The sequence below is a fragment of the Accipiter gentilis genome, chromosome 19, assembly GCF_929443795.1.
Source record: "Accipiter gentilis chromosome 19, bAccGen1.1, whole genome shotgun sequence".
NCBI classification, from domain to species: Eukaryota; Metazoa; Chordata; class Aves; order Accipitriformes; family Accipitridae; genus Astur; species Astur gentilis.
Window position 1 is genome coordinate 16,843,097 of NC_064898.1, and position 69,773 is coordinate 16,912,869.

The 69,773-nt window shown below is 43.2% G+C and overlaps 5 protein-coding genes across 8 annotated transcripts; 2 read left to right on the forward strand and 3 right to left on the reverse strand.

The window, feature by feature from the left end:
- Positions 1-2,953: 2,953 nt before the first annotated feature.
- FUT4 (fucosyltransferase 4) lies at positions 2,954-5,310 on the reverse strand. Its single transcript, XM_049823561.1, has one exon. It carries the CDS (start codon positions 5,293-5,295, stop codon positions 4,171-4,173), a length of 1,125 nt encoding a protein of 374 aa, XP_049679518.1. The 5' UTR covers positions 5,296-5,310; the 3' UTR covers positions 2,954-4,170.
- Positions 5,311-13,330: 8,020 nt separating this feature from the next.
- Positions 13,331-18,483, reverse strand: C19H11orf97 (chromosome 19 C11orf97 homolog). Its single transcript, XM_049822722.1, has 4 exons — positions 18,402-18,483; positions 17,993-18,097; positions 15,338-15,463; positions 13,331-13,358 (listed from the first exon to the last, which is right to left on the reverse strand). The coding sequence occupies exons 1-4, from the start codon at positions 18,481-18,483 to the stop codon at positions 13,354-13,356; spliced, it is 318 nt and encodes a 105-aa protein (XP_049678679.1). The 3' UTR covers positions 13,331-13,353.
- Positions 18,484-21,464: 2,981 nt separating this feature from the next.
- ANKRD49 (ankyrin repeat domain 49) lies at positions 21,465-24,747 on the reverse strand. Of its 2 annotated transcripts, none has more exons than XM_049823148.1 (3): positions 24,668-24,747; positions 23,255-23,525; positions 21,465-22,429 (listed from the first exon to the last, which is right to left on the reverse strand). In XM_049823148.1, the coding sequence occupies exons 2-3, from the start codon at positions 23,510-23,512 to the stop codon at positions 21,971-21,973; spliced, it is 717 nt and encodes a 238-aa protein (XP_049679105.1). In that variant the 5' UTR covers positions 23,513-23,525; positions 24,668-24,747; the 3' UTR covers positions 21,465-21,970. The 2 variants fall into 2 exon arrangements, with proteins under 2 accessions (XP_049679105.1, XP_049679106.1); XM_049823149.1 differs by lacking the exon at positions 24,668-24,747 and adding an exon at positions 24,182-24,222.
- On the forward strand, positions 24,294-48,948 carry MRE11 (MRE11 homolog, double strand break repair nuclease). 3 transcript variants are annotated; one of them, XM_049823146.1, is made up of 20 exons: positions 24,294-24,367; positions 25,026-25,138; positions 25,657-25,789; positions 28,731-28,891; positions 29,525-29,612; positions 30,499-30,640; positions 32,339-32,453; positions 33,523-33,708; positions 34,175-34,346; positions 35,072-35,152; positions 35,714-35,840; positions 37,696-37,799; positions 40,312-40,485; positions 41,679-41,741; positions 42,725-42,941; positions 43,859-43,942; positions 44,984-45,039; positions 45,510-45,577; positions 45,963-46,041; positions 47,190-48,947. In XM_049823146.1, the coding sequence occupies exons 2-20, from the start codon at positions 25,119-25,121 to the stop codon at positions 47,238-47,240; spliced, it is 2,121 nt and encodes a 706-aa protein (XP_049679103.1). In that variant the 5' UTR covers positions 24,294-24,367; positions 25,026-25,118; the 3' UTR covers positions 47,241-48,947. The 3 variants fall into 3 exon arrangements, with proteins under 3 accessions (XP_049679103.1, XP_049679102.1, XP_049679104.1); XM_049823145.1 differs by lacking the exon at positions 24,294-24,367 and adding an exon at positions 24,413-24,478; XM_049823147.1 differs by lacking the exons at positions 24,294-24,367; positions 25,026-25,138 and having other exon boundaries at positions 25,672-25,789; positions 28,750-28,891; positions 47,190-48,948.
- Positions 48,949-51,025: 2,077 nt separating this feature from the next.
- On the forward strand, positions 51,026-57,050 carry GPR83 (G protein-coupled receptor 83). The gene is made up of 4 exons (XM_049823150.1): positions 51,026-52,178; positions 52,927-53,052; positions 54,087-54,220; positions 55,026-57,050. Exons 1-4 carry the CDS (start codon positions 51,792-51,794, stop codon positions 55,648-55,650), a joined length of 1,272 nt encoding a protein of 423 aa, XP_049679107.1. The 5' UTR covers positions 51,026-51,791; the 3' UTR covers positions 55,651-57,050.
- Positions 57,051-69,773: the final 12,723 nt, after the last annotated feature.

The following is a 69,773-nucleotide window of genomic DNA, read 5'->3' on the forward strand; positions in this document are numbered from 1 at the left end:
TATTTCCATCAGTTTCCCCAACCCAGAGTTCAATCGCATCTGGAAAACCAGCAAAAAAACATTTCCCCTCTCAAGCATGAGTAAACAAGCAGTCAGTTTAAGCTCTATTTATAAAAGTTAAGTGTGATGGTGATACAACATCAGTCGCCTGAGGGGGCGGGGGGGAAAGTGAGGTCTGTAGCACTTACCCCATCCTGGCTGGGCAGGAAGTTTCAGAAATGCTGAAATTTCTCAATACTATGCACCAAGCACTACAGAAGATGAGTAAAGAGAGAGGTAAGCAATCACCTGTGCTGCAGTCGGTGTTAACAAAAGCTCAGGGAAGAGAGCTTTGGGCCTTTTGTCTTTTGCTGCTCAGCTGAAGACAACAATGAACGGGCATGAAAAAAACTGCAGCTAAAAAGGCAGCTGTAGCACTACATGTTTATTTTGATATTCAGCAGGATCTCAATTTCATTTTGAAATTTAAAGGGGGGGGGGGGAATCCAACCACATTCAAATTCTCTGTAGGTGAAGAGAAAGTTTGTTTTTTGGTTTTGTTTGAAATGACATTTTTTCCAGCAGACATCCAACTTCAATAAATGCTCCTTTTCAGGCGGAAAATAACTCAGCACAGCCTCTCCTATGAAAATATTTTTCTCCTGGCACAACCAGGTTGCATTCCTAACCTCAGATGGTCTGACTACTTTGAGAACAATCAGCCACTTCTATTGATTAAACAAACATGAAAAGAAATTCATTCTCTTTAAAAAGCAGTTTTCTACAGCTTTCGTAACACAGAAGATGAAATTAAAAAATAGGGTCATTTTGTGCTACTTCCTTTCTTTAATTTTATTGAGTGTTCAATCTAAATAATTAATACAAAGTTACTTCATTCTATGAAGATTAAGAGACTTTACAGTATAAAATTCCCTGAGATACAATATATAACTTAAAGGATCACATAATTCTATATTCCATTTATACCATAACCAAAAAATAATATTAATTCTCCTTATAAAAAACAGAAAATAATTATCTTCCTTTCTCTCCCTCCACCCCAATATTTTAAGGCATGGAATAAAACACTTTTTCAAAATGTATTCAAAAAGACTTTTCTACTTAAAATAGAAAATAACTTTGCTTAATTTTTACAGATGGATTACACACATCACCTGCAATATCTTGTGGAGTCTGGTACCTGATCTATAATCCAATTTGCTCAGGCAAATTTTTTATTCATCATTGAACTTGAGTTCTACAGAGTGAATTACAAAAGCCAGTGCTTAGCTTATCACGGTACACTAACTGTTAGTCAGTGGAGTGGATGAGCCAAAAACCAAAGTAGATTTATAGAGCTGTTGTATTACTGGCTTCAGCAGCTGTAGACCAGGGCTGAATTTCCTCCCAAATCTAAAGGGAAAAAGTGCAACGCTCACACAAGAACGACAAAGCTAGAAAAGGCTTCTTTCCTCCCAACGCAAGTGCTCTGTAATAATTATTACAGAACTGCAGTTTTCATTATACAATTCTTGAAAATACTCAATGCGTAACTTAAAAATACGGCACAACTGTGATCACCTTATTCAAACATGATGCTTTAATTACTGCATAGCTCTTTTCTGAATTTTACAAAACCCTAGTTCCTTGAAGATTTCAACTGCTTTTCTTAGGGAGGCTGAAAAAAGTATTGGTTGCAATCTTTGGAAATTCCCATGCTCCTGTAGCCTGGTCTTCTCCCTGTGGCATTACTAACGATTGCACAGAACTGTGTGCCTGGAAACTTTCTGAAAATGCTAAAAAGTTTAGGAGGACTGAAAAAAATGCACCAGTTTCAGTAGACTGATAAAGAGTAGTGCAATCTTAAATATTAGTTCACCACTTTTGAGTTTTTGTATACATTTACATGAGCTGTGATAAAAACTGAACAGAAAAAAAGAATAATTCAAAGGGAGACAGATTCTATCATCCTGACACCTAGCTATTATTGTTAATGCTATACTTAAACTAGATTTTTTAAATTATCAAAACCAATTTTATGGGAGAGATAACCACTGGTAGAGAAAAGAATGAGCATGCCATGAAGAACATGCTTTTGATTTAAACAATCACTTAAGACCTCTGTTAAAGTGAAAATCCAGAGTTAGGGACCATCCCTACTACACTCCACATTTTGTTGACTGTCTTCTCTCCTTTCCCAATAAAATTTCCACAGCAACTCTGGCATTAACAACAGAAAGGTTCATGAAGTACTTTCAGCCATCCTTCCTTGCACAAAAGCAGAAGGGAATAAAGGTAGGAGCCAGCAACATCCAATCTAGTAAACCTGTGCAAATTATTCATGAACTTCATTATTACTGGATTTTTTTCAATAATTCTTGGTTCCATGCTTACCTAATCACGGGGAACATCTAATTTAAAATAAATCAGAGTAGGCTGCCAGCTCATAAATCTTAAAAGCACCTACCCGACATCCCTTACTGCTTAAGTCAAACCTAATCCTTTTCTAACCTAAACATGACTCACAAATGCCAGTAAACTCACCTGTTTCTGTGCCCATCTTTTACTTGCAACTGACTTTATTCTTTCTCCACCTGTTCTGTGCCCATGATCTTATTCCATGATTCTTATTCTGGATAACTCCATGCATTATCCAGCTCCTTAAACAGGAGCTGGACGAATGTCTTAATCATTTGTGCAGGGCTTTCCTGAATTACCATTTTTTGCCACCAAACCTTATAGTTGCGAAGGGCAGGAAGGGCTCAGCTTCCTGAGGATGTGTAATTGCAATTGAAGTTTTTTTCTGGATTTCACCAAGCAAGATTACACGTAACCAAAAAGTAACCATACACTGACTACAAGGAAGACTCCAGCAAAACGGCAGAGTCTGAAAGGGAGTAACTAACGTAAATGTTCCTGGCAGGCACCGAGAGAAGGAGGTTTTACCTTAGGAACCTATTTATTGATTAAAAAAACAAGCTGGAAAAAACCAGTAAATCTTTCCCTTTTCATATTGTTTCCTCACAAAATCTGTACCAACAGTCTAGATCTTATTCTCTACAGTAATTTTCTTTTTGAAAAGGCAGTGATTCTGGACTTGAGCTTTGGGGTGGTCTTTTTTTGGTAATTATTATTTTACAAACAGCAAAGCGGCATTCTGAATAGCCTGTCACTCGGCAGAATTTTTAAAAATGCGTGCCATAAACCAAAACAATCGCTACACAACAGGACTGCCTAAAGATACTAGAGAAATAAGTTAGCCTCTCTGTATACATATTCAATATAGCAATAAAAACCCTGTAGTTCTGAGCCTTTCTCTGCTTTTTCCTATATGGCAGTAATTTTGCAGAGAAAAACATGCAGATTCCTGTAAACACCTTCTAATTGCTGAATAAAGGGAGAGTGGAAATGTTCCCACTTTTTTCCTACAGTCTGTCTTTCCCTGTACTTAAAGTTCTTCTCCACTTTCATACTGGATAAATGTGCCTATGGTTTCGGTAGGCAGCGGAAGAAATACTCTACATCATCTGAGCTGTTTGTTCCACTTGGATCCAGACCCCTCCGTACACTTTTTCCTAAATGGAATTATTATGTGGCTCAAAGCATTATTAGTTGGCTGCTGCAATTTCAAACACTGCTAAAAAGTGCTACTTTATCATTACATTCTTACGTTCAACGCTTGCGGCTCAGAATTTGCCTGCAAATAGCTTTCAGGCATATAATAATCACTGTTAAAAATATTCACTTTTGCCTTCAGAGTACAGAAAGCCAGCACTGATCATGTATCCCCTGTAAGCAGAAGAAAGTTGCGTGGTCCAGGAAGCTGTCAGAGCTGACAAAATTGGTTTCAGCTGTACGGCTGAAGAACTTGGCATCGGTTATTTATGTCGAGCTGTGCACAACTGTAACGGCTTCAGATCTGCACGACTTCTGGAAATCTAACTTTGCTCGTTAAGAATCACCTTGCCCGGCGTTTCTTTGTACTTTCGTAATTCCGCACTCTGACAAAAGTCTTCCTTCTTGGAGGCTTCTCACAGCTTGCTCACCTGTACCCGTACGCTTCTCTCGCTGATGACAGCCTTCCGCCTCCTAGCTCGGCTAACGATCTCCGCGAGACCCATCCTTCCCTGCGCCTCGACGCAGTCCACCGCCGGCACGGGCTGGCCGGGCGAGCCTCGCCCGCCGGGAACGTCAGCTTTCAAACCAGCCGGCCAGATTTCGTACCGTCTTGATTTGGTTGCCGGCTGCCCTGACGGCCTCGCAAACCTTGCAGAAATGCTCGTCCCAGAACGAGGTGACGTGGACTTCGTACTTCTTCCTCCAGGCGAAGTACCTCCTGTAGCTGGGTTTGTTTTTATCGAGGAACTTCAGGTAGGCGGCCAGCAGCCGGGGGCTGGGGAAGTCGTCGACGTGGATGAAGGAGTCGGGGGGGATGAAGCGCTCGTAGTTGGCCCTGCGGGGCCCGAGGACGACGGGCACGGCGCCGGCGGCGAAGGCGTTTCTCCAGAGCTTCTCCGTGATGTAGTCGGTGTGCTGGGAGTTCTCGAAGGCCAGGTAGAACTTGTAGGCCGAGACGGTCTCCACCACGCCGCCCTCGGCCAGCGCCAGCCCCCGCGCCCCGTACACGTCGACGGCCAGGTGCTCCTTCAGCTGGCGGTAGTAGCGCACCCGGGCGTGCTCCTCGTTCCAGTTGCTGACCACCCAGGCCACCAGCCGCGTCTTGCGGGGCAGGACGAAGGGCCGGGGCGCCGGCGGGGCGTAGAGGCGCCCGTAGGGCACGAAGACGTCCGAGTCCCGCCGGTAGGACATGGTCCAGTTGAAGAGGCCGGCCAGCCCCCGCAGGCCGGGCGAGTGCGAGGGCGACTCGAAGTTCATCCACACCCAGAGCTGCCGCGCCGGCCGCGGCGGGGGCCCGCGGGGCAGCCCCTGGGCGCCGTGCAGCACCAGGTCGCGGTGGTGGAAGAGGACGGCCTGCGCCTCGCCGTAGCGGCTGCGGTCGGCGCTGAGGCGGCAGCCCGTGATGTTGTAGCGCCGCCGGCAGTCGGCCATGCGCCGCGGCCGCCCGAAGGGCTCCCACCACAGCAGCACGTTCACCTCGCCGCCCGCCCCGGCCCGCGCCGCCGCCGCCGCCTCCGGCTTCTCCGGCTTCTCCGGCTCCGGCTTCTCCGGCTCCGGCAGGCAGGCGTAGAGGGCGAGGGCGGCGGCGGCGCCCAGCAGCCCGGCCGCCAGCGCCCACCGCCGCCCGCGCAGCCGCCGGCGCCACCGCCGCGGGCAACCGGGCCGCCCGGCGGGGCGGCGGCGCGGGGCCGGCTCCATCCAGGCCGCCCGCCGCCGCTCTGCCCTCGGCGGCCGCCGCGGGGCAGCCGCGGGGCCGGGGCCGCCCAGCGCATGCTGCGGCTGGGGCTGCGGCCGGGGCGGCCGCCGCCGCCGCCGCCTCCTCTCAGCCCCCACTCCCCGCCCCGGCGGCGGGGCGGTGCCGGTGGCGGTGCCGCTGGACCGCCGCCGGGGAGCGCGGCCCCCCAGGCCCCCCCTCCCGCCCCGGCAGGGCTCCGGGGCCTCCTCGCCTCCCCTGCGGGCGGCAGGTGCCGCGACGGCAGCCCCGGGGGTGGCTGAGGTCCTGCGGGACGCAAACAGGTTCAAGCACCTCTGGAAGGATGAACGACTTGGGACACAAGAAGAGACATTAAAGAAGAGGGGTGGTTTGGCCCTTTTAAAACTCTCTTTAGAGCTACCTATGTGTACATGGAAGGTTTTAAATCTCACAGCTAGTTAAAAGCTACAAAACCTTACGGTTACCAGAAAATTACTTTTTCCAACTCTGTTACACGCAGCTGCTGTGGAAAAGTGTCTCAGGCAGGCTCGAAACTTTTTTCCCCCAAGTCATCTGCTTCAGGGAACTAAGAGATCATTGATTCACGCAGTTCAGAGACTGTTTGTACAGAACTGAAGAGTTTCCAGCTCCAACACTACGCATTTTCATACCCAACAGCTACAGATCCAAGGTCCTCTCATACAGGTCTCCTGAAGGCAGCGGAGCTACACCAGGCATAAATTCTCACTGACCGCTTGGATTGCAGCATAGCTTTTACATACCGCATAGGTCAAGGCACTGTGACTTGTCTCTGTGTTAGTAAAAAAAGTGATTCAAGCCTGTTTACGCCCCAAGATAAAGAACAGTTGTGTGTGAGGTTGGCGTTAGGTTAGTAACCAGGTCGTGTGCATCCATAAATTACTAATCGCACACAAAAGCGCTTGCAGACTTCCGTTGTCCACGTTGTAAGCACTCATAAAATATAGGCCAACAGCTGTGGTTATAGTCGGTATCTTACTGCCTCTGCTCCAACGTACGGCGTTGGTTGGAAGGGATCTCGGGGGGTCACTAATCCACCCTCCCACTCAGAGGAGCACCACTGCCAGCACTAGCCACCGTCCTTACCTAGGTGCTGGCAGGACTAGCACCCAGGTGTTGAAAATATTCAAGGAGAGAGACTCTACAACACCTCTGGCAGCCTGTCCCTGTGCTGTGCCACCCTCCCAGAGAAGAAGTTTTTCCTAATGTCCAACCCTGAACCTCACAACCTGGAATTTGTGGCTGTTGTCCCTTGTTACATCCAAAGAGACTGGCTCTGCCATTTTCATAACCTTCAGATAGTTGCTGGGTCCCATTAAATCATCCCATCACCTCTTCTTCACATGACTAAACAAGACCACCTCCTTTAACCTCTCCTCTTAGCTTGTGTGCTGTAGGGTCTCTCATCATCTTGGTAGCCTTCCACCGGACCGTGTTCTCAACACCCTTCTTGAACTAGGAGCCTGGAAACTGGAGACAGTGTTCCAGATGCTGCTTCACCAGTGGGGGATAATTACTTTCCTCAATCTGCTGGACGTACTTCTGATGTTGCCCAGCACGTGGCTTGCTTTATTTTTGAGAAGTCACGTTCAGCTTGATGTTCGTGTAGCCCCCAGGTCCTTTCCAGCATGGTTGTTTATCAGCCAGCCAGTTCCCAGCCTGTACCAGTGCACGGGAGTTTTCTGCTCCACATGCGGAACTTGCTCTTTCTCCTTGCTGAACTTCCCAAGGTTTCTGTTGGCTCACTCCACGTTTCTCAAGGCCTCTCTGAATTGAAGTTGTACAAGCCAAGATGTCAACCCTGCTTTCTAATTTAGTATTGTCTGCAAAATAGTGTGCTAGCCAACAGTAGCAAAAAAATCTCTTAGTGCAATAAACTTCAGACCTATCTTGACAAATAACACTGATTTTAATCACAAAATGGGAAACTGGGAAAATTATTTTACCGCAGTAGAAAACTGCAAACAAATGTAGAAATACAATGCTAAGGGAGAGTCAAATCCTCTGAGGGCACGAGCTGCACTTAGAATCAATCCAGAACCCACCCAGTACAATGAACACTACCTCAAACAAGCACAATCCCTAGTCTGCCTTAATTAAGGATTCAAAGTGGTCCAAAAGCTCTACTGTTAGTAATTTTACCCATTTCTACAGATAATGTGAGAGATTTGGGACCCATGAAAGTCAGTGGGAGAGCTCAATTGACTTCTGTAGAATTCTGATTCACTCAATAAATTTGATCATTATCAGCTGCAATGGCAGTTCTTATTTTCCTTCAGGAACTTAAGTTTCAGCATTGATATATGACTTCGGAGGAGTCTTTGTCTAGTCAAGTTCTCATTTCCATTGCTTGAAGATTTGGTGCTAAGCCATTCCAATTCCAAAGCTTAGCCAATTACATTGATGATGCCAGGCCTAATCCTGCAAACGGTAAAGTCAACAAAAATATTGGCATTAACTCAGGGTTTATGAAATGTTTCAGGACAACTCAACATGGAAGTCTTTATAAGCCGAGTAGTGAAAAATTTGAAAAAAAAAAAAAAAAAAAAAATGCTTTCCTTCTGAAGATTAACAGCAAGAGTTGGCTAGTTACTTTTGATTTTTTGCAGTCCCACAGTGAAACTTCAGCATGATGTTCAGCTGCAGTGCAATCGCATCCATTTTAAGGCTATTGTCATATGGGAACAAATCTGTCAAATTATTTAGCATGAGATCAAAATGAGACTTCCTATATTCATCAACTCACCTAGAGCTAAAGCTCTACACTGCATATTGAAGAAAGCTATTACTGAAATCCACAGTAAGTTCCAACAGTATATACAGCATGGAAATCCAGTATTATAACATTTCCTATTTGTCCTATTATGGCAAATAAGAATTAGGTAAGTTCAGATGAGAGGACAGTAGCCTAAAATGTTTCTATGAGTAATACTGTCACCGTAAGTTCCTTTCCATGTTACACCCACCTCTGTGGAGACTAAATACATGTTTACATTTACATGTTGTGAGGGGTCCACTAGTTCAAAAGTCTTTATAGAATTTGTATCTACAGCATGATGAAACCCATTTTCAAGGCATATTTTAGAATTTTTACAAATTACAGATGCATTTATTTTGCTATCACCATGTGCTCTTCAAACTCCTCACAATGTGGGAGTTAGCACAGAAATATATTTTAGTTAGATGTTGATCATAGTCACTTCAGAAAGTAACAATAGGTGTGTCTTCAGCTAAGAGCCTAGCAGCCTCCTAGAAATTTTGGTGTAGTAAACTTACAAGCAAGATGTGGTGTGTTGCTGTAGAGTGAGGGATGCAGGGAGTGACCTCACTGTCAGGACCAGGGTTAGGAGTCAGGTGTCCTCAGACATGTGTGTAGGCGAGGGATTTCTCTCTCCTTTTTAACATCTCATTTCTCTTCATGAGAAGAAACACCAGCCTGGCAGTAACCCACATCAGCTCTAGTTTGCCTCATTTCTGCCGTAAGACACAGCGCGTCAGTGGCTCGATCGTGATCAGCTACTCTGTGCTGGGAAAAACTCCACAGACATCACTAGGAAGTACAACATGATTAAGGTTGAGTAGTGTTACCAGATGCCTGCAGACCTTCCAGTGGGAACACACCTGGTTTTGTCTGCTTTGGAGGTAAACCATCCCAGGAGATAGCTCCATGGACCAAGGACCACACAGACTTCTTGGTACTGTATATGCACATTGGGGAACTGTGGTTTAACTGCTCTGTGGAAGCCACAGTAAGCTCCACTACTGCTGATGGTCAGGAATTTAAAATAAAATGCTGGCTTCTAGTAACGAAGCTGTTGCAAAATAAAAAATATTTTGCTTATTCGAAGGTTAATTGTTTGCCGTTTCTAACAGCAGTAAATGTTTTCGCCTAGAGCTTCCCAGCTGGCTTCCTCTTCTACTCTGACTCACTCTGTTTTGTCACACTTGAGAAGTATTTAAGCCTAGAAAAGTCTTTGAAGTTATTTGTTATTTGAAGTTATTGCAACTGACTTGCAAACACAGTTTAAAAGTACTGCAAGATGTGGTTGTATTTTCAGCCACAGCTATCAAACCAGACATCCTGTCAACCAGGGAAACCCTGTGGAGTTTTTTATCCTAAGAAAACGTGATCTGCTTCAAAGAGTAGCAGGATGCTATCTGGTACCAAAATGACACTAAGAATGACTTTGAAATCTCTTCTTCATAAATAGTCCCCATGGTTTCAACGCAAGTTTTTGCTAAGTAAAAACCTAAATCCTGTATGAAAAAGAGTGATAAAAGTTCTGTTCTGTTCTGTATAAATGGCATGCTGTATTTTAGCGCAAAGTTTAAATGACTGTAATTCGATTACCTAGTGTTTCATATTCAGGATTATGATCTTTCCGCTTGGAAGTTTAAAATTCTGAAATATGATGAGAGATAGAAGATTCAGTTGAAAGTTGATGCCTGCCTTGTTGGATGAACAGCTTCTGGACAGACAAGCCCACGTTATTGCACATGTAGCAAATACTATGTTAAAATATTCTGCCTGGCTACATTTCTGCTTGTGACTGTGAGCAGTGTTGGATTAAAACTATGTAAAGCTGACATTTCCAGGTCAAGGCACAGGCACGAACAAATGTGCTGTGCACACTGTGGATGGAGGATCCTGTCCCAGAATGATGTTCCACCTTCCATTGCAGCATACATCTTTGTTGTTCACCACTGTAGACCAGAGCCAAAATCACACGATCCTCTGACACTTTGACATGTGCGTGTGTACCAGCAAGTCCAAATTTGGCTCTGGGGGTATTTGTTAGCAGTTATCATGGATTTCAATCTTCCTTGGTTTTTTGGAGCACTGGACAGCATCTTACACAGCAACAGTGGCAGGGGCAGTGATGTGCAACCAGCTCTGATGCTCTCATTTTACCCAGTGAGCATCCCCCAGGCCAGAGGGCAAGGGTTTGTGCCAGAGCTTTTCTTCAGGCATCTTTGAACCTCAAGCATCAAGGTGACATTTCAGCCCAGGAGACAAGACTAGCTCTAGTTTGAGGTAAATCTCCTAAATCACATATAATCTAGTTATGGGGCTCTCAATACCAATGGATTTAATAATCTGACCCCCTCTTATTGTGCTTCATCGCTTTATAACGTAGGCGTAGCCTTTGAAAGATGTCAGCGTTTGAAAACTGTTATTAATACATGGAAGCAATGATAACATTTGTCTTTTAAAACAGTACTGTTTAGTTTGGAAATGAAATAATATAAAAAAGCTAAGAGAAAAGGGTAGCTGAACAGTTAAGACAGTAAAAAAAATCACTACAATAAAATGTGAGCACAGTTAAATTACCCAAAACCCCACTTAATGAAATATTATAAATATGATAGTAATATTAATAACATTACTATAATATTATGCAATTTTATTATATTTAAACAAATTCCTTAGATTTATTAAAATGAAAGATAAGACACATAAAAAGGTCAGGAACATGAATATATCAGACTAGCTAAGAATTATCCAAGCCTCATAACTGAAATAAAATATTCAGTAGAAAAGATCTAAAAGACATTTCTCCGTTGTACAAGGTTGCACAAAAAGGAAGAGGGAGCAAAGGCACAAATGAGATTCACAAATCTGCCTTTGTTGCACAAAAACTGAGCTAGTGCACAAATCCAGGATAGACCCAGAAAGTCTTTTCACTTGGAAAATTTTAAAACAAGATCATGAAAAAAAAATACTAAGAATGAGAAAGCAGGGGGATGGGCATAGAATGAAAATGAAGCAAGGAGCAGAAGTGAAATACAACAAGCTTAATCAAAGCATCTATCTGAAAACCCAGTGTTTTTCAAACATTATTGTGTGGTTCATGATCAAATTCGCATCTAAAAAGTGAGAATAATGTTTTCAAAAGCAGCTACTCCTCTAGTGCCTCAGGTGCAATTTTCAGTGCCAATAATTTTTTTTGTTTGTTTAGCAGTCAAATAGAAATGCTGAAAAGAGTTGGTTTGGAGCCAGCTAAGGGTATTTTTTTCCCCTTCTCACTAATATAAAAATAACAACAAAGTTTTAGTGTTAGAGAGGAGTTCCAGACAATCAATAAAACAAACATCCCATTTCATTCATAGATAACTGTAAAAAAAAGCAAAGGAAAACAAAATCTAGCTTCACAAAGTTGTCACTAAGACTCTTCCTTTTTAACAATATTCAGTGTGGTTTAGATACTTCCTTAGCATCTGAGAGCCCCAGAAACAAATCCCATCTCCACCTCTTAGGATCACATTCTAGGAAAGATGTGAATTATCAGTCTGAGATAAAACTGGAAATAAGGAATTCTTCAATTCTGATTTTAAGTTATCCATCAGTCCTAGTTAATTTTTTTCACTGTACAATACAATCCCCTCCTTTAAAAAGAGAGTAATGCTTGTCTGTCCCACAAATGTGCTGGAGGGATGTCTGGGAAGAATTCTGGCATTGAAAACTGTAGAGTAAGTGCTAAGTATTATTAATTTGGAAAAGAACGTGCTACAATTGCTCTAGAAATAAGGCAAAGACTGATCATTAAGTTGGATTGTTAAACATGAAGACAGGAAATATCCTGCCTACCAACCTGGTCCACCACCTCCTCACTTGATTGTGGGTTGTCATCTCCCTCCCCTGTCACTCCTTACAGTTCTCCAGGTTCATCAGGCAAATGATCACTACTATGTGTTTCTTGTGTTATCACAGCACTTAGGAAACAATCATGGATCCTTCTAGATATGGTACAAACACGGCTGTGGCACTACCTCTTGAGGTGAATCTCATCTCATCCTAGCAGTTCTTAGTTCTCAAAGAGGGGACATCACATAGTCATAAAAGCCAACTTCCCAATTTCAGCACCAGCTGTGCAAACAATAGTTGACCATCAATTCCTCAAGCCCTACTCCCTCACCAGTAGGATTGAGGAGAAACCACCCAGGCACCTATGTCTTTGACTTGCCCCACAGCAATGTAGTCATGCTTGATATGCTCCACGTCTCCCCTGGCAGTATATTTGGTGTCCACGTGGAAGAGCAGCAGGGAGTAAAAGTCCGAGGCCCAGACAAGACTCAGCACATGGTCCCAGATCTCAGCACCCCAACAAACCTCCCCAGACAGCATGCTGGGGCAGCAAATGGGAGCTTCCACCTCCCGCAGCAGGGAGTCTCCAACTACTCTCACTGTTTACTTCCTCCTGCATGGTTCAGGCTCAGCCAGCTCAGATGCTTTGCTGGAGAGAGCTTCCAGGCCCTGGTCTGCTACCAGAGCACTGAAGCTATTCTGTAGCTGCAAATTTCACTCCTGTCCCTGGACCTCTTCAAATCATCCATGACCTTGCAAAGCTATCTTTTGTTCTGGTTTTATGCAGTACCTAGAAGGATCCACATTTGTTTCCTAAGTGGTGTTATAATACAAAACAAACTAACGATCATTTGGTATTACCTTGTTGTAACAATGGTTAACACTGAGAGTTTAGTGACAGGTTATTTCAGGTTCTATGTTGCCTCTGTGGTTCTTTGACACTATGATAACTCTTACATATATCAAGAGGCTTATTTATGTTAAACTTTTAGTAAGTCAGGCTAGATATTGAATCACAAACTCTTGACTTATGAACTGCTCAGTTTAATGAATGGACTCTGTCTAAGGCATTTTAAGGCATTTCTTCAATTACTTTACAATCTTCTGCTGGAACTTAGAATCACTTTGAACAGAGAGGCCTATGAAAATGTCAAGTTTCACAGTAGCCCATTTTTGCCAGCAAGAACATTTTGTTGTCTTTGGATTGTGACATCTTCATCACTGGCTGAAACGTGGATCAGATTTGGCTACTACATCTGGTAAAAAAGCAGTACGAGGATATGAATAAAACAACAACCAAGGAAATGGCTCCCTATCGAAACAGAACTTTCTTCAAAATCTTAGAAATACTGATCTACATTTCTAAAGGCAGCTAGTCAATCTGATGTTTGATTTGACACATCACAACAGGCTCAGGTCTTCGTAGCACTAAAGTTCATCAATCTGTAAAAAAACACAAGATCAGCTGTAAGGATGGATGAGACACCACAGAGCGAGTCCCCCAAACCACTAGTCACTTCTAGGGAAAGGCAGTAAATGGGAGAAGCAAAAATAAATGCATTAACTTCAGTAAATTCAGCAACATGAGTATATATTTTTTTCTTTTTATCTCTTCTACTTATTTCTCATACATCTTTTCCCTTCATTTCTTACAGTTTCTATGTCTGTGTTGCTGAACTATGTTCTCCTTTCCCGAGTTCCCTTCAGGAATTCCTGACCTTCTGTTCTATGACTCCTCTTTCATTCCCCTTGTCTGTGCTTCCTCCTTTTCCTTTTGCTGGTGCCTCTCCTTCTGGCACTAAACACAGTAGGTTCATATTCTCTCTAGAAACCCCTCTTCTTTTTTGTCCATTTCCATAGCCTGTACCTACTCCATCTCCCAATTAGTATATTACCACCTCACTTCTTTTCCAGATCCTTACACAGAAAAGGGTGTGTGAATGGAAATGGTTTGGTGAGTATTGGAGCTGAAGCCAGATTGCTCCCAGTTTTTCTTCTGTCTTGTATCTTTTCTGCCACCCTTTCTCTCATGATACCTGCCTATTCTGCTGCACAACAGGCAGTATAGCTAGTGAGAACAGCATCACTTGTCTCTAGCAACAGTCCCTGGGAATGAAGGTACATCTAAATTCCCAAAGGAAAACTGAAAAAGCCCATAAATTTCAGCACCTAAAACAATTTGAATAAATTGCTTTATTTTAACGGTGTCCTTCCTTCACGGATGTTCATGGGAAACAGAGATCCTGATCTCTGACAACTGCATGCCTTCACTAGAAGCCTCAGGTACATGAGTTTTAAAATTGTGCCAACATCTCCAAACTCTGAGGCATGATTTGGTTGTATTTTCTATGGTGTGGCTAAAATTCTCCTTGTTCAAGCATGTACCAGAAGTGACCACAGTTAACACCTGGCACAGATTAGGCCTGCTCTATAAACAAAATGTTCCTACAAGTACTCTCTCTAGAGCAAAGGCAGTGTGGGAGAAGGCTGTACTGGTTAAATGCTTCTTATACTAGCAATAACTTAATTCATGCTGCTGTTGTAACTAAGATGCCACTACCTCCAGAGCTCACAAGATCAAGATAGGAAGAAAGAGGTGCTAGTCATGAAGCTAGCTGTATTTTTAAACCACTAGCCCCCAAGAACATGGGAAGGAGCTTCATTTAATGGCAAAATATGCTGAGTTCATATATTCTGCAAGCTCATGGTACCAACAATATTACTCTCATAAAGCTAATGAACTCTGTTTCCTTAGAGTTGAAAGCTTTCACCTTCCACTACAAGTTAATACATTTCACTGAAAGAGAGAAGGTGGGCACATTGAGGAGACTATGCTAAAATCCACCAGCTCATAAGGAACAGGTCTGCTCCTCAAAAGCCACACTCCACTGACTGTAGAGAAAGAAATACATGCCCCAGAGCACCAGCTGACCATTGCAGGCAAATGCTAAAATGCCTGAAATGATACCTGGATCAACCTCTTTCAGAATGTGTGTTGGAAGGAGGGCTTTTCCAAACATTTGAATTGCTTAAGGTTGGATGTTAAGAAAGGCAAGTAAGGTTTATTATCTACACGAAACCAACACTCACCACTCATCAGCAGGAAACAAGTGATTATTCCACATGTTTACAAAAGGTTTCAGAATATGAAATAAGGCGACTCAACATAGCTGTCCTAAACAGGTTTCTTATGCAAAAATTTCAAGTCTGTTGGCTACTTACTAAAGGAAGAGGTGGGTTAGCTCTGCAAAAAGATGCCCAGTGGTGATTACTATAAGACCATGTAGGTAATCTGATGAAAAAATAACATTGAACAAAACAGATCTGCAGTCCTGTGAGATGTCTATGAATTATAAAATTATATTACCCTGAAATTTTAAAATGAGGTGTTACAGTGAAAGTTTCTCATTATTGACTCTTACTTTTCATTCCTGCATGCCTTGAGTAGAGTTGAGGCTGTAAAAGTAAACCATTTCTGTTCTGTGAGACTGGTTTCAGGCTTCTAATGGAGAAATTCTTTTTCAAACTCCAAATTCCCTCCAGAGCCACTGTTAATAATTTGTCAAAATAATACCATTATAACTGATTACTTCCACTTGTTCTAGAACTAATGTAACTTTTAAAAGACAGTCCCTTTGGTCTATACAGTAATTAGAAGTAGTTAAGCAGAACACTATAATCTTCCCCCATAGTTAATGAAAAGAGATTGAGACCTTCAGAGAGCAATTCAGATTGGTAAAGATACACAACACTCTCTGATATCTGTAGAAGAACTTAGGACTACTAGGCTGCTAGCTGAAACAGGATGCAGCTGATGTATAACATATGAGAAACAGCAGTAATACCATTGATGCATCCAGCATGATTTATTGGTCATAGTGGAATACCAAACACCCTCATAAAAAGACAGCAGAACACCCCCCTCCCCCCCCAAACCCCAAACCAACTCCCCCCCGCAACACCACCAAAACAAATGAAAAAAGCTTATTTATTTTGTGGAAAGGTTACAATTTACTAACCATCTATTTTATGTGAAACAATAAACTTAGTAATCATATAAACTGTGTAAATCAGTAACCATCCAACCTGACAATTGTTGTTTATCAGAGCCCTGACCACTTAGGGAGCATCTCTAATTCTCCAGATGTATACAGATGGAAAAGGAACTAGGTACTTGCTGAAGTTGTTGAGACACACGAGCAGACCAATGTTAGCATCTGCAGTTCAGCGGCTTGTCCAGAACCCCTTTACAGTCAATGGGAAAGGAACAGGCACTTTTAGAGCATGACACATGCAACAGAAGAATTGCATTTTCAACGTGCCTTTTTCTCTCCATTTACTATAAACAGAGCCTATCTCATTCATTTGCAGGTGTGTGCTGTAATTGCCTAAGGAGCCTAATCACAGTAATGGAGTTGCAGGTTCAAATGGTCTTTACATCTGACAGGATACTGATTAAATCACCTAACTTATGCATATTTTTTCTGTGAATCCAACTGTTTTAAATTCATTTTTAGTGAGTTTAGATTTGGGTCTCAATCCTACATAAGAGAAACCAGACTTTTAAAAAAATTTTCCAAATTTCAAAACAAAGGCAAAAATGCCCTTATTACATTTTTGGACAATGTAATAATTAGGAAATATAGTAGGGGCTTATTCCAACAAAATGCAGCTTAATATAACCAAGGAATAGCTTTATTCTATGGAAGAGAATGTGGGGCTACAGAATGGGAACTGTGTATTGTGGAACAAAAGCATCATGGATTTAGGAGTAACAGTAGACAGTTCAAGGTCCTAGTGCTAATGTTAGTGCTGAAATAAGCAGGTGATTCTCTCTCTCTCTACAGGTTACTAGTGATACAAATACTGAAATACCATGATCAGATTTAGTATTCACTTTTTAAAAGAGGAGGCAAAACAATTGGTGAGAGTACATAAAGAGCCAAAACCAAATATACGTGTATATACCTTCTCTGTAAGAAAATCCTGGATACTAAACCAGGCACTATTACATATCCAAGAAAAGCAAGGAGCTGAATCATGCAAATCCAAATTATTAATCAGGCTTTTTTAAAAAATACACCAATCACTTGTACAAACTAATGAGGGAAGCTGTGGAATAACCAGCTTTACTCAGTGGACTCTACACAGAGGTACCTAATAAAATACAATGGCTTGGCTGATAAAGGCAGTAAAATCTCATAGTCAACCAGATAAGATGACCTATCCCTAAACACTACAAACTTCTGAAAATTAATTTCCTACAGTTAGATTAATAGATCTTATGGCTGCAGGAGAGCACCAGCATGATGTGAGTTTTGTCTTATATGGGTCACATGGCTTCAGGCTCATTACTGCACCAAGATTAGCAAAAGAGCTTGGACCAGGGCTAACGGTTTAAGTGCAAAATATTTAAAGTGTGTATTAAAAATGGTGAATCTAATTGATCTTTGTTTAATTGTTCCAGCATTAAGTTCTCATTTTGTTAAAAACCACAAATTATTTCTTTTCTGATCTTATCTCATTTTTACCTCCAGTTCTCAGAACTTTTAAATCTAGCTAGACTGAACACCTTGTTTCCTCTTAGACTTCCATTTCCTCATTTGCCTACTGTAATCAAGTCTCTCCATAACCTTTGTCCTCCATTAACTGCCTAAACAGACTGATTTTCTAATTGCTTTCACTGTTTACCTGTCCTTTATTTACTTTTATCATTCTTACCTCAACTCTTTGTTTTCAACACCAACTTCAGTTCTGAACAGCAGAAGGGGACAAAGTATTCTAATAACTACAGCACTTCTTTCAAAGAAAAAGGTAACAAAACCTCCCTACTGCTTGGCATTTGTTTCTGTTTTATTAAACTGATAGATCGTACTGATGTTCCCTATGGTCCTTTAATTTCAGACGAAAAAAAATTAACAAAGACTTCATGCAGTTGTTCTGTTTCTAAATGCTCCCCAGGCTATTACGTAAATGTTCGGGGCTGTTTTTTGAAAATAACAATTTTGCCACAGTTCCTTAAAACAATTTATATTTGCCCTGACAAACCCTTGGCATTTGCTGATAAGGAAGATTACCTGCAGCTGGATGTTTAACATGGCATGCTTCTTTCCGAAAATAAAGCTCTTCTTCAAGTATTTCTTTAACTCTCCTAGGTGGCTCAACATACACAAATTTCTTCCCTGTTAATAAAACATAGTACAGCAAAAGAACCAGTTATTTTAAATCCCCTGAATGCTAACATGCTTTGCCAAATGTAACGTCATTTTATGCTGCTCTTCAGTACACTTTAAGACGAATCATCTACAAGTACACGCTAGTGTTCAGCCAGGCCTCGCTCCCCAACATTGGGCGATTCCTCACGACGGGACCACGGTGGGTAAATCTAAAAGGGGAGCGCTGGTGGGCTGCAGCGTGGTGAGGGGGGTCTCCATGAAGAAGCCAAGGCCACCCCAGGGCACTCAGGGAGACCCACGGCGAACAAACCCAAGGCAGGGCTGCGCACGGAGGAGGTCTCCGAGGAGATGTCCTCTCTGAAGGAGGTCTCCAAGGAATTAGGGCTCCTCATGGCGGCAGGAGAGCCCCTGCCTGACAGGGCGCTACCCAGACCCCGGCGGCGGTGGGGTGCGCGGTGCCGGGGGAGGCGAGGGCCGACCAAGCAAGGTGGCCGCGGGGGGATCGCTAGGGAAAGGGGGACGCGCCGGGGGGCACCGGGCTGAGGAACGGAGGCCGCTAACGGGCGGGGTGGGGAGCGGTGAGGCGGGCCCCGCCGCCGGGCCGGGGGTCAGCCGCGCCTCACAGGGCTGCCCGCCTCCCGCCGCCTCGCCGCGGACACGGCTGCCAGCCTCCTCGGCCGCCGCCGCCGGCTGCTCCCCGCTCGCCGCCCTCATGGCCGCCGCCGCCGCGCCCGGGCAGGTAGGAGCCGGGCGGACCGGTTGCCACAGGAACGGGGGCGGGCGGAGGCGGTGAGGCTCTGCCTCGGCGGCGGCAGCAGCGGGCGAAGCAGCGGCCCGGCGGGCCGCGGGGCAGAGCAGGGCGGCAGCGCCCTGCCCGCCCTCCGCCATGTTGGGGCTGTGCCTCGGCGGGGGTGCGAGGTTCTGAGGGACGGAGCCCGGCTCCTCCCGCAGCCTTGTGCCGCGGAGGACAAGTGGGTCCACCGCTCCCAGTCCCAGCTGGGTTGTTTTACCCCTTCCACAGGCGAGGGTTAACAGAAGGGGGACCTCCGAGGCCGGGTGTGGGCAGTCACCATCCCCAGGGGACAGACAGCAGGCCATGGCCACCTCATGCCCGCTTGGGGCACAGGGTGGGTGACAGCTCTAGGTATCGCGTACAGCTCCTCGTTCGTGTCAGTCAGCGTTACTGCGCTCAGAAGCAGGCACGCAGGTCACAAACGTTTTGTACCCCTCTGGGGCGTCACCACCGGCCTGCCTTATGAAAGGATGTCTTGTCGTCCTCACCTGAGGCAATGGCGGGCTGGTGGTAACAGAGAGGAGTCCAGTTTAACTGGATGGATGGTGTAGATCTACTAATACTCAAAAGTACTAGCTTGGTTTTAATAACGCTTTTCATAAAATGAGGCATCTTGAGATGCTGTTTATAGGACTGAGGTAGACGTGACTCTCCTTGTTTTGCCACTGTTAAAAGCTTTGAGAAAGAAGAGTAGCTGGCAATTACAGTAGTCAATGGATAATGCTGCCGGCGGGCACACAGGGAAGCTGTCCTACTCGCTGGGCCAGGAGCTTTGCCCCACGGCAGCTTCCTTGAAATCAAGATTTTGCATTCAGTAGTGAGAATTTATAAGACACAAACCAAGTCTACTTACACAAATGCATGATGTCATCCATTTCTGTATTTTTCCTTGATGCATTTCAAGGTGTATTCCTCTTCCACAGATGTCCTGAAACCAAACTTTCAAAATCATAAGCATTAAAAATCATCTTGTACCATTCATAGTTTAGAAACAGTTCTCTATTTTCTAACAGAAGTGTTGAACCGTGCTTCTGGAGAGGTGGGTGATAGAGATGCCCTCCACAGTTGCTTGATCAGAGCACCAAATGTGGGCCAACACATCCCTACCCTGCTGCTGCTGCTGTTACAAATGCACTTAAGCTCTGCCAGTGCTGTCTGGAAGGAGCTTGGGATCATTCACTAAGGCATCTGCACAGGACAACAAAGTGTTTTGTTACAGCTGTCATACTGAGTGACAGTACTTTAGGTCTTACATTCAATTTTCTGTTTAATTTGATTAATGCAGAGAAGCAAGTTTCTCCACTCCTGAATTATAGATGGCAAAGCTGAAGCTCAAAATCATGCAGTATGCCATTACCGTGGGAAAATCTTTAGTGTACTAATTGCCATGCAATACAGATCATCTGCTGGGCTGTCAGCATTGCTGAAGTTCTACCACTATCTGAACCACTATTGATCAAAAAAGATCTACCTGCTCAGAGTAATTGTTTTGAGATGTACTGTACTGGTACTTAAAAACCCTCACTCATTGAACACTTGCATTTAGTAGTGATTTTTGTTTCAAACTTACACTTGAACCAAGGTGAGGGAAACAAACAAACAAAAAGACAGGAAGTACACATTACTGGACCTCTCACAGATAGCTAAATAATCCAGAGATGTTGATTCAACAAAAGAAGTTGAAAGGTGCAGACCGATACAGCTGATGTGAACAGTAACACACGTAAATTAAACTCTCAACTCTAAAAATCAGTTTTTCACTTGCTAGCAGAAGGCTGAAATGGCAAACAGAAGCAGCAAAATATGATGTCTCTTGTGAAAATTTATAGCATTAATTAACATTTTGCTGTTAAGTTAAACCAAACAGTACTCAGTGCTAAGACCTAAGAACATCTCAGATGAAGGGTCCCAAGTCTTCACTGCAAACCAGCGAGATTCTAGCTGGCATGACAGCAGAGAGAAGCTGCACTCAAGTGCATGCTAAAGGCCTCAAAATCTTAAGAAGCAAATCAGCCAACCCACCCCCACCACCTTGAGTTTGGTTAAATGACGGCAACCAAATCTGTCAGAACTTTTGGAAGCCCAACTCAGATGTGAATGCCTAGGATTAGTAATACAAACTATCATGAATTAAAAAGGTGTCAAATAAGAAAATAAATGAATGGTCTGGAAATTAAGGAATATTGAGGAAAAATACCAGTAAACTATGCTGAATATTTGAGCTGGAATGAGGGATTCTCTTTGGGGATTCAAAAGTGGAAGAGAAACACTGTCAAGCGTGTCCTGCACTAAATTAGCTGTAACTAAATCAGACACAACAGTATGTTGGCTGTTTAACCTCACACAGTTGAGGTTCATTTGTTCTAACTAATGTCATGGATATGGCATTAAAACTTTACTCCTCAACTTAATCTGCAAGCAAAAAGTAAAAAGGATCTTCATAGAAAGTAATTTCCTTGAAAAGTACCAGGAAGAAAAATAAGTCAAAACTACTTTATCATCCTGTGAATAACGCTTTTGATTTATGAACAGGTGATTGCATTGCTAATTGAACTTTCAATTAAAAATATGACAACAAAATACTTAGGGTTAAACATTTTATTTTATAATAAGCCTTACACCAGGATCACTAAACATTTTGTGTATCACCCAAATAAGTTACATTCATTCTGAGCTTTCATGTCATTTTAAAAAAGTTAAATTTCTCAAAAAATAATTTTCAAGTGAGCTGTAATAAACTCTGCATAACCAAGCCAGAATTCTTTCACATCAAGTAAATATTCCAGTTTTCCCTGCTGCTTTGACAGTACAGACCAACTACAAAAGCCCCTCCAAATTTGCACTAATTAAATGGAGACTCACTGAAATTACTGAGACTTCCTGAATACTTTGAATAACAGTAGTAACACTTCAAAGCAGGAGCCAGACCACTGAGCTGAGTTGCAAGAAGTGACGTTTTGCCTGAGGAGAATACTAAAGTATCTTGAATGAAAACCTTGTTGCAAAGGGACAGACCCCCACTAATGAGCATGCAGAACACAAACAAGAGGCAGCAAACCTCACATTCACAAGCGTAACCACAACTTTTAAGGGGACACAGCATTTATGCAGTCTTCTACTATTTCAAAAAGATAGTGATATATATCCGTCCTCCGAGCAATGTCAAGGGCCGTTTCATCCAAGTTGTTCTTCAGGTCTGCTTTCACGTAGCGATTCATCAGCAAGAGTTCAAGGGTTTCTCTACTGTTTTTGTTTCCTGCAGCAATATGCAACGGTGTCAGCAAACCATTTGTCTGCGCGTTGATGTCTGCACCCTGCTGAAGTAAGAACGCGGCCACTTTTGTGTTGTTCCACTTACAGGCGCTGTGCAGAGGCGTCCAGCCATCCACTGTCTGGGCATGAACGTCTGCCCCTTGGGCAACCAGTTCATGTGCAACGTCCAAGTGCCCGCTGTAGGCAGCTCGATGGAGAGGAGTGTACTGATCTTCATCACGAGCATTCACTGGCGCCAGCTTTTCGGAAAGAAGCCTCTTCACTGTACTCAGCTATTTAAAAAAAACAGGTAATTTAATATGAAACTCCGCAAACACGATGTATGACTTTTACTGTTCTGTTCTGATGGAAAAGCAATTTCTGTCAGTCTCAAAAAGGTTTAAGTGCAACAAGAAATTTTAAAATGAAACCAGTATTGTTACTGGGATGGGGAGGGGGTTCTTTGTTTTGTTTTGAAAGAGATACAACATGAACATTAGATGCAATGCCTTAGGGTACCTTTACCTTACACCTTCTCCCCATTCACTGTGAAGGCATATGTACCTCCACGAGACTGTAGATGGAGCTTGTGTGCATAAGAAAGGCAACTAATGAAAATTAATGTACGTAAGAGTGTAATAAGCTACGCAACAGGAATCTTGGTCGTCTCTCCCTCACTACCAAGCATAAAAAGTTTTGGGGGGGTTTTCCCCATGAAAAGATAGGAAACCAGTCACCCATTATCTGCGTATGGAGCTTTTGAGAAAATAAAATTTCAGATACACCCTCTGCACGCCAGTTAAAAGGCTTACTTGCCATGAAGAAAAAGGCTGGCATACTCTCATCTTATAGAAGTTTAAGCAGAGTGCTATTACTTTAACTTTGATCTACAGTCCAAGCTTTTGTTCTGAAAGTTAATGGATCCAGAGATATTTTAGTGTGTGTGGGCTACAAAGGGAGATGTTTTACGTGCAGTGGCTTGCAAAACCGGATCAAAATAGTCCACAGAGATAAAGGAATGTGTAGGTAAATTTTTGCTTGTGGATGAAACTGTAGATATCCGCTCAAAATAACATTCTTGTTATTTGTAATACACACAAACAGAATAAATGCCTCACCCGATTGTTTTCGGCTGCCCACAGTAGCAATTTCTCTGGATTTTTTTCCATTTTTTTCTCTTGCGTTTCGTACCATTCCTCACTTCTTTCTTGTTCATCATCCTCATCATCAGACTGTCCTGACCAACAGCTCTGAGTTCCCACAGGAATCAGATGCCTGTGCGTCTCCAGCAGCTCAAGTTGGTTAAAATTCTCCGTAAAGTCTTCGAACTGCTCGCTGTCGTCATCTTCTTCCTCGATTTGTTTGTCTTTATTCATTTTCAGTTACCATCTGTAAGCAACAGATACACAACGCTACTTATAGGAACTTTTACTGTTATCCGCGCAGCGATCGTCAATAAAAACATCTGACGGAGGATGCTGACATCAGCAACACGACGAGCAGCAAAACTCAAGAGCGAGCCAACCGCTCCTCCCCCCCCGCCGGGCTCTGCCAGAATCCCCAGGTAGCCCCCACGGAAGAAAAGCACCGCGCTAGCCCAGTCTCGCAACGGCGTCACCTTCGGACGCGCAGGGCGAGACCGGGCGGGCGTGCCGTCGAGCGCCCTCGGAGCACTGCGCCTTTTACAAACAAAAGCTTTGGGGAGCAGGCTGGACCCCAAAGCCGCGTTCCTGCTCCTCCCCGCGGGGCCGGCCCCGCCCAGCGCCCCTCGCTGCCCTCCCCTTCCCCTTCCCCTCACGCCCCACGCCAGGCCCGGCCCGGGACCACCGGCCTCCGTCCCCTCCGCCGGGCCCGCGCCACCCCGGGAGGGCCTCAACGCCCACCCCGCCCCACCGGCGCCCAGCAGCGGCCCGGCCCCGAGGCTGAGGCTGAGGCCTCCCCGGCCCTCGCCCGCAGGCTGCCGGGCGCTCTGCCGGCGACCGTCCGTCCCTCCGGCCGACCCACCCGCGGCCGCCGGCCGGCCCCGCCGCGCGAAGCGAACGCACCTGCGGCCTCCACCAGCCGAGCGCTCCGGGTGGGGTGGGGGGTGGGGGGGGAGGGCGGGGCCGCCCGGCTGGGCGGGGCCACCCGCCGAAGGAGGCACGCCCACCACCCGCCCTTCCGGCCCGCCCCCGCCCGCCAGCGGACGTCCGGCATCGGCCGCCGGCTGACCAACCGCGGCGGCCCGGCGGGTGAGGCGCCGAGCTTCGAGCGGGGCGGCTCTCGCGAGAGCGGCGCGGCCCGCCCTCTCCCGGCGCCATGGGAACGGCGCGGGGCGGCGGGCGGCCGCGCTAGGCCGCGGGGTGAGGGGCGGGCCGGAGCTCCGGGCTCCGGCGGCAGCTTCTACTTGGCCGCGGGCCCCTTGGCCGGAGGATTGCGGCCTCCCCCGCCGCCCTCCGTTCGCAGTAGGGCAGGCCCCCGGTGCGCTTCCTGCGCTGGCCGCTGCCCCCCGCGCTCCTCAGGGGGAGCGGGCCGGCCGCCGCCGCCGTTACCGAGCCCGATGGCCGGCGTGCTGGTCGCGGGGACCCGGTGCCGCCGTGCCCGTCCGCCCCGTCTCCCGCCCGGTCCCGTTCCCGTGGGGTTGCCCGTCCCCTGCGTACTTCCGGGCGGCCTCGCCGGGGCGGAGGCGTCGGGAGCGGCGCTCGGTTCCCGGGCGGCCGGGGCGAGCGGGCTGGCGGCGCCCCACGGGGCTGCCGTTCGCCTTGTTCGGTAGTAAAGGGCCGAACCAAGCACGGACCTTTCCTTGTCTTGAAGGGTTTGGCAAGCAGCAATTACCGGCAACGGACTCAGTAGCTGATCGTCCAGCTCCCGGTGCCTTTCTCTCGTAACTGGTGTGTTGTTGTCTCTTAGGCTTTACGTAGCGTCTATGAAGACAGCAACTGACCTCTGACCTGACTTACTAGGCTGCGTCCAGAGCCCTTTAGCGAGGAGTCTCCCACGAAGATGAGTGCCATCAACTCCCAGTAAGCTCCTGTTGTCCGCAGCTCTGTGCGGTTCTGTCCTATCAGATAGCAAGACTTTTCTGTGTTTAGATTGAGTTGAGAAGAACTCAGGTCATCATTCGTGTTTTCCCTCAGGTCCTTATGATCGTCATACTTACCTTCATACATATATATCTGGATTACCAGTGCAAAGAGAGAAATTCAATGTTTGCTCACCGAGCCTTTTTAAAGGCACAAAACATACAAAGGTTTCTTTAGTTTTTCATTAGATACTTCAGAGAGATGGTTGCAGCCCTTTACCAGAGAGTAGGCTGATTGGAATAACCAAATCTTCAGACTTGTTGGTTTGGTGAAGTGCTGTTTGCGATAAAAGTAGTGAAATGTTTTGAGAAGATTACCGGAATTATATTTTGATGGAGTTTTATAACAAATTTCCTACGTATTTAATGACTTTGGAAATAACAGCTTACCATAATAAAGTCTCTCTTGAAATGCTTAAGTATATTGCTCTCTAACGCAAATTTTCCCGTCTTATTCAGGGATGATGAAGATACCTTTAAAATACTTATTGCTACTGATATTCATCTTGGCTATTTGGAGAAGGATCCTGTGCGTGGAAATGATACATTTGTAACTTTTAATGAAATTCTGGACCATGCTCAAAAGAACGAAGTAAGTACTGCTTTCTGGAAAGTGAAGCAGTGAGACTGTGGAAAATGCGTTCCAACCTGCCAGAAGCTATAAAGCTTAGTCCTGGCGCAATCTTTAGTAATATCAAATTAGATGACTAAACTAACCTATTTATTGCAACCAGTTATGTTTCTGTTTCAGTAAAAGGAAAGCCTATACCTTTGTGACAGGGTTCTTATTAATTTATGACTCTGGTTGCTTTAATGGTGTTTTCAGATTGCCTGCAGCAGTTCCAGTGGTATTTAGAGAGGGTTTGTCACTGCAAGAGGGGAAAATAATTGGGGAGAGTGAGGGTAATGATACAAAGTCTTCAGACAACTCAGAAAGTAGGAAAAAAAGTTAGAAACTTTAAAGCGTTGTTAAAGCGCTGAGTTGCTGAGGTGAGCAGTTCCGGAACCCACATGATGCACAGCTGAGAGCTGCAGCGTGGGGCACGGGGGTGGTCCCAAACCAGGGGAGCCTCTGGGGGGGCTGAGAAAGCCACCAGGAGCCTGCAGCTCATGCAACAGCAGCTGATGGGACCTGGATGAGGCCAGGAGCAACGGTGGCCAAGCCCACCCACACGTATAAAAGAAGCCCCAGGGGAGCACTGGTGACCGGGAGCACAGCGAACAGGACATGGCGCGGCAGTTCGCGTGGCAGTTTGTGCAGGAAGGGCGCTGAAGCCCTGCCAGCTCCACCAGGGAGCAAGGGCATCCACCCGGCAGAAAGCCGCGGCCTCTCTAAGCTCTGCGCCCACCACAACCAACGCAGCCGCCCAGAAGAGCTCCGGTGCCAGGCTGCAGGTCGTGCCCTGCTCTTAACGCCAGTACCAGCCCGCAGCAGTGAGCAGAGCTGTGGGAACTGCAGGCCCAGGGAGAGGAAGACGCAAGGCTTATTGATGTGTTAGGAACCAGGGAAGCACCTGAGAATAGACATGTAGGAGTTAGGGCTTCTCCTCTCCAAAAAAGGTGGTGGGGTCAATAGCCCAACTGAAGTGCACCTACACCAATGCACGCAGCATGGACAACAAACAGGAGGAGCTGGAAGCCGTTGTGCAGCAGGAAAACTATGATACAGTTGCCATCATGGAAACAGGGTGAGATGACTTGCACAACTGGAGCGCTGCAATGGAGAGCTATAAACTCTTCAGAAGGCATGGGCAAGGCAAGGAAAGAGAGGCGGTGAGGCAGCCCTGTATGTTGGAGAGTGTTTTGACTGTCTAGAGCTTAATGATGGTGACGATAGGGTTGAGCATAGATGGGTAAGAATCGGGGGGAAGGCCAACAAGGCAGATATCGTGGTGGGAGTCTGTTATAGACCACCCAGCCAGGATGAAGAGGTGGACAAAATATTCTATAAGCAGGTGGGAGAAGCCCTTGTTCTCGTGTGGGAGTTCAACTTACCAGATGTCTGCTGGCAATACAGTACAGCAGAGAGGAAACAGTCCAGGAGGTTTCTGGAGTGTGTGGAAGCTAACTTCCCGACACAGCTGGTGAGGGAGCCCACTAGGGAAGGCGCTGGACCTGTTGTTTGTGAACAGAGAAGGACTTGTGGGTGATGTGATGGTTGGAGGCTGTCTTGGGCACAGCGATGACAACACGGTAAGAGATTTTGATTCTTGGAGAAGTAAGGAGGGGGGTCAGCAGAACTGCTACCTTGGACTTGTAGAGGGCAGACTTTGGCCTCTTTTGGAGCCTGGTTGAGAGAGTCCCTTGGGAGGCAGTCCTGAAGGGCAAAGGAGTCCAGGAAGGCTGGACTTTCTTCAGGAAGGAAATCCTAAAGGTGCAGGAGCAGGCTGTCTCCCCATGTGCTGAAAGACGAGCCAGTGGGGATAGAAGACCAGCCTGGCTGAAGAGAGAGCTTTGGCTAGAACTCAGGAAATCAAGGAGAGCTTATGACCTTTGAAAGAAGGGGCAGGCAACTCAGGAGGACTACAAGGATGTTGTGAGGTTATGCAAGGAGAAAATTAGAGGGATCAAAGCCCAGCTAGAACTTAATCTGGCTACTGCCCTAGCAGACAATAGGAAATGTTTCTGTAAATAGATTAGCAACAAAAGGAGAGCTAAGGAGAACCTTATCACTCTCTACAACTACCTGAAAGGAGGTTGTAGTGAGGTGGATGTCAGTCTCTTCTCCCATGTAACAAGTGATAGGACAAGAGGAAACGGCCTCAAGTTGCGCCAGGGGAGGTTTAGATTGGATAGTAGGAAAAATTTCTTCAACGAAAGGCTTGTCAAGCATTGGAACAGGCTGCGGTGTAGTTGCCATCCCTGGAGGTATTTAAAAGATGTATAGATGTGGTGCTTAGGGACATGGTTTAGTGGTGGACTTGGCAGTGTTAGGTTAATGGTTGGACTCGTTGATCTTAAAGGTCTTTTCCAACCTAAACGCTTCTATGATTCTAATCTATGTTTCTGTTTTTAAGGATTGCATATTTCTTAGTCAAATTATTTGTAACTTTGATGAAGATTATTTTTTTTCCTAATTCCTTTTCAAAAGCTAAATATGTACAGAAACTGCAGCTAGTACCTTCTCGAAGTAATGTAGCGATAGCTACTGATTTTTTCCCACTAGGTACCACAGCAATGAAAAGATAATGTGTATCTTCATGCCTGTCAAAAGAAAACATTTGGGAGCCAATCTGGAGTCCCTTATTAAAAAAATTCACTAGTATTTTTTTTCAAGATGATCAGTTGTATTCTCCTATAGGTCTTCATAAATGGGTCTTTTTGTGTTTGGTTTTGTTTTAATGAATAATTTAGTTAATGTTTGTTTCATGAGCAAATTAAATACTATGTCTGCAACTACCAACTTTTTTTACCTAAAAGTCCATATATGTGGAACCCCTTAGAAGAAATAATTTAAACAATTATTGCTTAGAGGTCTTCTAACATAATACAAAATGTTGTATTAAAATAATAGAGCTTTTTGTTACATACAGGTGGACTTTATTTTATTAGGTGGGGACCTTTTTCATGACAACAAACCTTCCAGAAAAACATTACACTCTTGTTTGGAGTCACTAAGAAAATACTGCATGGGTGATCGTCCTGTTCAGTTTGAAATTTTGAGTGATCAGGCAGTTAATTTTCATTATAGCAAGTAAGTACGTTCCTACAAATTACGGTGTAAGGTTTGGTTTGCATATGGGGTGAACGTGTTGTGATTTTTGTGATTTATGTCCTCCATGACTGGAACCTTGAAGTCTTAGGCCTGTTTGTGTGGGACAGTTTACAGTATGACTTCACCTGTCATCTTTTATAGTCTGAGTCTATAAAGGCATGCACACAATTTTTTGAGAAACTTCTGAATGTGTTGTGACATTTGATACATTTACGTAATGTATAGTTTCTATTCTGCAAGTACAATGCAAGTAAACCAAGTTACGTGTATTGCTGTGGTAAAATCAGCAGAGTTCTTTGTGTGTTAACAAAGGTTGCACAGCCCAGTCCACTGCTCTTGCGTGTACCACACAACATGTACAATTCTTTTCATAGGCTTGCTCTAAAAAAATAAGTTCTTTTTGCTACCCTTTTCCCAGTGGGAAGCGCCATTCCAGTCCATGAGTAAGAATCTTCTTATGCTGTGAAGCTTAAGCTTAGTAGTAGCCACTTAGTACTCATTTGCGCTGGTGTCATGATGCATTTGTGATGATCTTAGTTTGAAGAGAATATTGGGAATTGTCCACAAATTTGCAGGTATAGTTTAACTTTTTTTTCCCCTCTTCTTGTTCAGGTTTCCATGGGTGAATTATCAGGATGGAAATCTCAACATTTCTATTCCAGTTTTTAGTATTCATGGCAATCATGATGATCCCACAGGGGTAATTATTATCATAATTGTACTATACTGTTATATTACAAAAAGAACAGGCTAGTTTTAGTCAGTTGCTCCACTCCTAATGAAAATGTTTTGTGTATCTTTAGGAATTCTCTTAATTAGTGACAACAAGTTAAGCGGGACATTAAAAAAGAGAATGGAAAGAAGTTAAGGGATCCATATGAACTATGTTTAAATTCTTAATTTACATAGATTTCTGTCACTGAGAACAGAATAGCTTTTCATGCCAAGAAATGGCAGCCTTTCAGAAACTTTCTAAAATGAATTCTATCTGCAGAGACTGAAACCTTTTTTCTTTAAGAAGGGGAATTTTGATACTTTGACTTGTGCATATGCAATTGATACACATCTGTGTTTTCAAGGAAGATAATCTAATGATGAAAGTCTAGTTTAAAAATCAACAACTAAAAGTAAGCAGGAAAAGGACATTTAGGAAGCTGCACAGCATGTGTATTGAATTAATAACTTTGCATTTTATATCAAATAGCAGTGTATCATGGAGATGAGTGTTGTAACAACGGAAGTTTAACTTTGGACCTACTATGATGTAGTTAGCTTAACCAGATAATTTTCTGTAGTAGTTTAGAGACTTTGGCTGTTTGGGTTTATTTTTGGTTTTGTTTTTCTGAATGCTTTAATGTTTAATTTCATATTTTTCAAATTAAGCAAGACTTGTAAGCAAAAGGGATTTTCTTCTGTACGTGAGAGTACTAAAAAAACCCCACTGATATATGTGGTGGGGTTTTTCAACTACAGAGGTTACTTAAGGAAAGATACTCTCTTTCCCTTTTGAGACTGTTTCACTTAGACTTTCAAGAGTAAATTTTCTGCTCAAAGTTTTTATATTTGTTTCTTAATATTTTCTACAGGCAGATGCACTGTGTGCATTGGATATTTTAAGCTGTGCAGGATTGTTGAATCACTTTGGACGTTCACCTTCTGTGGAGAAAATAGATATTAGTCCCATTTTATTGCGTAAGGGTAGAACAAAAATTGCTCTGTATGGCTTGGGTAAGTGTTAGTCTGCCAGACTGTGGCTAGACTATTCATGTATTACTGAAGCTCAGTGGGTCTAAATTAAGTTGGAGGAAACATACAGTGCAGCAACAAATATGAAGGTGTAAGTAATACTAAATTAAAGTGTATCCGTTCTGTGACAGTGTTAAGTTTCTCTTCCTGCTGCATTGTCACAGGCTGAAAGTTTTTTCTTTTTTCTTTGCCTTTTTTTTTTTTAATTTTAAAATAAATTCTTCAATAACCTTATTTCTGTACTTCTATTGGTCTTAAATGAGCCCTGCTTAAGTTAGCCATAGATAGTGCCTGTGTATCGAGTCAGGGCAATCACACTGTTGTGTGTTAAGCTTACTTCCGCCTGTTTAGGTAAAACTGAAACACTGTATGTTCACCTACCATTTTGGTTATATTTAAAAACATAAACAGTCTAAGCAGAAACCTAATGTCTGATATGTCTGTCTGAAGTGGGTCATACGTAATATCTGTCGCAGGTAACCTCAGTTTCTTGAAAGAAACTGAGGAAGAGTATCATATTTTAAAGGTGTCCTATGGTGGGTTTTCAACTTCAATTTGTCCCTTTTCTGTTTTTTCCTCCACCTTCCCCTCTACCCTCACTTTACTTAGACTGGTTATGTTTGTCTGCTTTCTGCCTGGACAAGTTAACTATTAAGGTCTTAATTTTTTCCCCTTATTTTATGTCCAGTGATGAGTGCTTAAACACTTAACTTATAGCTATAAAAGTTGGTTGGAAGTTAAGTCCTAGCTGGTCATGATTTCGTATGTTTAATGAGATACTTTAAAAGCTTGCTAGATGTTCTAAGGGCTAGTAGTGAGGGTCCTAATACCACAGTGTAAAAGTTTTCAAAAAGCATTTGAATTTTTAATACCCAAAATCATTACTGGGAAATGCAACAACTTTCTAAAGTATGGGTGTTGCTGCATGAAAATGTTCATGAGATGTTTCTTTGAGCTTGTGCCAGTATTATATACCCTCTTGACTTTCTCTGATTTAGAGAGCACTTGTTCTTATACAAAATACATAAACTCCGTATGGGATTTTATTGAAATGCATCATGAATCCTGGGTACGGATGGTTTGGGGTTTTTTTCCTTGTTAAAAACATCAAGGATATAATCAGTGACAATCAGTTCAGAAGTACTGCAGACTTTTTCCTGCTGTGTGGGAATTCACAGAATTTGCAGAATTCATGGTTTATTTCTTGTTTTGTAGAGAATTTAAAAGTATGTTTAAGAACTCCATCTCTGCTCAGTAGTGTCTGGTTTTAGACTCCACCTTACAACAAAATAATATTACTCTGTCAACAAGAAACAAAATACCTTTTCTAATATTTTTAATTCTTCCCATAGTCAGTTGTTTGGCAAGAAAACTGGCAAGAGGTCTCAAACCAGATGTAGTTAATGAAACTGCTTTTAGCAATTCTTTAAAGGTAGATTTCCTGTTAAAATATCTTATTTTCAGAAGTCTATTTAGTAAAACAGCCAATTTATACTTTGACCTGTTCAAATTCTTAATCATGCCTCAGACTTCTTAGGTCATGAAAATGAAGATCTGATCTTGCCACGAAGTTGTGTTCTTCATGCTCTTTTTAATAGAGGCGCTGATAAAAATCCTATAAAATGAAGAGTTGGTTTACCACGCAAAAACAATTTGATGTTTTGGTTTTTTCCACTCCAGGAGCTATTCCAGATGAGCGGTTGTATCGTATGTTTGTCAATAAACAAGTAACCATGCTGAGACCAAAGGAAGACGAAGATAGTTGGTTTAACTTGTTTGTGATTCATCAAAATAGGTAACAGAATTGAATGAATTACAGTGACTTGTAAACATATTGTGTTACTTCATTGAACTGCCTTGAAAAGGCTAGTTGAGAAAGCCAGCTATGATAGTTGGTGCTTCTTGTGAGTAGCTGGTTTCTTAAGATTTTCCCAAATGAAAGCATTGTTTTTACAGCTCTTCTTACAGAAGAATCATGAAGGAAAAGAGTTGAAATAAATGAGTTAGGAATGTTGGGAAATCTCTTCCCAAACTCTTATAGTTAGGGGCAGTGGAGGGTTTGTAGTGTAATATGCATAGAATTGTCTTGCCTGCTTGTTAGAGCTGAAACAGCATTAAACTTCATATTGTATCTTCTGTCCTTGTTTGAACCGTAATTTGATGAGTGCTATATCTTCCCCTGCACTGCTATACTTTACAGGCTCTCTTGAAGAGAGCATAGGTACCATGTGTTCTTTCTGCCTACACACTTCTTCCAGCAGTGGTAGTAGGAACAGGCAGAGTTCTTTTCCAAATCTTTTCTGATAATTTTTCCTGAATAAGAGTGCAGTCCTCGTGCAGGTAATGGTGAGGCAGAAGTAAACAAATATAGCTTAGATAACCCTGTGTACTGATCTCTGTCCAGTAGACTGAAGGAGCTCACTCCTCTGTCTCCTTCACCTTCCATAAAGGGGTGGGGGGTGGTGTGTCTCATGTCTATTTAATTCAGTGGGGTTTACCCCACCATTTAAAAAAAAAAAAAAAACCAAACAAAAAAAAAGGGCCATGAGGTGCTATAAAAGCATTCATATGGAAAATAACCCTGAAGTCTTGCAAGCCAAGTAAGAAGAAAAAGGAGATCCAAATAAAAGGAGGGGAACAGAAAAGAATGAGCTCTGTAAGTTACTGTTTTGTTTAACCAAACACTTTAAACAATTGCATAAGGAATAACTGTGAAGAGTACCTGATATGGAATGTACATCAGAAATTTTTTCTGGCATTTCTGTATCACTTTAAATCACACTGATGTTGTTCTCCTCCTTCACTCCCCTGTTGCCCACCCATGACTGTATGCATTCTAATTATTTTTCTCTTTTCTTGAACAGAAGCAAACATGGAGCTACCAACTACATTCCAGAGCAGTTTTTAGATGACTTTATTAATCTTGTTGTGTGGGGTCACGAACATGAGTGCAAAATAGCTCCATACCAAAATGAACAGCAACGTTTCTATGTTTCTCAGCCAGGAAGTTCAGTAGTGACATCTCTGTCCCCTGGAGAAGCTGTGAAAAAGTGTGTGATCTTTTTGTTCTTGTTTATCCCTTGCCTTATGTCTCCTGTGTGTTGTGTTGACAAAGGAAAAATACTCTTAAGTATGCAAGGACTTGTGTTATAGTGTGGATTAGCTCCAGAGTGTGACATAACAAATGAAGTAGGTAGAATCAGTGCCTAGAATAACTTTTGTTTTACATAGATTAAACCTAACATTTGAAGCAAATGGAACTTGCATAAGAAGAGTTACACCCCGATAAATTGGAATACAAGGAACTGTGTACGCATGCTTTTGCATGGAACAAGCACTGTCTAAATATAATAGAACTGAAGTTTGGCAGGGCCATCCCTGAAGTACAGATCCAGGAACTTCCTATAGCTTTTAAACTTTTTTTATCCCTGAAAAGTAAACATTAATTTAAAACAAATCTTTATACCATAGTGATCTTAAGTTTATCTTCTAGTAAGTTACCTTTCTCGTTTCTAGACACATTGGTTTGCTGCATGTTAAAGGGAAAAAAATGAAAATGCAGAAGATTGCTCTAGAGACAGTGCGAACTTTCCACATGGAGGATATTGTTCTAGCTGATCATCCAGATCTTTTTAATCCTGACAATCCTAAAGTAACTCAGGCAATACAAGCATTCTGCATGGAAAAGGTAACTTGTAATGCTAACAGTATATGAATAACCATGTAGTGACAGGGAATGGGATCTGTGACTGGTTTTGAGGCTGGAAGATGAGAGATCTCATGTCTTGCCCCATATTATTTGAGACAGACTTAGGCAGCGTTTCCATAGGATGCTAATTCTGTGACATTCACTGCATGCTTGGCTTCCAGGTTCCTTGACAGGGGTAGCCTACTGAAGTGGGCTGGAAGTGCTTTAGGGGAGTCCATATCGTTTTTGTACAAAAGCTGCTGCCTAAGAGTGGGGCACACTGGGATGTGCACTTTGGAACCAGCATAAATACATGCACCTAAACCGTGACAACTGTGCTGTGTGAAGTGGCAGAAGTAACTAAGCGGGTTTATTAATTGCTGTTGGTTCTTAGGCCTGTATAAGTCTCTTCCTGCTTTTCTCTGGACCTAGAAATTTAGCAAAGGATAATAGCTATAAAGTAAAATTGCATGAGTGATCAGTGATGTAGATATTGCTGGACTACACTATATCCGAAAGATAAACCTTTCATTGTGACTTTTTTTCTCATTCATTCTTACAGCTTTTGGCTGGATACTGGTACATATGTTTGTTCAGGAATGAGAGCACATCCTGTAATTGTATATAGCTCCCCCTGCATCTGGATGTATTTTCAGTTATACTTGAAGGGTTCGGGCATCTCTAAGAGAACAAAGTGGAACTGAATTTCTAATTCTGCTTCACAGGTTGAACTGATGCTGGACAACGCAGAAAGACAGCGCTTGGGAAATCCACGCCAGCCAGAGAAGCCTCTCATAAGATTACGAGTAAGAAATTGTTCGGTTTGGATTGCTTTGTTTTGAAAGGTCACTGTGAAAAGTTTCAAAGTCAAGTCATGCTTTTTGTATAAACGTAATATATAAAATTTCTTACTGTGTACAGGCAAGTATAAATTGCCTTCATACCATGATTCTGTTTTTCTGTGGTATAACTAGTACTCTATGGTAAAGGATGAGGTGGGTCATAAGTGTACTTCACTGCTGGTCTGAGTAAGGGTATCAAAAGTGGCTATCTACAGAGAAGTTTTTCTAAGTCATATTATCCTGTGTTTGTTCCTGACCTAATTGATGGAAACTTTCCTGAACGCTGGTAAATGAAACAAGTTAGGAACAAGTTATGAATCTGGACTGTTATTAGCTATTCTGTTAATTTTATTATTAGCTATTATTATCTGTTAACTATTCTGTGTAGTACAGTAAAGCACCAATTTTAGGTTAACTTATTTTTTACTTTAATTTCTCCTTTGAAGTGTAACAAACTCATCTTGATTTGTGTGGCTTCTCTATTTCTGTTTGCTTCATATTTAAATTTTTCTTTTCCTCTTTTAGGTTGATTATGCAGGTGGCTTCGAGCCATTCAATGTCCATCGTTTTAGCCAGAAGTACATGGATAGGGTAGCTAACCCAAAAGACATCATATACTTTTTCAGGCATCGTGAACAAAAAGAGAAGAATGGTAATTATAAAGGAAGGAATTATTGGCTTGCCTTGGTTTTCATTCTTCTTCCTTTACTTTGTTACCCAGCACTTGCAAAGGCTCGGTGTCTACCGTCTAATGTGTTACAGGAGGAGTAAAGATGCATAGCCTCATTTAAGTGTATATATATTGCACAACTATTTCTGTTCTATTTCTGCGTTTGTCTAAAATTCTGATATTCAGCACAGCATCTTCTGACAGTTATTAAAAAATAATTCCTTTTTCTTTGGCCTCAAACCTTACTGTGTTGCTTATTGTAATACATATAGCTCCAATACTGAGTTACTCCATGTTTCTATGATAATTACCATGAAAGACATTAAACATCTCACTCCTGAGACTTCTCAGAATGAGGTGGCTGGTTTGGGGCACTCTGCAGGAAAAGAGATGGATGTTGTTCCTTTTCCCCCTTTTTTTTTTTTTTTTTTTTTAATTTTATTGCTGTAGTAATTCATTTGTTTATACCTGAAAAAGTAATGTTGGGGATGGGCTTGAGAGATATTTGTATATTTTTAAAAGAAAAAAGGGTCCAAATGTACAACAGCATTTTGTTTGCCCTAATTAATCATGTGTATGAGGTGCTCTTGGCTGGTCTGTTCCAGGTATGTCTCTATTCAAGCAAAACAAATAATTGCTGTTACTATTGTAGCATTTCTCACTGTGCCTAGAATTCTTGATAAATGGTTAATAGATGTAGCCCAAATACTGGATTTGTAATAGTTGCTAATGAAGATACAGCTTGCACAAGAACATACTGTGCTAAAGAACTGTTAATATTTCACATTCGTGCATTGTAAGTACACCAATTCCATTGACAGCTTTTACTTACACTGTTAGTTTTAGAAAGTTCAAAACATCATGTTTCATGGATAAAAACTGCTTTTAGTGAGGTTTTTTTTATTATGGTTTATTGATCTTGTTTTATTTTTCTGTGTTGTTTTTTTAATGGTTGTGTAATCTCATTAACATACAAGATAGCTACCACATATGTCACTGTTTCGTCAATACAGTTTAATTTTCCCATTTAATGTGCATCTCGGGTTCAGGAAGGGAACGTAAAAAGAATACCATGGTTCTTTGCTTTCCTTTATTAGATATCCTCTAATAAAAGGGAGGTGGCTAACAAAGCAGTCAAAATTTTCAGTACATGTGCAAATAATGCTATGATTCGGTACAGGTGATGTTAAGACGTTGTTATTGTTTCTTTTGTTATAGCTGCTTATATAACAAGGCTAACAAAACAGTGTTTTGTGCTTGCATGTGGCAGATGTTTGGAAGCAGTCTGTAGTCACTTTATATTATTTTGTGTAACATGTGGTTACCTCAGTTGATTATCCCCTTCATTCTTCTGTCATTCCTACCTTGCTGCCCAAGAATGGGGGGCAGCCTTAATGAGCTATGAACATTTTCTACTGAAAATCAGTCAGCATGCTTTGGAGGAAAATTTCTTCTCTAGTAACAGAGTTACTTATAAAAAAGCCCTTGTGCTTTGATAAGTCCTTTTGATTTTCTTCCATTTGTGATCTTCTAGAGTTCAATTACAGTAACCTTCAGGACATAGTGTTCAATTTATAATTCCAGACATTTGGTAGTTAGAAGAATACTTTGTATCTGCTAGATGTGGAGTTGTCTTGTACAGTTATTGCATCCATTCTGTTTAACTGTGTTTCCAGACAATAGTCTTTACAGTTAGAACAAAAAACTTTTACATATAAAAGGGACCCCAATTCTTAAGAGGCCTACATTAACCTTTTTTCCTAGTACTGTCAGTGGGATGGTAATAATTAAAAGCTGCAAATGTGGGTGATGGTGCCACTGTGCTTTTCTATTCTAGACAATGATCTTAATTTTGGAAAACTGGTTAGCAGACCTACTGCTGAGGGGATGACACTGAGGGTGGAAGACCTTGTAAAGCAGTATTTTCAGACAGCGGAGAAGGTATCTTTCTACGTTTTTACGGTTGGGGTTTTTTTAGTGGAATATAATCTTTTTATCTTTTTTTTTCTTTCTTAATGGAAGTAGTGTGCCCTGAAGAGACTCTGACATTCACCAAGAAGTGAATTTATTTCCTATATAACGGCATGTGAATTCTGTATGAAGTATATGTCTTAGGTTAACAAGTAACTGTTGTATATAGGTTGTATAGTGTATGTGAACACATGCTGGTTTGAGAGCATTATGATAACTCTACATGTGAACTTGCAGTGTCTGCCCTGTACTAAATAATGTGTCATGTTCTCACAGGAAGAAAATGTGAGGCAGCATGCTCCGAGTGAGAAGCTACCTTAATTTACTATAGGGTCAATGTGAGACTGTACCATTTACTATTACCAGCTGACTTGGAGTACTTGTTACTTTGCAGTATGTTTGTGTCCTCAGACATAGTGCAATTCCACATAATATTTAAAGCAGAGCAGGGAGAAGGAAGAGAGCCCCCCAATAGTTTGCTTTCTCCCCACCCTTTTGTTAAACCCGATTTACTTCCTTTTCCCACACCAGGGCAGTAACGTCTTGGAGGTAAAAAATAATAATCAGTGAGTCAGACACCAAAATGCTTGATCTAGATGATCAAGTACAACTTTCAGAAGCTACTTCGGAACATGCTTTCTATAAAGTCATTAGAGCAAGGATTCCTGAGGTAAAGATCCCCCAAATTATATCATATTGCCTAACCTTAGACACGTGTTAGGCGTCAGTATTAGGATGACATAAACCATGCCCTGGAAGGGCTATTTGCCTTACGAATATGATAGGAAACCCAGGGTGACTAGTTCAGAAGTAGGTACTTCTTCAAACGTATTCCATCCCTAAATCCCATAAGGAGGGGTAGCGGTGTCAAAGACAGGGCACTGTATTACTCTATGAAAAATAAATTTTGCTTTTAATCTCTTTTCCTCACTTAGTCTGCAAAATTGTGCCTCTTAACACCATCTTCCAACTTGTCTGTATGTTCTTATATAAACAGCTCAGTTACTGGTCCTGCATTTGAGGCCTGCTTCAGCAGCTCAACATCTGTAAAGACTAGAAAGGATCTCTTGATGTTCAGAGAAGGCTTGCAGTAGGGGGAAATCATACGTTTTAGATTAACACTGGTAATGAAAGGAGGAGGGGGGGAAAAGTATATTGTGCTCCAAAATGATGGTAGGGGTCTTAAACATTGTATTAAGATAGCCTGTGGTTCAGGCTTTGCTAGACACCTGATCTTGTCTGATTAGGGAAATAAAAGCACCCTGAGGTGGCACAGGGCTGTAGTTGAATGTTCAAAAAATGTTAGACCAAAAAATGGTTAGTAAGTACCAGACTCTGTTCAGTTCCAGTGTTGCTGGTAAACTGAGAGTAAAATCCTGGAACCTGGAAATTAAAATCACTGCTATTTGTCTCTTTGGCAAGCTTTTTATTTCTTTTTTGCTTTGGAAGAAAGCTTAATTGCTGAATGTCAACATGAACATTCTGCATCATTACAATCAGTCATTCTTTTGAGATGCTTATCCTATTTTTTGTAAAAAACTTATTATAATAGCTGTAAGATTTATTCCTCTGCGCAGCATTATTTCAGGGAAGGTTTTATGCTTCTGATGCAACCCTGAAAACAGCTCCTAAAGGATGCCCGGAAGGATCAAAAATCATTAATAAGCATATATAGTTCTTATTACTAAGAAATTATCTGTGCTGTAGTTTACAGACAAAAGAGGCTTTTTTAACATTACTATCCATATGGGGGTTTCATTCTCAGAATGTTTCCTCTTACTGTATTGGGAAGGAGGGTAGAGAAGAGAATGGTGTGAAGCACCACCAGTACCATCTACTTTTATTAATTACTGTCCATAGTAATATCTTAATGTATAATATCTTGATGAATATCATCTCACTTGATGAATGTGTGAGAACTATTGCTATTCACAGAATTGCGTTTCAATGGAGTAAACTTCTCCTTAATAGCTCTTAACGCTTCACAATAATAATTTGACTTGCTCTGTAACTGACATTTTTTAATGTTAGAATTTTATAGTAAAACTAAGTAACTTATAATCTGTAATAATTCAGGGCCTGTTTTTTAATAGCGTTTTTATGTCTCTGCAAGTTGATCTTTAGTTTTAAAAGAGGGGGGGACTAGTAAGGAATACAGTTTACCTTCTCTCAGCAATACATTTCAGACAAATTAGATATGACTAGCACTGTAGTTTCTTTACTGTTTATGAAACTTTTTTATTTGATAAGTCTGGAAAATACTCTGTTTAAGTAGGTGTTACATGCTAGCAGCAAGAGGGTCATAACTGTATTATGACGAGTAACATGTTTGCTTATTGCTGTGCTTTTCTCTGAAATCTTCAATGCACATTACTGGTTTTGGAACCAACTTAATGTAATGTTTATCTGAAACAGCAGGAATATTACTCGCTTTCTTTGATGGCAGATGCTTCTTAACAAAATGTTTTCCCCAATTATAAAGAAAGTACAGCTTTCACTTCTAACTGAAAGAGGAATGGGAGAAGCAGTGCAGGAGTTTGTGGACAAAGAGGAAAAAGATGCCATAGAAGAGTTGGTGAAATTTCAACTAGAAAAAACACAGAGGTTTCTTAAGGAGCGTCGCACTGATGCAGAGGAAGAAAAAATAGATGAGGAGGTAATATTCTCATAATGCTAATTCCTTAGGAGAGGTTAAGACAGGTAGTAGAAAAAACAGTGCTCAAACCTGATTGAATAGATTTGCCTGTGTGTGGAGCATGTGCAACACTCACCTCTAGTCAATATCGTGATGAAGTTTCAAATACATAGTTTAAAAGCTTGTATTGAAAATGGGGTTTAGGTATGCTTATACTGATTCTCACTTTATTTGCACACGCATGCGTAGAAAAGATCTGTCACTTTAGTATATGTAGAACTATATATCTACTGCGAGAAAGACAGTAACTATAATCTGTCTTAGCTTTTTCATATTGTCTTAGGGAAGAGTACAAGAACAGGGTAAGCATAAAGGAAACTTATCCTTCAGGTGTTCTACTAGCTTCTAACTGCTGGCAGCTGAGGATCTCCCAGAGACAAACCTGGTTTGTGTGTATTTAGTGACCCTTAATAGACTTCTCTGTCAACTTGTTGAGCTTCCACATAAGCCCATGTATTCAGTTGTTATATTCAAGCATTGTATGAAAAATTGTTCTGCAGCTTAAGTGTGCACTGCATAAAGAATAATTTAGTGGGGGGAATAAGGTTGTAGCTACCTGTTTTCTTGCTTGTTGCTTTAATTCACGAGAGGTTGAAAGACACCATAAACAATCAGTGCCTGTAGGCTTTCTGTGGCACTCTGGGGTTTTTTGGTTGTTTTGGTTTTTTTTTGTCTTTTGGATGAATATCTTTCCCTCTGACCCATCATATATTTTTTTATACTTGGCAAGCTGGGCTTTCAGAGTTGTACATGTTATTGCAACATTTGTTTCTTCTCAATATTGTTCTTTTCTGTCTTGCTTCTTCATCTCTACCCCTTCTTTTCCAGTTATTCATATTTCTCTGTCACTTATTGTCGAATTACATATACTACCCTTCTCTTGAACATAGTATCTCCCACTTTTCATCACGTCCCAATCTTTTGTCTCCCCAGTGATGTAGCTCCAGTTATTAATAGAATGTGAGATCCTTAAACTGTAGGACAGCATGAAAAGGCTCTAAAGAAACTGTTCAGTTATTTTTGCAGTCATCTTTGCATTTTGCATGAGCTTGACTTAATAATTCATTGATCAAGACTTCTCACTTGCTGTGTTTTGATTATTTATTGTATGAAATGAACTGTTATTTTGATGGGAACTCTTTTTTTTTATTCAGGTGCGAAAATTCAGGGAGAGTAGAAAAGAGAATACTGAAGAAGAGGATGAGGAAGTTCGTGAGGTAACTCCTTTGAATTTTGAACATAGGCTGAAGAATGGAATGGTGGCTTCTGCATATGAATGAAGTCACTTAGCAATACTTCAACATTGTCCTTGCCAAAAAGTGCCTGTCTGCCTAGGGAAGATTAGTAAGTCTTCTTTAAATCTTGCTTGGTATAATATGTGCCTAAGCTACTGCTCGATTTGGCTTTTGAGACCTCTTTTCTTATGCAAATTTGTGAACTTGAATGTTCAGTTGTTCTTGCTTTGAACTGAGGTTAGACCAGGCAGGTGACCTTCAGAGATCTGTTGGCTTAAGCTATTTGTGATCCCATCACCAGTGGACATGTGGCTAGGCTGTATTGCATGATATTACTGGAACAAATTGGTATTATTGGTAAACCTTTAGGTACTATTGTCCTCATCAGTAGTCCTAGATCTTAAAGTCTTAGATCTCCCAGAGATTCATATCTAGATTGCGTGTATCTTTTTCCAAATAGAATTGCCAACCACTGACAGTGTTGGTGCTCCTTTGTCTTTGCAAGCTATGTGGAACTGGAATGAAATTTTGAAAAAAAGGACACCTGGGGTGAGATTCAGTTCTCCTAATCTGAGATATCTTTATGTGAACTAGTTGTATGAAGCACCCGCTATCATCAGTGAAGATCAAGTCAATGGAGCACAGAGGGTGCTTCCTCTAAGCAGATGCATGTAGCTGACAGGATGACCTGAACTGTTCACCAAACTCCAGTGACAATGTGTCATATTAACTAGCTCCATTCTGTTATCAGAGCTTAGCTAACTACTTTATATGTACACATCTAGATTAAATAGACTTAAATACTGTCCCTGCTTTTTGACAGACTGCCTTGCCTTCCATAATGCTGTGGATTTGAATCTTCCAAGCCTCAATGGTTTAGAACTATATATCACAACTAGGATTTAACAATAGTGCATTTCATCATTTAAGATTCTTTTTCCTGTAGCACTACTGTTCCATTTCAGGCAATGACCAGGGCTAGAGCCCACAGATCTGAGGATGCAGTTCATGTCGCAGCCTCCAGTGATGAAGAACTCATGGATACGGGGATGAAAGACACTGGTGATTCAGATGATGGCCTTCCTGCAACAGTGAGACGAGGAAGGGGTTCGGCAAGAGGTAGGGCAAGAGGTGCAAGAGGACAAAATTCAACAGCAAGAGGTTCATCTCGAAGGGGAAGAGGTAAGAAAAACTTCATATTCTTTGTACTGCAGTTACTGACTTTTTTTTTCTTTAAAAGGCAACTCTCTTCTGATGCTTCAGTCAAGTGGAAATTTGTTGCTTAAGGACTCCTACTGGAAAAAAAATTCTTCACAGATATTTTTGGTATCATATTACATAGAGCCTTACAAGGGCTAAGTTGTGACTTTTTCACAGGGTGATTAAAAGAAAAATATCTTGCTTCCCACCTATGGAAGCATAGTAGACTCTTAAAAGATGCATTATTGGGAAGGTCTGTGCAATGATGTGCATGGATAAACCTTTGTTACTGCTAAAAGTAACGCATTTGGTCAGTATAGAGACGAGGTACAGATTGTCTCTATCCTAATGCAATTTATAGGAGACTTCATTGTCTCTAGTGACTGAGAAAATGGGGAGTGTTTCCTAAGCAAAATTAATTAAATAGCTCCTTGGCTGTGTGTGATTGTGCACTTTACAGTGATAGTGGTACTTCCATTATATATAAATATATATAGGTAAAAAAAGAAAAGATGGGATCTTGCAGTAATATACTCATTTGAGTTGTCTCAGTAATATATGCCCAAAGGCCTAAGAGCAGGATGAGTTGAAACAAAGGCAGTCATCCTAGGACTGATTTGGTTAGTGCCTTTAAACTGGTTCTATGAGCATGTGCTCCAACACTGTTGTGATCCCATCAGAGCAGGGCCGTGTGTGTTAAGAGGCTGTGTCCGTGGGGCTTTGAACACTTGACCCAGAGCGGTCCTCCTGCGTGTAAGGAGGGCTTTGATTCAAGGAAGAAAGTGAAGGAGTAAAGACAAATGTAGGTTTTTAAGTGACTTCCCACTCAGTAACGATAGACTAAAGGGGGGGGGCGGAACCCAAACACTGAACAGATTTGCATATTATTATCCCTACAGGAAGCACTAGCCAAGAGTCAGCTACTAGCAGCAGAACCTACAAGCCTGTATCTGTGCCTGCCAAGAATATGTCTATCATGGATGGTAGGCTTTCGATCTGTCCATTACTGTAATCTGCTCTCTCAAATTGTAATGAAGGTGTTTGTTTAATGAAGAAGTGCCATAATTGCCTTTATTTCTATTAGTCCTATTCAGCTGTGAGAGATTCTTTTGGTTCTAATGAAATAGAATAACTAACTGTGACGACAGAAAGAAAAATGGAGGAGAAAAAAAAGAATAGTGATACCCTGCTGTCATGGGTAAAATGAAATGTGTCAGGAACTTCTGACTAGAACTGGAAATAGGGAACATCTTACTGTATGCAGTTCCTTAAGGAATAAGCATAGAAGGAATGTGACTTAATAGTCTCTATTTTATGCAGAACATTCCTCAGTGGATAAAAAGTTTAAACTTGACTGATGTTTGCAAGTTAGTAAACTTTAATGCAAATCCATTTAGTCTTACATTGTAGCAAGTTTTAGAAATGCCAGTTTTCATAGGGAAGAGAAACTTAGCTGCAATTTAAGCTGCATGTATGAGAGTAGCCCTTCCTTGGTACAGAGGACAGGCTCTGAGGAGACAGCGTATGTAATCTGAGTATTAAAGAAGAAGAAGAATACTGCTCACAAATCTGTACATGAATCTCGCACAAAATACCCAAAGGTAGAGCAAGTTTTAAATTAATCAGCAAATTACCTATATTTCAAATTGGTCAGCAAACGACCTAAAATACTGTGGAGAAATCAATTTTAGCAGATGTATTGATGTCTAAACTGTTAGACATACAGGAGCATCAGTTATAGTAATATTTTTCTCTTCCATGTAACCAAAGTTACTGCAGGTTTTTCAGCCAGACTGGGAAGCACCTGCTGATGCACAGAGGGTTAGATCCCTGGGTTTTTCAGAGTCTAGCAGAGGCTTAATTTATGTTTTGGTTTGGGTTTGGGGGGTTTTGCTTCTTTGTTTTACAGGGTATTTTGTAGATAAAATGCATGCTAAGCAGGTGTTAAATAAAAAGAATGATATAACTTTGTTTACATTTTATTGTGTGAGCACTTTAAAAATATTATCTTTGTTTTATTCTAGCCTTTAGGTCTTTGAAACCAGAGTCCTCTTTGAATTCATCTAAATCTTACTCTGAGGTAAGAAGCATCTTACATGAGTGAAGTTGCGCTACCTTTTACTGTCTTCTGATTTGAAAAATAAATATATGGTTAAAACATCAGCTTAAACCAGCAGATGTTCCCAAGCTATCAGTTCCAGCAGTAAGTTTCTGAATGTTAATTTGTAGACCTTTTGTACCCTTTTTTTTTGGTATGGTGTTTTAAAAAAACAAAGACCATGTGACCATAGTCTTAAGATACAGAGTGTATATACGTGAGTATTTTGGGGGTTTCTGCAAGATCAAAGATCTGAAGAGCAAAACTTGTGCTTTATTTGCACATGCTACAGTTCTAGCCTTTAGACCTGTCAAGTGTATATTGCAAGTAAGTAGGCATATAGTTGGAAAAAACCCTAAAGGTTCTGTGCTATCGTACTGTAGTATTATGCACTATATCTCTGCAAGAATAAATTCTTTGAAAAAGCTTTATAAATGATATAATTTTTTCAGGATATTATGGATGATGACTCTGACCTAGAAGACATTTCTATTGTTCGTTCTTCCAAAGTAAATCAAAGGTTGGTATGTTTACTTTATGAATGCTACCATGACTGCCTTATTTCTGATTGGCAATCAGCAGAGTCCAGGGATCTGATCCACTACCTGAAAAAACCCACATTTTTAAGGAAGTCATAACACTGCTTAGAGAATTTATATGAATTTTTACCTAGTAATGTGGATGATCTTTCTATAACAATAAATTGGTCTACTGATTGAGATAAGCTAGGTCAAAGCTTTAGAATTAATGTTAGTTTGAGAATTTTAATTGCTCTAGTTACTGTTATTTCTATTCATTCTTAATTTCTGTATTGATGGTTCAAATCTAAGTTGAAGGGAAAGTTACTGGAATGTCTGGTAATTGAGAACATGCTGATACCTTTTCTTCGCTTTGTATGCTTCAAGGTTGTCAACTACATCTTCACTTAGTAAAAGAGGTTCACAAAGCCAAACATCTAGAGGAGTTGATTTTGAGTCAGATGAGGTATGGTATATAGTGATCTTTTTTTCTCTTATTTTGTGTAAGCAAGCTTACTGTTTTACAGCTATGTGAATAAAGCATTTCCAAGTAAAATTGAAATTATTTTTTTTTCCCACTAACAGTGCTAGATTATTGCAACCAGCTTTAATTAGAATATATACATAATCATCAAAAATAAGGCTGGAAGGAACCTCAGGACAATATTCAGTCCTTTTTACCTTCAATCCTTAATCAGTTAATTGTCATTCCTGAAATGTGTGGAATAGGTTATTTTGCCTGGGGAAGAAGGTAATTGTAACCTCTTCTAGTGCTTGGCTCTGTCCTTTCATTTGTTTATGTACTTTATTCTTGTAAAAAGGAAGAATTTTTATTTTTTATCGCATTTGAAAATGGCTATTTTCCAGGGCACTTTATTGTTTCATTGTTGCAAATTATGTAAATACACTTTAAAGAAAAAATTAAAATACTATCTTCAAGTTTAAGGTGTCTGTTCTTGCAGTATATATTGGAACTGCTAGGAAATGGTTACTTCCATAATTAAACAAGTAGAACTTTATTCACAGTTTGCACTGAATAGAATACACATACTGTCAAGCACTGTGCAGTTTGTTTTCACAGACTAGTAGACTGTCATGTACGGTCAGGATCCTGGCCTTAAAAATGTCAGGTGTTGGCCACTTTAGAGAAAATGTTACATTCTTGTGCCTTCTCTCAATTGTACTATCTCTTCTTGTACCTGAAATACAAAACTACATGTTTGCTTGAATATGCAAAAAGAAACTGTATTTTTGATTCATGCAAATCTCAGTAAATTATGATTTGAGATACGTATATGGACCTAACTTCATTGAGGTGTGTGCTGCTCAAAATGGTAACATTTTCCTAGGTCACACCTGAAATATAGACTGTTCCCCATTTCAGAGTAGCTGTTCTGAATATATTGACGTAAACTCAGTTTCTATTCTCTGCACATTTGTGATCTGGACTTGTAAATCAATGGATAATCTTTTTCATATCAAAACCAACAAGAACAGGTCTGTCAGAAAACATGGAATAATGTGACCAGGCTTTCTAGTTTAAAGGTGACTTTACTTTTTATGACCCGGAATGCATGCTAGTTCTAGTAATACCTATCTGTTTACAAATTGCAGGATGAATTTGATCCATTCAAAAGCACTGCGCCATCAAGAAGAACTAAGTGATTTCTGGCTTGCTGTGCAAGAGAGACTGTGAAAGTTAGTGAAGAAAATGGAAAGCAGTTTGCAAGGCATTCTCCATATGACATTTCTCTGTAAATGATGGCTTGCCTTCAGTTTTTGCTTCTATGAGATGTTTCTGGTTTGGGTTTTTTTTTTTCAGTGGCACCAAATTGGTATAATTTGGGTGTTGTGTTGCTTGATGCATTAGACTAGAGTGTCTAATATTCTGAAGTACTGCCTGAAACTGCAAGTTCTTTCTAAAACTTCTAAAAGCCTGTTTTCTTTCTGGGATGATAATAACAGTCATATCTTTTATAGAAAACTCCATCTCTTGGGCTTGAATTTTACGGAGGAGTAAATTTATAGTAGTATGCAAGTATGGACATGGACTCAGCATAACGAAACTTGTACTTATTTGCAATTTTCTATGGATACAGTTGAAAACTCTGGAGAGTAATAGTTTGACCCAGTGGTTTTCAGTATAGAAGCTGGAAAATGTTCTAATACTTTCAGCTCTACTAGGACAACTAAACCCACTATTGCACTGTTATTAAATGTCATAGTATATGGGAATTAATTCTGGTCTGTAAGTCAAGAAGTACCAAAGGGGACTCTTATCTCTTAATCTTGTGGGCACATCCTAGGCAGAGATTTTAGCAAAGTGTATAGGATTGATAGGAATTGTATCAAAGGTTCTTTCTACCTTTTTCACAATTTTTTTTCAGTCAGCTGTCAAATTCAGAGCAGCTTTGTTTATAAACTGCAGCAGTTCTTGAATTGTCTTGTACAGAAGATAAAGATAGCATCCTTCACTTCAGGGGGGAAAATGTAACCTGGTGTGTGTAGAAAGACTGTACTATAAACAGATACTTCTCCTAATTGTTAAATGTAATTTGTTGTATGGGGGTAAGATGCACAGAAAATCAATGTTATTTCTCAGAGATCACATTGGATAGTTTTTGAAAAGTCACTTCTCACTCATGTAACTTCCAATCCACCTGCCCCAGGAAAGCTCAAAAATTCAACAAAGCCACAGTAGTGAAAGAAAGATCGTTCCCAGGAAAATGGGGGGTGGGGGTGTGAGGGGGTGTGTGTGCACACTCTGCTCTGTATTTAAGAAGAAGAAAAAGCATTATTCCCTTTTTTTGAATGCTTCTGAATTGCGTTCTTTAATGTGGGTGGGTTTTTTTATATTCCTGTTACAAACTTTTTTTCATCAGGCCCGTTGTCTAATTTATTATAATTTTGTTAAGAGTTCTTTTGCACAGATGTTTTTGATGACTTTTTATGATTACCTGAATTCATGAGCTGTATAGCTTTATTTCAAACATTTTCTAAATACTTCTCATTTTATAAATTACATCACAGGTACCTTTTACAAAAACCATATACAGTGTACCAAATCCTGATGTTCCTGTGCAGCTGCTTCCTTTGCTGTCAGCGGGCACCAGGGATGGTGGAGCAAGGGAGCTGTCAGCAGGAGTGGGTACCAAGCTGACAAATCTACTTCAGCCTGTTCTCTAGTAACAGCCACATGTAGGTGAACTGTCCAGACAGTTCATACTGGGGTATGTTTAAATACAAACTAAACCAGAAGGGTGATGTGAGGCAGAGAAGGGCACACAGGCAACATGAGTGACATGACGTGACCAGAGCTTCCACAGGGCTTTTTCCATGAGCCTTTGTGGGTATTTTGGGTGGGCCTGCCTGGTGTGTGGTGGGTCTGCCTCATTGGGTCACAAGATGCTGAGTCCAGCTTGGAGGAGGGTGGGCTTGGGCTTTGTGGGAGGAGACTGTGTCACAGATGGAGTGACACACTTCCCTTGTAAGGGAGAAGTAGCAATATGTTTATTGATATAAAACAGTGATATAATAAAGTTCAATGGTAAACGCAGCAGTGGTTTAACAAGAGGAGCCCAGCGAGAAGGGGGACATATGCCACCAACTGCTCTGTTCTCATCCCAAACCCACACCAGAATGCTGCCCTGTCCTGCTTTCTGCCGTTTCACTGCACCTTTATGTTACAGTGTGAGACTCTCTTTTTCTGGCAGCATCAGATTGGAGGCATCCCTGCTGGCCAAGTGCTTCTGAGGTGGACACTGTTTTCTTTCTTCTCTCTGAATGGTCACAGGTGACTGCCACCTTAGCAGCTCCAGCAGGTTCACTGGAAAGCTTCCTCTGAGACAGGCAAACTGCCAGAAGAGCTCAAATTGGACAATTTTGTGGAAGAAATAGGTGCTGGCAGGAGTTTGCAGAGGAGCTCTGTGGGCTGGCCATGCTGCCTGTCCTGCTGCATTCAACTCCTGAGCAGCAATAAGAAGAAAGCAGCCTGAGTGGTTCACTGAGGGAGTCTTTTAACTGATGGCTAAATAAAGCCTTAGGTGCAAAACCTGCTCTGGCTGGGGTTAGCTGACACCACCCAGGAAGCTCTGCCCACAGCAGAGGGGCACATCTTTCTGTGCTGTGTAGGATTTGTGGCTCTGGGTCTCCTGATACTGATTTTAGATTTCCTACTGTGTTTTGGGGGTGTGATGGGTTAACCCTGGCTGAACACCAGGTGCCCACCAAAGCTGTTCTATCACTCCCCCATCCTCAGCTGGATAGGGGAGAGAAAATATAACAAAAGGCTCGCGGGTCGAGACAAGGACAGGAGAGATCATTCACCACCACCGTCACGGGCAAAACAGACTCAATTTATTACAAATCAACCAGAGCATGGCAATGAGAAGTAAAATGAAATCCCAGAACACCCTCCCACCACCCCTCAGTTCCTCCCGGGCACAACTACCCTCCCGGACTTCACCACCAAGCCCCCCCAGCGGCACAGGGGGACAGGGATGGGGTTTATGGTCATCACACGTTACTTTCTGCCGCTTCACCTCCTCAGGACGAGGGCCGACCACACTCTTCCCCTGCTCCAGCGTGGGGTCCCACCCACGGGAGACAGTCCTCCACGAACTCCTCCAACGTGGGCCATTCCCACGGGCTGCAGTTCTTCACGAACTGCTCCAGCATGGGTCCATTCCACGGTGTGCAGTCCTTCAGGAGCACACTGCTCCAGCGTGAGTCCCCCACGGGGTCACAAGTCCTGCCAGAAAACCTGCTCCGTGGGCTCCTCTCTCCACAGATCCGCAGGTCCTGCCAGGAGCCTGCTCCAGCGCGGGGTTCCCACGGGGTCACAGCCTCCTTCGGGAACCCACCTGCTCCGGCGTGGGGTCCTCCACGGGCTACAGGTGGATATTTGCTCCCCCGTGGAGCTCCCTGGGCTGCAGGGGGACAGCCTGCCTCACCAGGGTCTTCACCACGGGCTGCAGGGGAATCTTCGCTCCGGCGCCTGGAGCATCTCCTCCCCCTCCTTCTTCACTGACCTTGGTGTCCGCAGGCTTGTTTCTCTTACATGTTCTCACTCCTCACTCCGGCGGCAGTTTCTCTCCGTCCCAACTTTTTTTCCTTCTTAAAAATGTTATCACAGAGGCGTTACCACTATCACTGATTGGCTCGGCCTTGGCCGGCGGCGGGTCCGTCTCAGAGCCGGCTAATATGGGCTCGCTCTCTCTCGAACACAGGGGAAGCTTCCAGCAGTTTCTTACAGAAGCCACCCCTGTAAACCGCCCCCGCTACCAAAACCTTGCCAAACAAAACCAATACAGGGGGGAAGGCATAGGGAACACAACATGCTGCCTTCTCGACAGGCAGCCGTATGCTGGACCCAAGCACTGACCAGTCGTAGATACTGGACTCAGTGGGCTGGGACATCGCTTCCCGTCCTCTGTCCCATATAATCACTTCTTTGTAACTACCTCTGTATTTCTACAAACCCTAGAAAGCACAGTTTCACATCAAACTTTTTATTCCCTTGGCCAAGAGGAAATCCCTGCCAAGGGAAAGCTTAAGTATTTCTCTGTCCCTCTGAGGGGAAAAAAAGGTCTTCAGAAAAATACTGTAAGTACAATAAGCTGGCTTGTTTTTCACAATTTGTCTGTTACCCCCCCCCCTATTCTATGCTAGTTAGTAAGTTTCATGGTGTGAAACAGGCTGAAACTTGCCTGCCAGTTCTTTAAAACAGCTTAAATTTGAACTGTGTCCTGGAAGAAAGCAGCGCTGCCACATGTGCTGCTGGTTTATAAATGGCACAGACTTTGCATGAGCTGGGCTGCTGGTAGAGAAAAAGGATGCTGATGACTGGAGGGATTGATTTGCCTTTCTCACAGATGTGCTTGTCTTGGAGTAGCACCCGGAGGAGCATGACTGGGTGGAAAAGCAGCACGTCAGAGCAGAAATAATGTCATGCAGCCCAATAGCTGCAGAAGATCCTGGCTTGGAGCTTGCCCTGGGGCTATAAAGCTGGCTGAAGGAGCAAAAGTAGCAGCGAGCCGAGTGGGAGAGAAGCACATGGTAGGAGCATCGCTCCTGCTAGTTGTGTGCTGTGTTTGCAGCCCCTGAGCGCGCCCGGGCTGAGCGAGGGGAGGACGGCTCTCCCGGCACACGGCAGGAGCTCTGCTCTCTTGCAAATGAGCTATTTCCAAATTGGAGGAGCAGAGCGGCGTTTCAGAGATGTTGTCCTGTTTTGTCTGGCTCGCTCTCCCCGAGTTGGTTAATTCCTTCGTGACCCCAGGAAAGTTGCCCCTCAATGGGAGCCTGGAGAAGACTTTTGTAATCCCGAACATCTCGGGTTTCTTTTCTTGGGATAATGACAGCCTGGCTGACTGGCAGAGCTTTGTGGGCAGGAGCCGGTACGGAGCGGAGTCGCAGAGCATCACCGTGAAAGCCCTGCTCGTCACGGCGTACTCCTTCATCATTGTCTTCTCCCTCTTCGGCAACGTCCTGGTCTGTCACGTTGTCATCAAGATCAAGCGCGTGCACTCCGCCACCAGCTTGTTCATTGTGAACCTGGCTGTAGCCGATATCATGATCACGCTCCTCAACATGCCTTTTACACTGGTAAGACTGGGGCAGAGATGCCATAAAGGCATCGCGGTTTGGTGGCCTTTTCTTCTTTATACTGCTATCGGCAGTGCACAGATGTTCTGCAGATACCTGTCCAGTCCAAATTACAGTGATTGGAGTGATCTTTGGAAAACTCCACATATCTGTTTCTTCTCTAATTCCTGTTATCTAGTTGAAGATCTGAAATTACCCATTTGTTAAAAGCAGCCCTGATAGTGCTTGAACAATAATAACCTCGCAGTGATTACTTAGTACTTTGTAGTATCTGGTCTTTTTTTTCCTTCCCTTCTGTGAAGTATTGCCAAGGTAATACTATGAACCTCTTGAAAAAAAGATTAATGCTCACTATCATTTTACAAGCTGTGTTGAAAAGCTGTAGTTTGCTTTGAAGTATGATAAGGCATATAGGTCAGCCCTATCCTGTAAGGGCTTAAAAGGGAAAACCAAATGTATTGACTCAACAGTTAGACTGCAGAAGGAGACACTGTGAATAAAAGAGAACAAGTATCTTTGGTACTGCGCTGCTGTACTGTCCTGGAGGATATTGCTGGGCCACTGAGCAGCGCTAACCTACCTCCTCAGGGTTCAGAAGCCAGAAAATTATACAATTGTACAAAGAACATGCTATTTTAAAAATACCTTGTACAGAGCAGAAGGAATTATGTGCCAGAGGTGTTTCAGATATCTATAAGCTTGTGGAGGTGTGAGAGGGTACACAAAACTAATGGTGTTCTGGTTTTAGGCTCGTTTTGTGAACAGTACCTGGATATTCGGGAAGGGGATGTGCCATGTCAGTAGGTTTGCGCAGTACTGTTCCCTCCACGTCTCTGCCTTGACCCTCACAGCCATTGCTGTGGACAGGCACCAGGTGAGAGCTCTCTGAAGCAGACAGATGGAAAGCTTGGGAGGGCATAATTAAAATGAGAAAGGATGATCTCGTGTCCTTTCCTTCTCAGCTCCCAGATTAACGTAAGATGCGTGAGGAGCTGACAGGGTAGGGGAGCAGTTCTTGCTGTCAGATGGAAAGAATCGTTTCAAGCCCGCAGCAAGGTGGGAGATGGAAGATGTCCATTGCCTTGCGATTGCTTCCAGCTGGGGAATGGGAGCTTTGCTGCAGCAGATAATCCAGTAGTCTGAAACGAGGAGAAAGTCCAAGATTCTGATTGGAATTCACGTGGGCAGCTCTGCTCTCGGGTGGTTTGTCCAGCACCATGGATGTAGGGACTTCCCAGTTATCTTCTGCAGCTCTGTCTCCCTTTGCTCTGGGATGTCTCGCCCCTCATTACCCCAAATACTGGAGAGCTGACTGTAACACACTGGTGATTGTCACAAGCAGAGCTGCGGCTTGCTGTTCATAATGGGCTCAAAACTGGGGACAGTTGGGCATTATCAGTTTAGAGTCACCCAACAACCACACAGAGCAATTGACAGTTGACATTTTCTGTTAGAAAGCTTCTTGTTTCCAGAAAATGCGCTGGCTGTCAGAAGCATCCTCAGGGAGGTCTGGTTAAATCACAAACCCGTGGTTCTTTGGGTCACTGATACTGAAGAGTCTATTTTCTCCTCTTTTTTTTTTTCTTTTTTTTCTTTTGCAATTAAGTAAATTGAACCCAGAAATGAACATGTGTGCAAGACCCCCCCTAGTGCCCAGTTTTTCCCACCTAGACACCAATACTAAAATGCAAGGGTAGGACTGGGCTGTGACTTTACCTATTTCCATGGAGGAAAATTTCAGGCTTTCATGTACAGCTTACAGTCAACGGGAGCTGGGTGAAGACTGTACTGCTTGCATGCTGAATTGCCTCATTAAGTAATAGATTTAAGGCTGGAAGATCATATGAAAAAATTGTATAATTATTTCCTGAAAATTTATAAGCTTGAATCTTGGTTTATTTTGCACAGGTTATAATGCACCCTCTGAAACCTCGCATATCTACTGCAAAAGGTGTTATCTACATCTCTATAATCTGGATCATGGCAACTTGTTTCTCCCTACCACATGCTATTTACCAAAAACTCTTTACCTTTGAATACAGGTAAGGATATGCTTAGCTTTCCTCCACAATCTCCCTGGAGGCCAGACTGCCAGTGGTCATACTTCGGCATCTTCTACTGAAAGCCCTGAGCTTATGTTGAAGTCAGCCAAATGCGGATCTAGTCTATAATTTTCATCAGATTCCTTCTGCAATGGCTGATATCCTGTCCTTGTTTTTATTTTTAATTGTTTTATCTTTATTTGGTCACACTAATCACATGAAATAGGCTAAGAAGTTAGAGGATCTGGCCTGGACCCTCTGTCTCTATACACTGGCATCTTACATGATGTACCTATCTGACCAGTTTGGGCAGACCAGAATTGGGGAAAAACCTAAAACCTAACAGGTTTTAATCTACTCTCTAGCCCTGAGAAGGTGAAAAAATCTGCCTCAGCTGCTCGTTCCATAAAATGCTGTCATGAGCCCCGATATTTTGAAAGAGCTTTAATGAGGGAAAGGTCCTTAATATGTGCAGAGACTGTGTTTCTGTTTGCCAAAGGACAGAGAATAAAAACCTGCTTCTGTGCAGCTGGAAGTTTTGTAGTTGATGAAATTCATAAAATTATCATAAGGTCATGAATGCCTATGAGAAATTATCACCACATGCTCACAGGCTGCTCCATAGCTCAAATCCTTGGACAGCAGAGCTCCGCTTAACTGTGACACAAGTGCACACAGGAACGGTCTGCCTCCAGGCTTTGTGGCAGGAGCCCTCTCCCACCTACCTCCTTGCTCCTGATGTACCTCTCCCACCGTGCCCAGCCAGATGCGTTCTCACCCCGTGTCCCGTATGCTCCACTTGCAGCGAGGAGGTTACCCGGTGCCTATGTCTGCCGGATTTCCCTGAGCCTGCTGACCTCTTTTGGAAGTACCTTGACTTAACCACCTTCGTTTTGCTCTATGTCCTGCCCCTTCTGATCATCTCTGCTGCCTACGTGACAGTGGCCAAGAAACTCTGGCTGCGGAACGTCATCGGGGACGTCACCACTGAGCAGTACTTTGCCCTTCGCAAAAAGAATAGGAAGACCATAAAGATGCTGATGCTTGTCGTCATCCTCTTCGCAGTCTGCTGGTTCCCCTTGAATTGCTACGTCATCCTCCTCTCCAGCCAGACCATCCACACCAACAATGCCCTGTACTTCGCCTTTCACTGGTTGGCAATGAGCAGCACCTGCTACAACCCCTTCATCTACTGCTGGCTCAATGACAGCTTCCGATCAGAACTGAAGGCTTTGCTCAACTTGTGCAGAAAAACTCCCAGGCCCGCAGAACAGAGGCTTGCCTCCACGATCCCCTCCTACCGACCGGCTTGGCCAGAAAACGTCAACTTCAAGAGGTTGCAGGCCTCCCATGTCCTTCCATCAGCCTCCAACAACCAGTCAGGAAAGACAGACATCTCTGCAGTTGAGCCGGTAGTAGCTGTGAGCTAAACAGCGGCCCTGGGAAATCTATAAGGACTGCACATAGATTTGGCTAGAGCTAAAACGGTGGGAAGATGTGGAGCCCTGACCTACTTAGGGACTGTACAACTACACGTGATAAAACCAAGAAGGAGGTTCTGCAGGAGGAACATGAGAGAGCTGCATGTTTGATGCAGGCTGATGGTAATGGCGTGGAGCCCTAAAGCAAGCTCTTCCCAGGAAGGAGCTCTTTGGCAGGTTGACTTTGGGTCAGCTTGCAGGACGGGATTCTCTGCATGTATGTCGCTGTTATCTGTGTGACTAAGCCTTTCTACCACTGGGGCTCTGTGCGTGTTTTGCTGGTACTTAAACACTACAGCAACAGTCTAATCGCATCGGGCCTCCCCGCCCTTTTCTAATCACATCGGGCCTCCCCGCCCTTTTCTAAGTCTCTTCATAGCGACATGGAGATGGTTGAGATGTAGACCTTTGGGTTGCTGGCTTAGATCCAGTGCAACTGGGTAGGAAGGCATCCCTTCTGAACTGGAGTCTGGAAAGTCAAGATCTGTTCAGAACGAATGAACAGATATATTTCACAAATCCGTTTTTTTTGTGGAAATACCCTCAGAGAAGTGGAAGGCAAGATGGACATTGATAAATAGAGGAGTCTCTTACATCGCAGGCACTTTTTCTAAGGTAGAGTTGGAAGAAAAATGAATGCCTATTCTTTGCATAAGTCGATGGCAAACACCAACCCGTTAGCTCAGCATCTGCCACCAGTGCTAAATCACACAGAATTTTCTTTCCTACAATGAAGTAGTGAATATTCAGGAAGTTTGTCTTCAAATAGAGAACTAAACACAAAAAAGCTGCTTTGGAGAATGCTGGACATAAAATGCACAGTTGGAGAACAGGTAATTAAACACTACTCTGAATTTGGACCTAGGACCTTTTGATCAGAGCGTCTTCGCATTATTGTCAAGTGGCAGCTAAAGGATCCCACTGTTCGACTTTTTAATTTGCCTTTGAATGTTGCTTTCTTATCCTGTAAAGCACCTGGGTATTTCTCAGATCAGACATTTGGGACGCTTCATTCCAACTAAGATGTTAGCTCTCTGGAATCTGTTCATAAATGAACTGCTTTGAGAGAACACATGTTATCTCTGATAACAAGTAATAAAAGTGGAACGTTTCACCACAATATATCCTCTGGTGATTGTACAATTTTGTTGCATTTAAAGATGAGTGAGATGTGTCCTTCTTGCGGTGGCTAAGAAAATTCATGTGACTGCAGCTGTCTGGAGTAGTTTGCAGAACTTAATGTTCTTAGCAGAAGAAAATCTGGTTTTGAATCATGAAAAAAAATTAGCATTCCAAAAACTGTACCTTGTACTGCTCAGGAAAGCAATAACTCTCCTTGTGCTGTGGAAATTAGCTGGAATGTCACACCAGGGTGCCCCCACATCAACTTGCAGCAGCCAGCAGTGAAGCAAGAAAAATCTTCATTTTATAGATGACTATAAATGGAAAAAGAAAAAGAGAAATTGTTTTTCCCAATGTCCTGTAATAAACTTACATTTCTGAAATGATTTTAAGCCTTATGCAGGTCTTTTAGTAGCAGTATTTAAAGAGACTGAAATGCCTACCACTCCTTGCAGCTAGCCTGTCCTTTCACAAGGTGTTATCAGTCTCTCACTTTGAATCCAGTGCTATTTTACTACCCTTTATCAAGGCCCCATGAGTCAGAGTACTTTGTATCACTGATAATGCAGAATCAAACCTTTCTTCCTGCCTGCTTTGAACTCTTAAGCCAGGTCCCGTTTCCCCCCTTTACATTAGCAACACATCAGCCCTGAAGTGGTCAGGCAGTTGGACTAGATGATCGTTGTAGGTCTCTTCCAACTGAAATAGTCTATTCTATTCCATTCCATTCTATTCTATTGGAGATCCCAAACACACAGAGCCTGTGAACCGCAGTCCCCAGTCCAGTGACAGCAGATCCCAACTTTTTACCAGAAAATAAACCTTTGGGAATGCTGAGTACCTAAAAATCTAATACTATGCACTTAAAAGAGGAAAGTGGTGATGGGGTATTTTTAGATCCACAGTAACCTTGGACATACTCTGAACTGCTGTAAATCAGACCCATTCCCTGATTTCAGTTGTGCAAGATCTGACCTATACATTCAGTATAGGAAGATTTCAATTAATGTGCCAAAGCGTGTGAGAGAAGCAGGGACCTCAGCCCATTTCTGCTCTACAAGAAAGAGAGGTCTGGTAGCATTGGAAAACCCGCCTCATGAGAGTTTGGGAAGCTAGCCCATCCCTTCCAAGTCCATTCAGTGGACATTATCTTTTCATTTTTCCCTTTGCCTCTTCCTTCCTTGTAATTATGCAGCTCCAATTTAATTTCAGAGTCCCTCATAACCCCTTGTAGTCATCCTTACCAGTTTTTAACTATTTAAACATATTTCCCGAATACTAAAATATTGCCCCAGGAGAGGAAAAATGTGTGCGTGCCCATATGGGCAAGGGCTAAAGCAACAAATTAGATGCTACATTTGGTTCCCTTGGTCAAAAGAAAAATGGTCTGTGTTTACATGCAGTTTCAAGCAGCAAATGTTCACTTGCTGGTAGCAGAGAGAAGGGAGAAGAGCGGTGAGGAGGAAGCTGAGAGGGGAGGGAGCGTGCGATGGCAGCAGGAGGAAGAAGAGGCGCAGAGACGGGACACAAGGGAAGGGGATGGCGGGAGGGAAGGAGGTACAGGGAGCCAGCCCCATCTTCTTCCCACCTTAATTTTGTCACAGGTTTTGTAAATGTTGAACAAAACCATTTTGAAGGCTACACATTCGTTATTTTGTATTCATTAATAAAAATCTTTCTTTACTTGGATTTCTGGAATGGCTTTACTCAGCTTAAGCTGGTAATGAACAGAAGAGCTTCCCTGCCTGGGGCCAAAGGAGGACAGTGAGAGCAGATCGAGAGACCCTTCCCAAAAGCATCCTTTCTTCCCTCAGGGAAGCAAATGGTCACGGTTACGGTTGGGTTTACCTATAGAATCACCTGGCTTTAGAAATGGAAAACGTTGTCTCCTTGGGGGTTTTAGTTGTTGGGGTTTTTTAAGTCTGCCCTTAGGGAAATGCAATGCTTCAAATCTTCATATAGTATCCAATATTTTGCAGGATTCTTTCTCTGTTTGGTCACAAACGAGTTGGGAGAGGAAGTCTGCCTGGAAATCTATTTCTGAAAGTTGGATTTTGCTAGTAGCTTGACCTTCTGCTCTGATCCTTCAAAGCATCTCCACTCCTGTGCATGGCCACACGCCTGTGGTGGCTCCTGCCAGACCAATGCCACCGTGGCTCTGTCCTGCCGGCTGGGGAGAGCTGAGCGAGCACGGGGCTGGGCGACTCTCCTCAGACAACAAAAGCAAAGCATTTTCAGAGTATATTCTGCTGTTGTCAGTCTTATCAAAGAGGAGAGGGAAAAAAATTTGTTTGTGTTTTGGATTCATCTTTTTATGCTTTAATGCTTTTTTTTTCTTTCTGTCGCATATTTTCTTTTTTCCAGTGAGTCTGCAGCTTAAAAGACTCAAGCACAAATACTTCAGCTATCATTATTCTGTGTTTGCCTGCCGCAGCCAGACTTTTTGCCACCTTTTGAATTTTGGTCTTGTGCAGTGCTTTGAAACAGGTGGTTTAGTAGCTAGCCTTAGAAAAACAGATCTGCAAGAACGAGCCAGTGGGGGACTTTGGTGTGAGAAGGGACTGGTTGCTCTGGAGCATGGTAAGGATCATGCTGTCGGGAGGCTTTTCTTTCTCCTCTGGGAATATCATGAATCCGAGCTAAATGTGAGGCGTTATGGAAAGGGGAGGACATTTTGGTTTATGTGAGCAAGTCAAGTCTCCCCACTCCCACCCTCATACCCACGTCCTCAGAAGCACCGACCTGTGTGTGTTTGGGTGGCGTGGCCAGGCTGACTCCTGTGTGACACAGGCCTCACGGGATGCTGGCTGCTGACTCCTGCTTACGTCTTTTGGGGTCCTTTTTGCTGACAACAATGGACTAGTTTTTGGATGGGTGTTTTATACAACAACAATTATTATTGCTATCTTCTCCCTCAAAATCTTGCCTGCTTCTGCTTCCATAAATCTTAGGCAAGGCTTGCTGGTTTTTTCCCTCCTTTTCAGTGTCTTTCTTTATAGATACAGACTGTCCTTCTGTTGGGGTGAAGGAAGAGCAATGGTACAGGTGGTGATATAGGTCTTCTGCTCACAGCTTTACCAGAGCACAGCTCTCTGCACCTGGGGTAGTGTGTTCCCCAGAGTTCACCAGTTTGACTGCTCTCAGTCATGTCCTTGGTTATCGGCGTAGGTCATTCTTTTAAACCTGGCTCCGTTGTTTCCTCTGGAGCTTTCACACACGTGCCCATGGAGCAGGCTGGGAACACGGCCGAGCGGTGTCTACTGGCTAACAAACAGTACGCAAGGCACTGAACAGCTGCTCCTTGCAGGAGACCCACGTAGCCTGAGAACAGGAGTTTTGTGGAAAAATGAACTGCATTTAGAGAATGCATCATCTGGCATATGGATAAGGGAACACGATTAAGGTCACATAGGTAAAGTTAATGCTGGCATCTCCAAAACCTTGGGTGGTTGGCTCTGCAACTTTGATGATTTAAAGAGTGCTGTGTTTTCTCTATTCAAAAGTGAAATTATTTGTGTTGACAATGCTGTTTTCTTATTTTTCTAGTCCCTTGAAAAATATCATAAGATAACATGCTTATGCAAATAACATACTTATGGAAATTAACTTACAATTTCTATGAATTCATGAATATAAATTCTCTGTTTCTAGCAATGTTCCTAGTGTTTTGTTCATTTCCTCCATGTGGAATTCTGCAGACACCTTGAAAGGGAACAAAGACGATGCCAGGCTGTATTTGGCAGCTGGTGCTATCCTGAATAGCAGTAAGGGGAAAACAAATCTGTGAAGCTGTTCTTGGACTTGCTGATGTCAGATGAGGTTTTTAGCTTCCAGCTTTCATTCCTTCCCTCTTTCCCTCGCTCCCTCCCTCGCTCCCTCCCTCCCTCCCTCCCTCCGTCGAGGCTCTTGTCCCTAGGCCTGTGGTCCATGGCACCACTACTAGTATTGTGACACCTTCTAGCATCAGTGCTGTGAAGATAAAATGCAGCCTCAGTCCAGGGCTTTGCAGCTTTGCAAGTAAAGCCTTTTCTAAGCATTTAAGCTAAATCATCACTTTTGCAAATGAATTTGGCGGCTTCTTTTTCATGTCCTTTGTGAAGAGCTGTCTTTCACTGTTTTTTCTTTTGAGAAAGTTTTTCTCCTCCCCACTCTCTTCTACAAAAATCAGACCCTTTCCAACTTTCCTTTGCAGGTGCCATTTTCTAAGTCTCTAAGCCTTCCAAGCTTAATTGTTATGAAAAAAATCACTAAATTGCCTGTAGATCAGTTGCTGCTTCTTTGGTTTTGACTGATGATATATAAGCTCCATCTGGGCTTCCCTTGTAAAAACAGGACAGGGAGGGAAGGAAGGGAAAGGGAATTGCTTGCTGACACTACTCTTTCTTATGAATCCCAGGGGCACCAGTTGATGCCAGTGCCAAGAATGCAGCGGTCACTCAGTGCTGGCCTCTTATGTGTCAGTTCCAGTGTGCCATAAAAGCATACCTAGTCATGACGGAGACGGAAAGTGCAATGTGTGACTCCTGTAGAGCAGATCTGTAACTATGCTAGCTGAAATGCTGCAGTTGTCCCCAGATGCAAATGTAAGATGGACAGGAGAACCGCAGGTGTGTTCCCTGCAGCCCCACAACCCCTTGCCCTATGTCTGGCCTGAGGGGAGGAAGGGGGCAATGACTCGCCGAGACCTGTGAATGATCGAGTTTGTCCAAGAAGCCCTTGGTGCTAGTGCAGCTACTGGATTAGCCACGTGTTGCCGTTTTGCTGCATGCACTGCTAGTCTCTGGGGCCTTTGGCTTTCCTGGGCTGGAAAAAAACCCCAACCCAGTTCATCTCCCTGAAGACAACCTCCCTGGAGTATAGATACAGTAACTGTGAGACTGTAGAGACAGGACAAGACAACTGGAAAAGATTTGTTATTGAGAATAATATATAATTCATTATTATTTATTTCTATAATAACTTATTTTTATCTCTATGACACTCTTTTCGCTTGGTACCTAGCATTTGTACCTTCTGCAGTATAGCCCGTGTTGGGGTCCAACCGTGTCGCCTGCAGCTGCACTGTTTGGAAGGCAGGTCCATGTAGGACAACGACCATGTGTCGGAGCTTGGCCCTGAGGCAGCCTTGGCAGAGGTCGCAGCATCTGTGACACGTTGCAAACCATGGGTCACAGATGTGAAGCACACTAGCCGTGGGAGCCTGCATAGCCGATAAATCTGGATGTAGGAATGGCAAGGATGGAAGTCCCAGCCCTGGTGTAAAATGACTCTTTGGTACAGGAGGTGTAACATGGTGTGGTGAAGTAGTAGATGGAGCAGAAGCAGCATTCTGGATGTCAACTGGGCTGTGGCTGGGGTGATAGGGAGGCATGGGCACTTCTCATTTGGGTAGCTGCTTTATTTAGGACGTGGCTCGATAGGATGAACTTACTGGGTGCAGATGCCTAGGTGTCCTCCCGTGAGCTGCTGCGAAGGGATCATTCTCCTCCACAGAAGAGGTTCCTACCGCAGGCTGAACAACGGAGCTTCTTCTCAGGCAGCCTTCCTCCAAACCTTGGTCCAGTGAAAACGCAGCGGGGGATGTGTTTTTTACACCAGGTCTTCACTTACAGATTCTTAGCAGGTAGGGAAAATCTCTCTTAAAAAAGGTGTAGCTTTAAAAAAAGAGTAGCTAAAACATGCAAAGGAGAGGAGTTAGTTGCAATCATTTCAAGACTGAGAAAGCCAGAGGTAAAATAACTAAGCATTTGAATCAGAAAAGATAAGCATGGATATTAAAAAGGACTCTTGGGCATTTTAAACCTAAAGTTTAGGCTGAATGAAATGTTCAATACGGTTCAGTTAAGTAATAACCACCCTTGTGTTTTTGTCACTTGGGAGCAGAGAAGTATAGGATTCTCAAGAGCATAAAACTGATTTAGAAACCCAAATGCCACTAATTTTCAGCCACTTCAGCATGGAATGAACAAGTAGGTAATAATATGATGCCCACATGTATCTTCTCACCATTCAGCAGGTGCCACAGGAATTAGTACTGGGACCAATACGGTTTAATATCTTCATCAGTGACACAGACAGTGGGATTGAGCGCACCCTCAGCAGGTTTGCAGATGACACCAAGCTGAGTGGTATGACTGATTTGCTAGAGGGAGGTTTGCCACCCAGAGGGACCTCGACAGGCTTGAGGAATGGGCCTGTGCGAACCTCATGAAGTACAACAAGGCCACGTGAAAGGTCCTGCACGTGGGTCGGGGCAGTCCCCAGTATCGGTACAGGCTGGGGGCTGAAGGGATTGAGACCAGCCCTGCGGAGAAGGACTTGGGGGTACTGGTGGATGTAAAATTAGACATGAGGTGGCAATGTGCACTTGCAGACCAGAAAGCCAACTGTATCCTGTGCTGCATCAAAAGAAGGGTGGCCAGAAAGTCAAGGGACGTGATCCTTCCCCCCTCTACTGTGCTCTGGTGACACCCCACCTGCAGTTCTACATCCAGCTCTGGGGTCCTCAGCACAGGAAAGACATGGACCTGTTGGAGCGGGTCCAGAGGAGGGCCACAAAAATGATCAGAGGGATGGAACGGCTCTCCTACAGGGGCAGGCTGAGAGAGTTGGGGTTGTTCAGCCTGGAGAAGAGAAGGCTCCAGGGAAACCTTATAGCAGCCTGCCAGTACCTGAAGGGGGCCTGTAAGAAAGCTGGAGAGAGACTTTTACAAGGGCATGTAGTGATAGGACAAGGGGCAGTGGCTTTAAACTGAAAGAGGGTAGATTTAGATTAGATGCAAGGAAGAAGCTCTTCACTGTGAGGGCGGTGAGGCACTGGAACCGGTTGCCCAGAGAGGCTGTGGATGCCCCATCCCTGGCAGTGTTCAAGGCCAGGTTGGATGGGGCTTGGAGCAACCTGGTCCAGTGGAAGGTGTCTCTGCCCGTGGCAGGGGGGTTGGAACTTGATGATCTTTAAAGGTCCCTTCCAACCCAAACTATTCTATGATTCTACTTTCTGCACACGTTTTTTCCTGAAAAGTGATGCCTGACACAGAACATTTCAGGTACTCCCTGTCCTGTCTCAAGTGGAACAGGAGAACCATCTCCCATGCCTTACACCTGGCATTCCTCCTGTGGTAGTCCAGAGTGATGTGGTGATTTGGATGGGGGAGTTCAAAGGTTTTATCGCAAAAGCATCACAGATAATTTGGTGACTTTAAATCTCCTCCTAATGCCCACCTGACTATTCCCCATTTAATTTCTCCCTCCTAAGTGTAGTTGTTATTTTGCATTTGTCCTTATTTAATTTCAGCTACTTGAGTTCAGGCCACTTCTCAAAAATGACTTGTGCTCAGTAGTCCATCATCCGCTTTGGTACTGAACAGAGGAAGCCTGCAAGGCCCCACTCATAGTGTCTTCCCAAGTAACTCCTTAAATTCAAACCTTCTCCAGACTCTTCATCTTAGTTTTTAACATGCACTAGGAATAGTCTCATGAGAAGCAGGCCAGTTCTGTGTCAGTCTCAAAGCCTTTAGCAGTAGAGCGTGAGCTGCCACTGCCATCAGACATTGTGGTGCTCAGCAGGAAAAATCCACAACTTTCTTTATTCCACTACGTGGAGTTTTGAGAAATTTCTGTTGCAGCCAAAAAAATGGCAAGGGCCAGCTCCTTAGTGGAGATAAATGGAGGGTTTTCTCTTCACATGCTTTGCTATGCCTGCCATAATTAGCAGTATCCCACATCAGAGACCGTCTCATCCAAAGGAAAGCAACGAATAGCTGAAGCATTGTACCTGTATCCATTAGAGGGATATTTCATAGAGTACAGGCAAAACTGACAGCGCATAGCACAGTCAAAGCCTCTTGCTATAATACGGAAAAGGAAGCCAAGACTCCTTGGAGCATGCTGAGATCATCACCCAAGGAAAAGATAACAAATTTCTCCTGCACAGAAGAAATGAACCCCAGCTTTGCTTGGTATTGTCTCTGACTGCAGGGCAGCCCACCCCTTCTGCTGTCAGCATGGGATGAATACCTTCTCCTCTCAGCTGATGGCGATGAGAAGAGGCCTGCTAAAAGTAGAGCAGTTTCCTGGAACTTCAGGAACCTTAATGCCATTGTCTCACAGGCATTTTCCAAGGGTATCAGGCACCATCTCCAAACTATCTTTACTTCCACTGCTCTTATGGGAAAAATACTGGGAGGTTCCAGAGATTTCAAAACCACAGTTTTCTGAGAAGTATAAACCTCCTCCTAATTTCCTTGATGAATGTATTTAACTAGCCACAACTAGTTAATGCAAACATGATTTTTATCTCTGGAACTCAAAGCAGTTAACAAAGTTCACATTGCCTAGATTTTGGTACTACAAAGAGCGAGCAGTTACTCACCCCCATCATTCAATTACTGAGAGTCTTACACATTTGCATATTGAATGTGAAACTTCAAGATGTTTTTTGATGTATTTTGGGTAGACCACAATTAAAACAGTCTGGCTATGTCCTGCATAGAAGTCATTAATGGACCGCAGTGCAATATCCTAACCTCTTTGCCAGCTACGGATTTTTCTGCTCTGTGAAAACAGGGACTCCCCAGCTCGCTCCAGGACGCAGGCTACATTTGTGCAGTGAAGCTACTGAGCTGGGAGCTCGTGCTGAGCAACAGTTGGATGGAGCTATACAAATACATCTGCACAGCGCTGAGCCATGACCCATGCGTGGACTTACCAGATGAGTTTCAGCTCTGTTTTCTGTACTTGTGTGCTGCAAGCACAGCCGTCACAGGGCCACGAGCAGGTATTGCCACTAAAATTAGACTTTCATTAGACTTAAAAAGAAGTAACGAACAGCTACTATAAAGTGTCAGGTAGTGGAAAAGTGTTTCAAGAGCGTCAGGGTCATCTTATCCCTCTAAATAGACCGACCTAGAAACTGTATGTGGACGCACAGACAGAGCTTTAAAAAAGGAGTTTCCCAGGAGACTGAGAATAGCTATTATTCGCTGCCTTATTCATAAACCTGGTGAGCGCTGGTGAGAGAACGTAGCCAGCTCTGCTGCTGCTGCAGTCTGCCAGCCTTGCGTCAAAGCCCGTGGGCTGTGACACTCTGCATCCGCAGAGGCACCGCAGGGTAGGACGGCTCTTGGAGACCTGGCTGAGAGAGCTCGTACCGTCCCACGGCCTCTGGGTCTGGTACGTCGTGAGTGGGTAGCTTGCTCTTTTATTTCCTGATCTTCCTTATACAACCGAAGGGGGATGAGGATGGGATTCTCCCCTACTTTCCCCATCCTGCACAGCCCAGCAGAAGGGCAGCTCCTGCTCCTTCCATGACATGGTGGGCTGGGGAGCAGGTCTGGGCTGGCATTAGAGAAACAGAAACAGGGAAATTCTTTGGCCCATCCTTTCTTGTTCTGGGAACCACGTACCCCACAGCCTGTCCTCTGGTTTGGAAGCTTGAAGTGATTTCTTCAAGTCAGTGTGAATCACGGTAGGGTCAAAGCTCCCACCTCCTTGAGCCTTAGGCTCAGAGCCTTTTGATGATACTTAGAGAGGCAAGGATAAATCCGGTCATCACCGCAATGTCCTGACCGGAAGAAAAACTGCCTTTATCTACAAAACAAATGCGTGGAGATTTCCACCTCCTTCAGAACAGTCTCTCGGTCACATCTTAGGTGTGCCTTTTCTCTGCGGGCTGTATCTGGCAGGCAGGGCTTTTTAGGATGAGACAGGTGTGCTTATCAAACTAAATAACTGAGGGTCTACAAATGATTCCTGGCTCTGAGGTGTCAACTCACCTGTTTCCACAGTCTGCAGGCCTAGGTCCACCTAGAGCAGACCAGCTATGACATGGTCCTTGACTCTGAGCCTGTGGGGTCATAGGTGTATGGGGATATTCAGACATAATTACATTTTTTTTATGCTTTTCTGTTGAAAATGTGATGGGTTTGCCAGAGGCCACCAGAATAGTTTTTAACAGTATGAAGCTAAGGACATGTATCAGATGTCCTAAAGCATGCCATCAGAGTCTCTGAAGGTGCAAAACTTGATGGGTAATGTCGGAGGGACGTGTAGGGTGGTGGGAACCAGATTGGTATGGTCTCACCCCTACTGCCTTTTGGGAGCTGCTCTGGAAGTGAACTGGTCCTAGAGGCTTGCCCAGAATTTGCCTTGGAGAAAGCCCGAGACAGGGCTCAGGAATGAGCTAATATTTGAACAGTGAGGACAGCAGGGACCGAAACCTTCGCCTGGGTCCCTGGCACTCCTATTCATCAGTGCAAACACATGCCGAGGTGTCAAACCGACACGTAGCCCTCAGGTCTGTTTCTCCTCCTGCAGCTCAGACTCCCAGCACAGAGGCGTTGTTCTGAACTATGCAGCATCACGTAATTCTCTCATCCCAATTTAGCACAAGTAAGAGGGGAAAAGCAAACAAAAAACCCCCAATTCTTTTGCTGCTGGTTGAGAGATTTCACTTCCATTGCTTTAGGCATACGAGGTTAAGGGTGCAAGAGCTGAAGCAATTAAACACGTAGCACAAACACAGTGAGCCCAGGCTATTTTCGTGCCTGGACTGGTTACCCATTCAAACGCCTTCCTTCAAAGGCACCTACCACTTTCCCTGGACTATGTGGGGAGGTGAGGCTCTGACTTTAGAGGACTAATTCAGCAGAGACCTGAATTGGGTGAGACTTCATTCATAGGCAAGGAATTTCGTTTGCATGAAGGTGTTTGGTTAATCTCAATGATATAAAGAGTTTGTAAACAGGTGAGGCAACTCACATCAAAAAAATCTGAAGAAAAAAAAAGAGAGGATGCAAATTTTACTACCGAAAACAAAACAAATCAAGTGTTATAATGTGAGTTCTGTGTCACAGTCCTTCAGGGGAGAGTTGATAACATGAAAATGTTTTGTAGCAAATGAATGAGCAGGTCCAGAGGAGGGCCGTGAAGATGATCAGAGGGCTGGAGCACCTCTCCTATGAGGACAGGCTGAGAGTTGGGGTTGTTCAGCCTGGAGAAGAGAAGGCTCTGGGGAGACCTTATAGCAGCCTTCCAGTACCTAAAGGGGACCTGCAGGAAAGATGGGGAGGGACTCTTTATCAGGGAGTGTAGTGATAGAACGAGGGGTAATGGGTTTAAACTGAAGGAGAGTAGATTTAGATCAGATGCAAGGAAGAAGTTCTTCACTGTGAGGCTGGTGAGGCACTGGCACAGGTTTCCCAGCAAAGCTGTGGCTGCCCCATCCCTGGCAGTGTTCAGGGCCAGGTTGGATGGGGCTTGGAGCAACCTGGTCTAGTGGAAGGTGTCCCTGCCCACGGCAGGGGGGTTGGAACTAGATGGTCTTTAAAGGTCCCTTCCAACCCAAACCATTCTATGATTTTATGATTCTATGCATGTGTGAATATTTAACGATATAAAGCCATAATAGATTTATTCTTCTCATTACATTGTGTCACCTCAGAAATATAATTTTTTATTGTTTAATAGAGTAATTACTTTTGAAAATTATACCAGTAATTTAGTAGATTCAGTTGCATATGCCATTATGAGGAAAAAACAGCCAAATTCCAATCTAATGCTATGACAACTTCTCTCTCAGCCACCTAGTTGGCTGTGATGTGATTGCCTTACAATTACAACGATGTACAGAAAATCTCTGCTTCCTCAAGCTGTCTGGTATCATTGTCACTATTATGTTCCTCTAAAGAGCACTCTCTGTTTCCCAGATTCTGCCTCATGCTCAAAAACTGCTCAGTTCTTTCCCAAAGAGCATCTTCCCTTTAGAGGAAATCTGAGAGAAGTAACTAACTTTTGGACAGCTTTACCACCAGCAATTGCATTCCCAGATCTTGTACTCTTGGTGGTAGCTCATCGGTGTACTAGCTAGATCAAATAATTATGGGCTGCACACTTGCCAAACCAGATAATCTCGTGGGAGGTGACTAAGTGTAGGTCACTTCACAGGGCAACAAACAATAAGGAAACCATTTGTGTGCAAGGATAACAATCCTCGAAACACTTCAAGAAGCCCCTTAGGAAATAATAATAGTTAAACAAATGCTAGGATTTTACCTGCCGTGTGAAAACCATGATCTTGCAGATGTTACTGGAGGAACCACCGATGGACTTTCAGGTTTCACCCCATTACTTTAAGCAGCATTCGCCGTTAGAGCAGACCAACGCTCCCCAGAAGCATCCAGCTGCAGGACGGAAAGCAAATCTGAAGGGCTGAGGTATTGTTTCGGATGGTCTGTCCCCAGCCCTTTTCTTTCCTTCCAGGGAGCTTCTCCACTTCGGAGAACCATCACTTCCAGGGCAACATTCCTGCAGGAGAGCCAGCCTGGGTGGGAAGGGATCTCCTCACCACCGCTGGCACGTACACAGCGTCCTGACTCCTCTGCGGCTGGTCGCAAGTGTCCTAACTCTTCACAATATGTGGATGAATCCCCAAATTGGCAAGCTAGAGGAAGGAGATGTGGGTAGCATAAAACACAGAGGAAATAAAATCAGTAAAGTGATAGCCTTACTGACTTTATAACTTTTTTATTTGCTTTTCCGTGCGTCTGTGCATCTGTGTCAGCAGCATATCATAGCCCATGCTGGCTGGTTGATCTTCTGCTACCTACAGAGCAAAATAAGCAAATAAGATATTCCTCAAAAGATGATCATGAACCTGCAGTCATGTTTCTCCAGGCTGGTTGGCCTTGGAGCTCTCTGGACTGGTTTCAGAAGAATATCACATAAAAGAAAAAGTCACCTTTCACCTTTTATTTCCTGTTTTCACATGGTTGAAAAAAATGTCTTAGGTCCTCAAATATGTGGAATTTTTAAAACAGAGAGTTTTTTTTTAATTCACTTGTGAAACATACACTAAAACTGGCTGGGTTTATAACAATGATGATGTATTTTGAGAAAAAACTCACGGATTAAAACTTCTGGAAAATTTCCATGCAGGAACTTATAGCTCAGCT

Coding starts and splice junctions, on each gene's coding strand:
- ANKRD49 (XM_049823148.1), bottom strand. CDS start 23,512: ATGAATAAAGACAAACAAATCGAGGAAGAAGATGACGACAGCGAGCAG. Junction 22,430..23,254: donor GGGCAGCCGAAAACAATCGG/GTGAGGCATTTA, acceptor TTTTTTAAATAG/CTGAGTACAGTGAAGAGGCT.
- FUT4 (XM_049823561.1), bottom strand. CDS start 5,295: ATGGAGCCGGCCCCGCGCCGCCGCCCCGCCGGGCGGCCCGGTTGCCCG.
- GPR83 (XM_049823150.1), top strand. CDS start 51,792: ATGTTGTCCTGTTTTGTCTGGCTCGCTCTCCCCGAGTTGGTTAATTCC. Junction 52,179..52,926: donor TCAACATGCCTTTTACACTG/GTAAGACTGGGG, acceptor TTCTGGTTTTAG/GCTCGTTTTGTGAACAGTAC. Junction 53,053..54,086: donor TTGCTGTGGACAGGCACCAG/GTGAGAGCTCTC, acceptor TATTTTGCACAG/GTTATAATGCACCCTCTGAA.
- MRE11 (XM_049823146.1), top strand. CDS start 25,119: ATGAGTGCCATCAACTCCCA. Junction 42,942..43,858: donor TTCATCTCGAAGGGGAAGAG/GTAAGAAAAACT, acceptor TTATCCCTACAG/GAAGCACTAGCCAAGAGTCA. Junction 45,578..45,962: donor TCTTCCAAAGTAAATCAAAG/GTTGGTATGTTT, acceptor GTATGCTTCAAG/GTTGTCAACTACATCTTCAC.
- C19H11orf97 (XM_049822722.1), bottom strand. CDS start 18,483: ATGAGGAGCCCTAATTCCTTGGAGACCTCCTTCAGAGAGGACATCTCC. Junction 18,098..18,401: donor CGTGCGCAGCCCTGCCTTGG/GTTTGTTCGCCG, acceptor TTTTATTAACAG/GGAAGAAATTTGTGTATGTT. Junction 15,464..17,992: donor TGTTAAACATCCAGCTGCAG/GTAATCTTCCTT, acceptor AATTATTAACAG/TGGCTCTGGAGGGAATTTGG.